Raw genomic sequence first — 58,776 nt, forward strand, 5'->3', positions numbered from 1 at the left:
TTTCGGCTTGTTTTGTTTTGGGAACCATAAAATGAAATTGTTTGAACTCCTTGTCTGGTCTTACCAACAACTCTACAAGTAAAACTAAACATACAGTTAGTAATGATCCAGGAGATATGTTAAAAAACTACACAACACAGTTATTTCAATGTTCCACGAAAGAATGTGTAAATCTACACAGAGTATAGTAATCCTGTTCAGCTGGATATGTGGAGGTCAGGGATGAATGTGTTGTGTAGTCTCAATAATATTAAAGCAATAGTGTGATCACAATACTGATAACTGGGAGGCTTAAAAACGAGCTATTACAGTCTCAGAAATATTGTAATATCGACAATAATACTAAAATAAATCAGTACGAATATTGTTGTCAATATGTGGCGAGTAAGACAGTCAAGGCCTTTGAACCAGTTCAAGGCTCCGAAATCAACAGATTCTGTGAGAGAGAGGAAGCATTTTTTCAGGGGTATAAAAGTCCAAAGAAAGTTGTAACCTTTTCCGTGCCAGAGTATTGTTTAAACTTAAAAGTCAGTCAGAAGTCACCAAACACTCGGGACTCTTCAGAAGATCGTGAAGTAGACTTATAACACTACGAATGGCTGGTGTGAAGCTGATATCCAGGTCCAGATTTAGTAAGTAGAAATTTCCTTGGGGTGATGCACAGTGCGCTAATTCATGTGATTCATATACGAAGATGTAAATATTTAATTTCAACAATTCCCAGCCAAACGCAGCGCAAAGCAGCGGCTTACACATGAGCACATCCGCATCCACAGCAACAACCAACATAACCACAAGTAACAGTAAATAATAAATATTGAATGTTACTGAGCAGCACACAAGTCCGACAACACACACCTGTGTGCGTGTAGATCCATATATTCACAAGGGTTCTCCGTGTAACTGTCTAATAGTAGGTGTGGGGAGCCCTGCCCCCCAGGACATGAAGCAGGAATGGAGGAGATCAAGGCCCCAGACATCTACAAGCCCCCCAGAGCACGAGAGCAGTGTAGCAAAGTAACTGCGCGAATTGCTCGTTATTTTCTGCAGGCTGTGTGAGGCTGTGTCTTACTGGAGTCTGACACCGACAAGGTCACACTAACAGCTGCATTTTGATATTTGAATATCGTGGTTATGTTTTGACTCAGAGAAGAAAAAAAAACGAAGTAGACGAAAATCGCTCCAATTTCAATTATGGGTCGATCTGTGTGAGGATATTAAAAAAGAAAAGTTCATCTCAGTTTTGCTGTTCCATAAAAGATCAGTATTATTTCTGAAGAGCAGAAACGGAGAGACAGAGAGGGAGCACAACATTTTGATCCCAACCCTCATATTTACCTATTAACAATTAAAGAATGCCTAATTGGGACCTGACTGAAAAGATGTTTAAATTGAGAAATGGACCCTTTCATTCAAAGCAGGACACAAATGTGTTCAGTTAGTCACAGCTAAACATAAAAGTACAATAACAAAAATATGAGCAAAGATTGATGCTTGACTTTAATGGCAACTTTGACAATTAATTCTCATGGATTTCTGTCAATTTGCAAATTATATGTACTATGTATAAAATTTGTCTGTTTAATAAAAACAATTTGTTTTATTGTGCATATCTATGAAATATAATGTGGATAAATGGGACAAAGGTTGAACTGAATCTTAACATTTATCAGATCACAGGTGAGGCTGTGTTAAAGCAGCAAGGAAAACATTTTTTGAGACACTAGAGGATGTTGAATTTCAGAGGTCCTAAATATGCATTATTTAAAGGTCTTAAAGGTCTTCTGAGTTTTTGCTTTTTGGTTGTGCAAACAAACTAAATACAGGTATGTCTGTGAAGGTTCTCAGTCATCCAGGTCATCGTAGTCAAAGGAGCTTGCAAAGAAAAGCGTCTGGACTTCTTTAAGTTACTTGAAGACTGTGATGGCTGCACTTACAGCCACACAGTGGTAATACCCACCATGTTAGTGTAGAGGCTTATAAATAACATTGCATTCACATTTCTTTCTTTAAATATAGGAATTTATTTACAGGACAATAAATAACTGGTTTTGGTTTAGTTAATTAATATATCCACATAACGCTGCATTCTAAAATAAGTGCACACATTTTAGTTTACACTGTTATGTATGATTAATCTTTTGTTTTCTGAGTTACCTTAGTTGCAGCTGTTCCAGTCCCTTGATTAAGGAGCCAAGAGGTGGAAAAGGGGCAGAGCGAGCTTTAAAGGAAGGCTACAAATTGGTTCACGCCATAACTCAGGACCATGGGGGGGGGGGGGGGGGGGGGAATTGGAGTTCATTATGTTTGGTTTAGTTAGGTTTTGTGTGTTTTACCCCTTTTCCTGTTTTTGTGGGCTGATCAGCCACTATTTAAGTTTCCCCTTTGTCTCATTAAGTTAGGTCAGTTTGTTTGAGTTATCAGTTGTGTTGTTAACTTTGAGTAGAGTTTTGTTAGTTTGACCTCTTTTATGGGCCCAAGATTTTGATTCTTTTTGCATGAGTTAACCAATTATGTTTTTTGGGTTAAATAAAAAATATTTTTTTGGACTTTAACCTGTGCCTAAGTTTCCTTCACTGCTCGGTCCATCACAAAGACGTTGTAGCCGGTGTATCAGAAAAACTCAGGAGAGTTTTCTCCAAGCATGACATCCTGGTGCATTTCAGACCCAGCAACACGCTCAGACAAAAACTGGTTCACCCGAAAGACAAAACGCCAAAACATATGAGTGTACAATGTGGTGTATGCTGTACAGTGCAACGAGGAATGCCGAGACCTCTTCATTGGAGAGACCAAACAGCCACTTCACAAGCGCATGGCACAACATAGAAGAGCCACCTCCACAGGACAAGACTCAGCAGTCCATCTGCATCTTAAGGATAAAGGACACTCTTTCGAGGATGCCAATGTTCACAGTTTGGACAGAGAGGACAGATGGTTTGAAAGAGGAGTGAAAGAAGCCATCTATGTCCACTGTGAGCGACCATCTTTGAACAGAGGCGGGGGTTTACGACACCAACTCTCTGCCATCTATAATCCAGTTTTGAGATCCCTTCCCAGATGCGTTAACGCCCACTCACATCCTTTTTTATTTATTTATTTATTTTTTGTCCCGTTTGGATCTATAGCCATCAGAATTGTTGTCTTAATTGGCCTTAAGAAAGATGCCAAGCAGATTTATTTTACCAAGTGGATCATCATGGCCTTGCCATATTGGTCCATTTGATTGACCTTTATTATAATTATGAATTTATTTTATTTTCAGTTGCTACAAAAGGGACAGACATGACTGGGGGATAGGACAGGGAGAAAGAATGAAAGAAAGAGAGGGAGAGAAAGAAAACCAAAGGGGAGAAGAGACGGGGGGAAGAAAGAAAAAAAAAAACCAAACAAACAAAAAAAAAAACACCTGGGTCACCTGTATGGAGAAAAAAAACAGAAGAGAAAGCAAACAACAAAGAGCAACATAATAAAAAAAAAAGCACCATCACAATAAACTAGCTAGCAGTAGATATCAGTACTTACTAAATAATAAACGATAATGTGCAGCACGCAAGATAGAAAGCGCACAATGTGCTTTGAGGCAGCAGCCAAGAAAGCTGTAGTCCACGTCTGTGAATATCCAACACCCACTCACATCCTGGGCCATCTGATCTCAGGAATTCGCATGATAAGGTGGGGCCAGGTTTCACAATGAACTCACCCGAAACTCTGGCTGATTGGGACCCACACCCAGTTTCACACCTTGGCTCAGGCATTTAGAGGATCATCAGGGGGTCCTTTTGTCCCTCTGTGGGGGGTTAGTCCCACTAGGTTTATATCTGGGACTCTCCACCATTTGACCTTAGAACTGAAGAAGCTTCTCGGATGAGAGGTGAAACGTCTTCAAGCAACTTAAAGAAGTCCAGACGCTTTTCTTTGCAAGCTCCTTTGACTAAATACAGGTATGTTACTTTTCCTGGAGGGCAGCCATTTTTAAAAACAAGATGGCAGCTGAAGTGTAAGTCAGACTGTGTCAGACCTTCGTCCCGTAATGATTCTCTCCTTCCTGAAACAGTTCCAGGAACTTCCTGTAAAGCTTCAGGGCCGTGCATGAGTCCTCCGTGCTGTCATGGGTTTCTCCCTGGATGTTGAGGCCTGTGGACATGAAAAAGAATGATCAGAAATTATTCTCCTTTCTTTCTCTCTCAGTCTATCTTCCACAAGCTCTTCTGGAAGCTTTGCTGATTTCAAATAACCCTTATCTTCACCTTACACTCTCTTGTTCGTGAGCATGGAAGAGCCTTTGCCTGCCCTGGATCAATTGTTTGGTCTTTTTCACTTATTTTCCTAACTTAGTAGAGTTGAAATGCCTGCTCAACGAGAGAAAGGTAAGATGACATTTTTCTTGCAGACATGCTTGTGGCTCAAGAAAAAATGAGTATCTGTGTTGCATCATTTAGACATATAATGCTTATGAAACTACACATTGTGAATTCAAGAGGGAAATTTGTGTCACACGCTGAAGAGTATTTCATGGTTCTCATGGAGTGGTCACTTTTATCATGAAAGGCAAATGAAACTATGCGGAGAGCAGCATCTGATGAAGGCAGTAGATTCCATGTTGGTTGGTGGAGAAAGATCCTGAAAGACGTCCACTGTTAAAAATAAGCATAAGTGGAGAGACCTGAGTGTGGTTTTCATCTAAAGCTAGTCCACCTTTCAGAGGTCGTCTAACTTCCAGGATTATTAATGGTAAACCAAATCAACAGTCAAGTATCTTTTGTCATTAAGTGTATTTTAAATGAAATTCAGCTTTCTGTTGGCTAAACAGCATATAGTACAATTCAGCACCTGGAAACACAACACTTACCAAAGAATCAGTACAGTGGTAGCTTAAGTCAAAGTGAGCCTGCTCAGCACATCTGTGAAACATCCAGCAAAAATCAGCAGCACAATCACATTCAGCCAAAGAAATATGTCTAGTATCTCGTGAACATGGTGGCAGAGTCTTTTTGGTGGCTGCCACTAATCTTTAGGATAACCTCCCCGATTAACATAACAGGTGTCTGATCATTTTAAGACTCTGTTAGAAATCAGTTTACTCTGACTGGCTTTCAGCTTTAGCTGTTTCAGCTGTTTTATTGAGTGTTATGTTTTTATTGTGTATTTCTGTGCATGTTTGTTGATATAGTGATCATAAATGTACATTTTTTTATAGCCTGTACAGCAGGTATTTTAAATGAGCTTAAAAAATAACCCTAGTCTTGACTTCTCACTGAGTAACAAAGGCTTCCCCTTAGAGTTGTTTTTCCTGAGCAGTAAAACCTGGGCTGTAAAGAAAACATGGCAGGGAAAAAGAAAAGTGTCTGACTGCTGTCAAGTGCTTTGCAAAAAGTTTTATTATGACAAGTTTTATTCAGTTTAATCAGCAGCTGGATTGAAAACGTTATATTTGCTTGTAGGAGCTGCACTGAGATCAGAATAAACGCTGAATTTGTCTGTGTTGATGTGGTTTGGTCTTAGATTTTTCTTTCTAAGTTTTAAGAGGCGCTGATCTTGACTATTAAAATAATGCAAGAAGCTCTTTTTAGATACTGTTTTATTATATAATTTAATTTATGGTTGATTTTCACATTTGCTTCATTTAAAATGTAAGTGATTCTCTTGCTTCAGACGTTATATCGGTAACAATAATAGATCGTATTAAAGATGGATGTGTTTTAGGTTTTTAATAGTGAAGCTGACACAGAAGTGTCTTAAAGCTGCATTCTTTCTTATGCTACCAAGGGGCAATATCTGGCTGAAAGATTTGTTGTCCTGTCTGAAGTTGTTTGTTTGATGTTGTTTGAAGTTTCCAGATCCAGATGCTCCTTCAGTCCCCACAGTCAAAGCAACTGAGGCACCTCTGAGAGTTAAAAACGGTCTTTCAATGTGCAGCTGTTCTCAGAGGTGTTACAATAAGGACTTCACCAAGTTCAGTGGAGTTAGAAGTTCACATGAATTTAGCAAGTTAGTTTCAACCTAAATATGATAAACCATGTTCTAACTAAAATGTACAGCTCTACCCTCATCATACGACAGGGAGAAGACACCAAAAACCAATATCACTCACTCATGAAAGGGAACAGCCATGGAATTTATCCATCAGGGTCAACTTTATTTAGCATCAGTAGGAATTTGAATAATGGAGGAACCTTCATTTGATTTTAATGTTATTGAAACACAAAAACTCCCAGGGCTTATGTGGCTGGTAAATTAGCCAACTAAATTAGCTAACTATAAAATTATAGCTTGCAAAAATGATTGCTAGCTAAACCATATCCTTTTATTCTCTTAACTTGTGTTTTATGCAGTCACCAACACATTGAAAAAACACAAAAGTCTCCTTTCTGCAACGTTACAAGCTGTCAGGAGAGATATGTTGAATTTTAACATCCTCCTGGATGTCCAGCAGTTGGTTGTCCTGTCAACCGCAGCATAAACAATGTGGCCGAGAGAGGAAGCAGGAAAGAAAAAGAAAAAAAAAAAAAAAAAGGAAAGAAAAAACCCCACGTTGCATGTGACAACTTAGTTCAAGCTATGCTGCTTCTTCACAATACGGTTATCTTCAGAGAAGGGGAGATAGTGTGTTTTGAATGTTGATGAGGTAGCAAATCTTTTCTCAGAGGTGCTACAAGAATGCGGCTTTTCACCTGTGTGAATTCTCATGTGTGTTTTGAATGTTGATGAGGTAGCAAATCTTTTCTCACAGGTGCTACAAGAATACGGCTTTTCACCTGTGTGAATTCTCATGTGTCTTTTGAATGTTGATGAGGAAGCAAATCTTTTCTCACAGGTGCTACAAGAATACGGCTTCTCACCTGTGTGAATTCTCATGTGTCTTTTGAATGTTGATGAGGAAGCAAATCTTTTCTCACAGGTGCTACAAGAATATGGCTTCTCACCTGTGTGAATTCTCATGTGTGTTTTGAATGTTGATAAGTCAGCAAAACTTTTCCCACAAGTGCTACAAGAATACGGTTTCTCACCTGTGTGAATTCTCTTGTGTTTTTTCAATGTTGATAAGTCAGTAAATCTTTTCCCACAGGTGCTACAGGAATACGGCTTCTCACCTGTGTGAATTCTCATGTGTGTTTTGACCTTTGATAAGGTAGCAAATCTTTTCCCACAGGTACTACAAGGGTACGGCTTCTCACCTGTGTGAACTCTCATGTGTGTTTTGAATGTTGATGAGGTAGCAAATCTTTTCCCACAGGTGCTACAGGAATACGGCTTCTCACCTGTGTGAATTCTCGTGTGTGTTTTGACTTCTAATGAAGTAGCAAATGTTTTCCCACAGGTGCTACAAGAATACGGCTTTTCACCTGTGTGAATTCTCATGTGTTTTTTGAATGTTGATGAGGAAGCAAATCTTTTCTCACAGGTGCTACAAGAATACGGCTTTTCACCTGTGTGAATTCTCATGTGTTTTTTGAATGTTGATGAGGAAGCAAATCTTTTCTCACAGGTGCTACAAGAATACGGCTTCTCACCTGTGTGAATTCTATTGTGTCTTTTGAATGTTGATGAGGAAGCAAATCTTTTCTCACAGGTGCTACAAGAATATGGCTTCTCACCTGTGTGAATTCTCATGTGTGTTTTGAATGTTGATAAGTCAGCAAAACTTTTCCCACAGGTACCACAAGGGTACGGCTTCTCACCTGTGTGAACTCTCATGTGTGTTTTGAATGTTGATGAGGCAGCAAATCTTTTCCCACAGGTGCTACAGGAATACGGCTTCTCACCTGTGTGAATTCTCGTATGTTTTTTGACTTCTAATGAAGTAGCAAATGTTTTCCCACAGGTGCCACAAGAATACGGCTTCTCACCTTTGTGAATTCTCTTGTGTTTTTTGAATGTTGATAAGTCAGCAAATCTTTTCCCACAGGTGCTACAGGAATACGGCTTTTCACCTGTGTGAACTCTTAGATGTGTAATCATATTGTATTCATCCTGTAAAGTTTTTCCACACACTTCACATTGTATAGACTTGTTCTTTGTGTCCGTTCTACTTTTACTCGATGACACAGGAAGGTTGTCTACTCTTTGACTGTGACGTCTCTCATTCAGCTCTGTATTTCTAGTAGTTCCTGAGACCACATGCTGACTTTTTTCATTATCTCGGGTCTCTGCTTCAGGAGAGCTGTGAGAAAGGAGCTGCTCACTGTTTGGTTCTGGTTTACTGTAGGCACTTTCCTCATAAGCGGGTGTCACCATGAAGGTATCAGCCTCCTGCTTCAGCCCAAGCTGCTCTCCCTTCTGACTGCTGCCAAGTTCCTCCTTTTCCTCTTTAATCTGTGGATTCTCTGGTTTCTCCTGGTTCAGACTGGAGTTCCTCTCCTGGTTACAGACCTGCTGGTCTGTAAGAACCTCCTCTTCCTCAAAAGCATGCTGCTGTAGGGCATCTGAATGCACAAAGGGGAAAAGATGATAGTAAAACAAACATTTGAGAAAATATTTACTGGTCTGAACCATTAGCAGGTCTCTACATAGTGAGCCTGTTGCTCACATATACCACTAAAATTAAAGTCTACAAACGGGACAAATTATTTGGGCACTGATGCAAATGTTTAGTTCTGACACTCTTATTAGCAAATTTCAAAGTTCAGCTTCTTATGTCTTTGATATATAAAATAAATAGATGTTGTTTTTTGTTAAATGAATGTGGATGTCTGAATTGGCCGCAGTTACAAGAAGGCATGCTGGGGAAGAGCTCTCTTACACAGTAGTAACCGTTTTGGCTGTGCTTGAAATGCCATGAAAACACTCTTCTTGTCTAACAAATTTAACTTTAGAAACTCTGAATTCCATATTTTCCAAAACAGAATAGAAATATTTATTCATATTACCCAGACCTGTAAACTGTTCAAATTTACCATTTCCATGTTGCAGAGGAAACATAATTCTTTAACTTAAACTGATAACAGAACAAAATGAAACTTGTGTTGTTGACTTTGTGTCTCTGTGTAGATTTTGTCTGACCAGTGAGTGGAAATTTGAAACCCAGATGTTTCACGTCTTTCATTCTGGTGAATTTTTACGTACTAATTTTCACCGTTTTGCACAGGTTAATGGTGGAAATGTGTTTAAATAAAGAACAGAAAATCAGGCTGAAGAGATTCATTCATGTTGCTTATTACTTTTTGACCTTCAATTCTCTGACAGTTCATCAGTCTGTCGGAGGGTCAACACAGAAACACAGACAACTATTCACACTCATATTCACACCTATGAGCAATTTAAAATCACCAACTAACCTAACCCGGCTGTTCGTATGTCTCTGGATAGTGAACAAAGGGAGAACATGCAAACTCCACACAGAAAGGCTTGGCTACTTGGTAGAGTCAAACTCAGGACCTTGTTGCTGTGAGGCAACAGTGCTAACCACTGGTCCACTGAGCTGTCTGTGAGTTATATTCACTTTTATTAAATCAACATAGTTTTACATACCTATTCTGTGTAACTTTATCACAGGTTTCCAGATGGTCTCCAGCAGTCTGAGCTGCTTTTTATCAGTCCAGACAATAATGCCTTCAGCCTCCTGCTTCAGCCCAAGCTGCTCTCCCTTCTGACTGCTGCCAAGTTCCTCCTTTTCCTCTTTAATCTGCGGAGTCTCTGGGTCCTCTTGGTCCAGGCTGGAGTTCCTCTCCTGGTTACAGACCTGCTGGTCTGTAAGAACCTCCTCTTCCTCAAAAGCATGCTGCTGTAGGGCATCTGAATGCACAAAGGGGAAAAGATGATAGTAAAACAAACATTTGAGAAAATATTTACTGGTCTGAACCATTAGCAGGTCTCTACATAGTGAGCCTGTTGCTCACATATACCACTAAAATTAAAGTCTACAAACGGGACAAATTATTTGGGCACTGATGCAAATGTTTAGTTCTGACACTCTTATTAGCAAATTTCAAAGTTCAGCTTCTTATGTCTTTGATATATAAAATAAATAGATGTTGTTTTTTGTTAAATGAATGTGGATGTCTGAATTGGCCGCAGTTACAAGAAGGCATGCTGGGGAAGAGCTCTCTTACACAGTAGTAACCGTTTTGGCTGTGCTTGAAATGCCATGAAAACACTCTTCTTGTCTAACAAATTTAACTTTAGAAACTCTGAATTCCATATTTTCCAAAACAGAATAGAAATATTTATTCATATTACCCAGACCTGTAAACTGTTCAAATTTACCATTTCCATGTTGCAGAGGAAACATAATTCTTTAACTTAAACTGATAACAGAACAAAATGAAACTTGTGTTGTTGACTTTGTGTCTCTGTGTAGATTTTGTCTGACCAGTGAGTGGAAATTTGAAACCCAGATGTTTCACGTCTTTCATTCTGGTGAATTTTTACGTACTAATTTTCACCGTTTTGCACAGGTCAATGGTGGAAATGTGTTTAAATAAAGAACAGAAAATCAGGCTGAAGAGATTCATTCATGTTGCTTATTACTTTTTGACCTTCAATTCTCTGACAGTTCATCAGTCTGTCGGAGGGTCAACACAGAAACACAGACAACTATTCACACTCATATTCACACCTATGAGCAATTTAAAATCACCAACTAACCTAACCCGGCTGTTCGTATGTCTCTGGATAGTGAACAAGGGGAGAACATGCAAACTCCACACAGAAAGGCTTGGCTACTTGGTAGAGTCAAACTCAGGACCTTGTTGCTGTGAGGCAACAGTGCTAACCACTGGTCCACTGAGCTGTCTGTGAGTTATATTCACTTTTATTAAATCAACATAGTTTTACATACCTATTCTGTGTAACTTTATCACAGGTTTCCAGATGGTCTCCAGCAGTCTGAGCTGCTTTTTATCAGTCCAGACAATAATGCCTTCAGCCTCCTGCTTCAGCCCAAGCTGCTCTCCCTTCTGACTGCTGCCAAGTTCCTCCTTTTCCTCTTTAATCTGCGGAGTCTCTGGGTCCTCTTGGTCCAGACTGGAGTTCCTCTCCTGGTTACAGACCTGCTGGTCTGTAAGAACCTCCTCTTCCTCAAAAGCATGCTGCTGTAGGGCATCTGAATGCACAAAGGGGAAAAGATGATAGTAAAACAAACATTTGAGAAAATATTTACTGGTCTGAACCATTAGCAGGTCTCTACATAGTGAGCCTGTTGCTCACATATACCACTAAAATTAAAGTCTACAAACGGGACAAATTATTTGGGCACTGATGCAAATGTTTAGTTCTGACACTCTTATTAGCAAATTTCAAAGTTCAGCTTCTTATGTCTTTGATATATAAAATAAATAGATGTTGTTTTTTGTTAAATGAATGTGGATGTCTGAATTGGCCGCAGTTACAAGAAGGCATGCTGGGGAAGAGCTCTCTTACACAGTAGTAACCGTTTTGGCTGTGCTTGAAATGGGATGAAAACACTCTTCTTGTCTAACAAATTTAACTTTAGAAACTCTGAATTCCATATTTTCCAAAACAGAATAGAAATATTTATTCATATTACCCAGACCTGTAAACTGTTCAAATTTACCATTTCCATGCTGCAGAGGAAACATAATTCTTTAACTTAAACTGATAACAGAACAAAATGAAACTTGTGTTGTTGACTTTGTGTCTCTGTGTAGATTTGGTCTGACCAGTGAGTGGAAATTTGAAACCCAGATGTTTCACGTCTTTCATTCTGGTGAATTTTTACGTACTAATTTTCACCGTTTTGCACAGGTCAATGGTGGAAATGTGTTTAAATAAAGAACAGAAAATCAGGCTGAAGAGATTCATTCATGTTGCTTATTACTTTTTGACCTTCAATTCTCTGACAGTTCATCAGTCTGTCGGAGGGTCAACACAGAAACACAGACAACTATTCACACTCATATTCACACCTATGAGCAATTTAAAATCACCAACTAACCTAACCCGGCTGTTCGTATGTCTCTGGATAGTGAACAAGGGGAGAACATGCAAACTCCACACAGAAAGGCTTGGCTACTTGGTAGAGTCAAACTCAGGACCTTGTTGCTGTGAGGCAACAGTGCTAACCACTGGTCCACTGAGCTGTCTGTGAGTTATATTCACTTTTATTAAATCAACATAGTTTTACATACCTATTCTGTGTAACTTTATCACAGGTTTCCAGATGGTCTCCAGCAGTCTGAGCTGCTTTTTATCAGTCCAGACAATAATGCCTTCAGCCTCCTGCTTCAGCCCAAGCTGCTCTCCCTTCTGACTGCTGCCAAGTTCCTCCTTTTCCTCTTTAATCTGCGGAGTCTCTGGGTCCTCTTGGTCCAGACTGGAGTTCCTCTCCTGGTTACAGACCTGCTGCTCATCCAGATCCTCCTCTTCCTTACAGTCATGTTGTTTTGGGAGGTCTTGAGGAATAAAGAAACACAAGAACAATAATCACTATTGTGTGATACAAAAACTATATATTTTTTATATTTAGTGATTGTTACGGCCCTAGCAGGGCCTCCTCCTGAAGGTGAGCTCTGGGCCAGAGTGCCATGTGAGTGGTTACAGCTAGTGAGCTGAGAGTTTGTGGTGTTTGCCGCTAGTGAGCTGTGTTATTGTGGTTTGCAGCTAGTGAGCTGCTCTTTCTTTTTGGCTTATGTTTTACTTTATTGACCAACGCCTGAGTTTTGTTTGTTTTCTTAAATGGTGATAGCGGCTCTTTTAGTTGAGCTACTTTAATAAAACTGTTTAATTTAACCCGTTTGCCTCCTTAACTCTTTTTCCTCACCCGGACACTTTTTGTTACTTCCCCCTCACCACCTAGACCCCTCAGGGGAACATAACAGTGATATAAAAACTAATATTTTTAAAAGCATGAATCAAAAACCAAGAAATGGTGATCAGCCTATCATATGACCCATTACGAGCCCCACGCACACGCACGCTCAGGGAAATAGTTGTGCACACTCACAGCAAGGATCCTCACTGTGAGCAAAGACACAAAGTTCACCAAACTAAAATGCAATGTGACCACCATGAAAACATCAGTGTGTGTAAGGAAGAGGACTCCCTTACTGTATTTATTTATATTGTATTGTCTGTATAGCACTTTAGAGCACACCTTTCACTTTATTAAAAGCACCTTATCAAGCAATTTATGAGCATTGCACTTTAAGCATGGATTTGCACACAAGAAGTTTAAATATTTGTTGACTATTTATTGGGAATTTTAGGGTCAGTTGGTGGCCTTGTTTCAGATCCTGCACAGCTGTTCCTCGTCAAGGAATGTGGTGGTTGTCTGTCAGGAGAGAAGAATGGTGATTGAGATTGTGATTAAGGTTTACCAATAAGGAAAACTAAGGCAAATGTGTGTGTGAAATCTAGGGATAAAAGTGGTGCAAATAAGTGTTTGTAAGTTAATGATTACTCACCTTTCTTGCCTGTGTCTTCTTCAAGGTGTTTGGGCAAATGTTTCCCCTGGGGTCCAGACACCATTTAAAGGTTCCGGGAGAGACCATTGGTAAAGAGAGTGTGGTGAATCTTTTTGTGCTTGGGTTTCTGGGTTTTTATAATATTGGGTTTGGGGTAACATTAAAGTGTGAAATATTTATTAATATGTAAATGTGAAAATGTATTTATGTATTTATTTATTCTTATTGATATATTGTGTACTGTGGTGGAAGGTTGGGATTTAAGAATTGACCTGAGAGTGGAATAATGGTTAAGTCTGTGACAGCTGAACATATTTAAGGCTGCCAGTTGTCATTAGAGGGTGGATTTTTTTTTGTGCTGTGCAGAAGCTCGACAAGTTAATTGTTGTAAGGAGAGCCATACAGCAAATAAATACTTTGTTCCACTACACTTGCCTTGGTCTGTCTCACTGTGTTTCCAGCCGCTAAGGGCTGCCCTGTTACAGTGTGTAAAATCCTTTTTTAAATGAAACTTCACTTCAACTTCAGAGAAGGCTGTTAACAACTTGTTAAATGTGTATTCCACTGACATCTAACTATATTTTACTGCACAATCTCAGTGTTTACAGATGATCTAAAACACTAATGCCTGATGTACTCAACATTGGAATCTGTTAGAGAAAAAATTGAAATAAATAAATGAATTAAAATGTATTAAAACCTAACCTATCAGTGACCATCGACCTGCACCAGTTCAACATAGTCCATCACTGAACATTGAACTACAGCACTGATAAATTCAATTTATTTATTTATATAGCGCCAAATCACAACAACAGTCGCCTCAAGGCACTTTATATTGTACAGTGGATTCTACAATAACAAATACAGAGAAAAACCCAACAATCATATGACCCCCTTTGAGTGAGCACTTTGGCGACAGTAGGAAGGAAAAACTCCCTTTTAACAGGAAGAAACCGCCGGCAGAACCAGGCTCAGGGAGGGGCCGGGCCATCTGCTGCGACCGATTGGGATGAGCAAAGGATACCCAGTTTAACATATTCTAGTAAAGCTAATCATACTGAAGAATCTCAGCTTCAACAGCACATTGTTAAAAACATGTCCATACCTATGATGTGTGAGTTTCTGTCAGGTTTCCGGTTGATATCCTGTCTGCGTAGACGGTTGATCTCCTCCTCATACTGGATGATGGTTTTTTGAACCTCTGAGAAGATTTCTTCATAAACAGCAGTTAGTCTCTCCTTGATGAACTCTCTCAGATACTGTACTGAACTCATTGCTGCTTCAACTGAGACTGGGCGGATCAATACAAGCATCAATAGAAGTGACACAGATGTTAATATTGGTATCAGATCCACACTAACTTGACGGGATCAATACTTTAGCTTCTGTCTCTTCTCTAGGTTCAGTCCGCTTCTTCAGCAGCAGCTATGTCTGCAAACACACTGCTCCACTACCACAGTAGTGCTGTCCTCCTCCCTTCTTCTTTGGGGGTTGATGGCGTTTGACATATCAGCTTACAGATGCATTTATCCCACCTTCTGGACTGGAGTGTGAACAGGAGAATAGCAGGGAAGACAATTATATTCTTTCATCAGTCTTATAATTCAATACTACAATTTTCCATTTACGCCTAGATTTCTGGGTTTAATGTTTTCCATAACACGTTGTATGCCTGTATTAACCCTTGTCTGGCCCTTAAAAATGCATCCTTTTACGGCCCTGGGGACCAAAAATGGTCCCGCCCCAAAAAGTGCAATAAAAAGATTATATATTCATATTTTTTTCCACTTTAAATTGGGCGAAGCCGCTGCTGCACGCCGGAAATAAGGCTTCATTTCCCGCCTGTCTGTGCAAGCAGCCCGCTGTTTTCCAGCAGGGATCAAATGTGGAGCAAGGGCGCCACCCGGTGGACAAATAAAAAAATTACAACTCTAAGGCCTCTTCTACAAAACAAAAACGAAACCTAAGCCGTCACCCAGATGTTAACGGTAATAATTCTGCAGTGAAAAATAGCGTTTATAATGGAAGTCAATGGGCCAAAAATGGTCCCTAGGGCTCTAAGGGGATGTGTATTGTTAGCTTAGCCACTGAAGCTAATTTAAGGAAGTCAGACTTGAATTTTGAAATGAAATTATGCCAAACTTTTTTTTAGAGAATTTGGCTATATTCCATTCAACACAGTGCAAATGGCTTGTAACCGAAAAACTAAAGGGACCAAAAATGGTCCCAGGGCCTAAGAAGGTCTCCCAACGTGCTTATTTATTGGTGTTGCTGCTGAATCTGGTTCCACTCACCAAACGACGGCCATTCTGGATTTTATGATCACTTGAAATCCCTCCTCCCGTTATCTTATTTCACCTCTACATCATCTCTCCCGCCATCTACTTCTGCTCTCCTTTCACTTCCGTCACATCACTTTCCCGCCTGCTGTCCAGTCACAGCCTAACCGGCCAACCACGCCCCTCCCCCTCCACTCCTGCTCTGCTGTGAGTTGTTGTTGTGTGGCCAAGAGACTAAACAGACGCCTTTGTTTGTTTGTTTTTGGTTTACAAAACTTATAGAGACAGTGTAAACAGGTCCGTACAACAAACCTGCGACATTACCCACAAACTGAAAGGTTAAGAAATACACTTTATTAACCTTGTTATTGATACAGTATTTATTACAGGTGCTCCATGCATTCTCCTGCTGTATATCATTAAGCAGGGCTGCCCGTTTGTCACCTATTCTGTTCGTAATTATTTTTATGGACAGAATTTCTGGGCGTAGCCAAGTGGCGGAAGACTTTCACTTGGGTGGTCTCAAAATCTCATCTCTGCTTTTCGTAGTTGATGTGGTTCTTTGGCTTCGTCGAGTGATGGCCTCTGGCTCGCACTGGAACGGTTCGCAGCCGAGTGTGAAGCGGTGGGAATGAGAATCAGCACCAAATCTGAGGCCATGATCCTCAACAGGTGGTGTGCCAAAAAGTGATTGTCTGCCAGAAAGTTGCTTATAAAGCTGCAGCGCCCAGATTACGCACGTTGACAGCTACTTCCGTGCGACTGATTATGAAAAAACAACAACATTTATGCATTTGTTATTAGACACAGGTATGCAGTTATGAAACTTTAACGTTTCTTGTAACCGAATTATGACGCTTGTCAGAAGTTTGCTTTCAGTGTGTAGCGCAGTCACGAATAACTACACGCATGAAATAATTAATGCCTACAGGTTTAGTATATATACTCTCGTTTATTATATTTGTTTTAGTATTTTATATTTCATATGCATTCATTTTGTTTTCTTTGTTCTTTTTAAACATACTGTAAGAAGTTTGTAAGAATAAATCATTCCCATTGCCATACACGGGAGGTAACTCTAAAGGTGGTGGAAATTACGGCGGCTGGCTCGAGTACATAATGTCAGTGGCACAGGAAGGGCGACAGTATTGAGTGACCTCAAAGTGATAGTGCAGTAATGCGCCGAAAAGGATGCCAGTTGCCGTTAAGCACCGAAGAAGAAGGGGGGAAAAACACTCGAGTTGGTATGAAGGAGCAAAAATGTCGCGATTAAGAAATATTTTTTCTTATTCTAAATTGAAAGAAAACATGTCCAAAAGAACTCAAAGACAGAGAAAACTTTCCGGAAGCTATATAGAAGGGTAAAATGGCCTGGGTGTAGGACCAAGTTCGTCTAGAGCCTCTAAACAAGAGTAATTCACTTTTTTTAAATAAAAAAATGGCAACTTTGCTAAAGCTAAGTTTCGTCTTTGTGTTAATTATTTTTTTAATTATATTATAATTTAAAATTATTGTTTTTGATTGTCAAAAAGACTTCTGAATTATCAGTTGGTTTCTTTTTACTCAGTTCAACAAACTTCACTATTATTCATTAAAGTTCTGCATTCTACATTTATAAAATAACTTTTATCCTCAAAGTATGCAAGGTTTTATTGTTATTAATTATTATTTTGGGGGCGGGCGGGGGCTGAAAAACGCAACACTTTTGTACAAACACAAACACTGCAAGAAATCTACAGTGAGGGGAAAAAGTTTGACTGGAAGAACCTAACGCTAGAGTTGTAGAAATATCTTGGACTTCTACTATACATGGCTGTCATACGGCTACAGATATTTTGCTATGTATAACGTTAGTGTTTCTGAAAATCCTAAAAAAAATCTATTTATTAACAAAATAAACTAAAAATAGACTTTATTATATTTTATAGTTTTAAAATTGGATAACAACTGACTTGAACATAATATGAAAAAATGTGTTTTCACCATGGGAACACTGGGAACATTGATTGCTTTAATAAAGTTATCTATATTTTTATTTTCGTACTTTCCATTTGTATTTAGATGGGGCGATGCATGGCAGATTCTCTGATGTTTCTCTGTTTCTACCTGTACTGATGCTAGCACGACTAAAACTAGCCAAGCAGCATTAAATATGTGAAGCAAGGCAGAAGGATATACTCATAAAATGAACAGAATCATGAGAATATAACACCACAACACTGCAAATGTAACAAAAATATGTCAGTATCAACTGGTATGTTATTTAAAATCTATATGAACACTCAACAGCTTATGCTCCGCGGCTGTTGAGTGACCCCTCATCTGGGACTCTCCTCAGCTCTTTCTGGGATAGTGGTGCTGCAGCCCCTCTTTTAGTCTTCCTTGGTCTCTTGTGTTCTGAGGGCCTCTGGATGTCTGGAGTTTTGATCTCCTCCATACCTGCTTCATGCCCTGGTGGACGGGGCTGTGGCCCCCCCACACCCTCTAACAGATCATTACATGGAACCTTTTAAATACAAGCGCGCTCATGCTCACAGGTGTACACACGGGTGCTCATACACACAAACTACACCCTTTTTGGCTCCTACCTTAAAGCACACTGTGCGCTGTCGATCTTACGTGCTGCACAGTAATGTTTAACATTTAGTATTTACTGTTATATTCCCATAGATCATCGTGATGTTGTTTATTCTATTGCTCTAGTCTTCTTCTGCTTCTTTTCTTTTTTCTTTCTCAACAGGTGATCCAGGAAAAGAAAAAGAGAAAAAAAAGGACACAAAGACAAAGGTGATGAAGCAGATTTTCATTGTCTTTTCTCTCTATCTCTTTTCTCCTTTTTCTTTCCCTCTCCTTCTGTTAACTTTCTTCTGAACTTTTCTTTTTGTTTTTCTTTCCCGTCCACGAGTCTGGCCTGATTACAATAACTTAGAATAAAAATAAGTAATAAAGATCAAATAAACTATGACAATCAAGTGGACCAGTATAGCAAAAGGCCCACTTGGGAAAGTAAATCTGTTGGGCATTTTTCTTGGCCTTCAGACAATAATTCTGATTGCTACAGTGCCAGACAGGACACACACACACACACACACACACACACACACACACACACAAAAAGACTATGACATTAGAGGTTTTGTGCTTTGAAGTGATTGGTTACATGTCAATGGAACAGCCTTTGAGCTTTAAGTTATCTCATGTGATGCCATCACAAGCTTTTCTTTTGATGTGTGTTGATTGGAAGTATTGCAAAATAGTTGATTATATAATTATATAATTATAAAATAATAATTGTCCAGAAATAGGCTTTTAAAGGCTTTTATTTTTTTTAGTATATGCTGAATTAACAGTATAAGAGCCTCTCTACCAGAGTATCACTAAAATATAAAGCAAAATAAAACGTTTAAAGGAAAACATGAGGTTTAATAAATGCTTAGGGTCCCCCCCCCCCCCCCCCCCCCCAATTGAATGCTTTCTTTTAATGACATCGTTAACATTTCTCAACAAAAACACATGAAAGTATCACGGATAATTCAACAATAAAATCGCTTCATGTTGTGGCCATCACACAGTGTTTTCCAAAGTGATTCACGAGCTGAAAGTGCGCAGATTTAACGTATATAATCCTTTGTTAGGTTTATTATTTTCATTTCACACGTAAAACACATTTATAGATTCATCCACCACTCCACCACTGTTAGTTTTGGATGCGCTCGGCTCCAACCAATCAGACCAATTTATGCAGACGGCGCACTAATCCCGTAACTGCACACTACCCATAATCCTCAAACGCCGTTGCTATAGAAATGAAGATAACAACAGCTTGGTGCTACCCGTTATTCCTTTATTTACTCTAAAATAATAACCAGCGATAATACGAAAATAAACTGGCCCAGTGTTTAATTATGTAATTACAAATTGCAAATTTTATTTTTTTATTTTATTTTTTACAAATTGCAATATTTATCTACAGCGCGCCTTTAGTGACATGTCAACAGATCTTAAGCAAGGCGATTGGATGGTTTTTACTGCAATGCATCTTGGGAGTCGTAGTAAATGTATCTTTCAACTCACGGTCCTGCAGCGAATCTTTCGACTCGACACGAGGCAGATCCTAGCTAAGTAAGTTGTAATAAACTGTGGGTAATTTGCATGTTAAACTGATATTAAACTTGAAATGTTTTCACAGAGCAGTCTGTGTACCAAGAGAACTACTTCTGCAAAAGTTTATTTAATTTTTTTTGGTGATGTATTCTCATGTGTAAGACACTTGCTTGGCCACCCAGCTAATGTTAGTGCTGCTCGATTTTAGCAATGTATCTTTTCTGTAATCAATTCAGTTTTTTTTAACCCTATTCACGTAATTAACTCAATATTAACGACTTTAATCTCGTAATTGATTTTTTTTCTAAATATGGTGTAATACTGCCTCGTAATATAAGTTATTTCTTTGGTCATAAATTATTTTTGTAATCATTTCACCAAAACAGACCTGAAATAATCCCTACATGTTCCATTTTCATTTGCAGAAATGACAAAGCCAAAAACCAAACCATGCCCTTCCTGTCAGGCTCCAAACACCTGCAACAGGAAGACATGCAGTGGATGTCTGGGCAGCCTGAACGTAAAGGAGGGATTGAAAAAAAACAAGAACAGTTTAAAAACAGTAACTGGGCTGCCTCTGTTAAAAACAACAGAAATGCGAGCAGGGTGGTTAATTCAGCCCAGTTGTCAGTAAGTTTAAAAGTTCTGATCTAATAAGTGGTTGGTCTGCTAGACAATTCTTTATTAATCACAGTTGTCAATGTTTTCTTGTATATCATGAAGTAAGAAACTAACAAGGCATGTATATACGCATAAAATATTAATTTATAAAAGAGCATAAATAAAAAAGTTATTCACATCAGAATAACATCATCACACTAAAGACATCAAACTAGAAAAAACTTGTTAAAAACTATGAGGAGACGACAGGAACAGTCAAGCTAGGTCGCTTAATCCAGAGATGGAATCACTTCATCCTCTACCAGCTCTTCCAGGAGACACAGGAGCAGGAGGATCCACGGGCCTACAGGACGACCAGGAGTAGGTAAAACACATCGTTGTTGACCTGCATTCTTACTGGACACTGTCCCAGTCTTATCATTATGTTTGTTTATAAATGCAGAGTTTTCCTTCTGGTTTCTGAAACTGTGATTTGTGTTTGTGTTGCAGTTCTCTGGGCTCCCCTGGCGACTCTGTCATTAGAGAGCTGTTTTGTTCTGAAGTTGAGAACCGCAGCCCGTGTCTCTGTGGCATAGAAACAGTCTACTCCTCCCTCGTGTTGCTGTTCAACATGCATTACCCTGACTCTCAAGGTGAGTCTGAGAGCACTGAGAGCATGGATATCTGTGACTGTGAATTACTCTGTCTTTGAAACTTGAACTATTAATGATTACATAATGGTTTGAATTAATTTAGTTTTTGAATGAGCAGAGGGAAATATCTGCTTGATTTGATGTATACACTGATATTCATTGTACTTTGACACTTCAGGAGAAAGAATAAAGGAGCACGACTTTGCTGAGATCCTGAAGAAAAGCATCTGCCTGCAGCAGAGATCTCACACATGGTGTGGAAACTGTGACAAGTATCAGCCCACAGTGAGTTACAGCTTTCATTCACTCATAATGACAATTCATTTATGGTTGATTGTTACCTGTTGTGCAGGGTAATCATTTCTTTGTGTTACACTGTAGGTGCAGACACGCAACATTCGACGTCTCCCAGATGTTTTGGTGATAAACTGTGAGGTGAACAGCAGCAAAGAGGCCGAATTCTGGAAGGTTCAGGCCGAGGTAAGCCACTGATTCACTGTGTTTAAATACAGTTAAAAGAAAGTAATGATTTATCTGTTCATTATTTACATGATTGCCCATGTTTCTGTTTTTATAGTACACCTTCAACAAATCCATGCAGAAGACAGATCAGGATCAGCGTCACGTGTGGATCCCCGCCACTCTCAAGATGTCCCTCAGCAAAAGTCAGAGACTGGAGATCAGCAGCTGGCCTGAGGGCGAGGAGGTGAGGACTTTAGATTTTCAGCTGATCTTTGCACTTGAAGAAATAACTGAGTAACTTTTCATTACTGAGTTAAAATTTCACTTCAAAATTAAATCCATATTTCCAGGAGCAATATTTTTAAAACATTATTACACTAATCTGAAGCATTGTAGATATTGAACTATAGGTTGGTTTTAGTGTTTTTGTTTCTATAACACATGAATTTCTCAACTTTTGTGAAATGAAAAAGTTTATCTTACAATTATTTGCACTTTCTGTTACTAGTTAAGTGCTGCTGAACAGGCGGAGGGAGCTTCTCTGTATGACTTGGTGGCCACGGTGCCGCACATCCTGGACGCTGGCGCGGGTGGTAATCTGGTCGCACACATCAAAGTGGGTGAGACCTACCATCAAAGAAAAGAGGTGAGCGACGCTTAGATAAGAAAATTTGACATCTGCTGACTACAAAAAGTTTCATTTTTAACATTCAAAATGATTTTATTATTTCAGGGAGTCTCTCGCCAGCAGTGGTACCTCTTCAATGACTTCCTCATTGAGCCGATTGAGCAGGTAAGGATCCTAGATAAGATTCCTGCTTGTTTATTCATGCTAACTTTAATGTGTGCAGTCATTTAAAAATGTTTCTCCTTTTGTTTTCAGACTGAGGCTGCACAGTTTGATGTGAGCTGGAAAGTGCCAGCCATCCTGTGTTACGCCAAGAGAAACTACCACACCAAATACGACCTCCGCAGTGAGTGTCAGCACAATCAGTCTGAAGTCAAATCCGACTTATATCGGACTGAGAAGCAGAGCAAGACAGACGCCACTTTCATCCCACTCACAGTCAGTGAGATGCCGCAGGCTGGTGACCTGGTGGGGCTGGACGCTGAGTTTGTAAAGCTCAGTGAGGTAAGTCTGGCTATGATACCATCATTTATTATAATATAGGATCAAAAACAATTTTAAATATTCCTAGTACATATTTTCAGTAGTTCAGCTAATCTGACTCAAGTATTTAAAACAAATTTGACCCCTGAATGTGTGCGTTTGCAGGAGGAAGCAGTGCTGCATAGCGACGGCACCAAATCGACCATCACGCCCAGTCAGATGTCTGTGGCCAGGATCACCTGTGTGAGGGGTCAGGGGCCCAACGAGGGGGTCCCCTTCATCGATGATTACATCTCCACTCAGGAGCAGGTGAGAAGCTGCAGAGAGAAAAGACCACGATGACCTGAAAGAATGAATATATAATGTTTCAAGGATCCACCCGCTAACTTGTCAATTTGTTCTTCCAGGTGGTCGACTATTTGACAAAATACTCTGGAATCGAACCTGGAGACCTGGATGCCACAGTATCCTCTAAGCACGTGACCACGCTGAAGTCGACCTACCTGAAGCTACGCTTCCTCATCGATGCAGGAGTTCGCTTCGTCGGCCACGGCCGGCAGAATGACTTTCGTGTCATTAATTTAGTGGTACGTTATTTCATCAGTTTTAAATTTCAAATTAGTTCATATCGTTTAAAGATGTGATTTTTTTTTATAGATGTGCTTTGATTTTAATGTTTTTTATTTTCTGTTTCTTAAGGTTCCCAAAGATCAAGTTATCGACACCGTGCACCTCTTCCGATTGCCCTACAAGAGGATGATTTCTCTGAAATTCCTTGCTTGGTATTTTCTTGGTAAGTTAGTAGAAACAAAAAAAACAAAATCAAATCCAAATAATCCAAATATGAGTCTGTAATCGAATTAAATCACATTATTACAGCGAGAGGGATTAGGATCCAAATATGTAAACTGGATAATCCGCTCATGTTACCGAAGTCAGTATAGTTCATGATGTTTTAGTTGTCATCAAACTCATCTTGGAATTAAATCTGAACAACAAAGTATTTAGAGGCTTTTTTGAGTTCATGCACTAAAGCGTACGTGTCAATTCCTCATATCCACACTGTAATCTGAAGCTGAACACTTTCATTTTAATCATTCCTGACCTTTTTTTCATGTCCACAGGCCTCAACATCCAGGGAGAAACCCACGACAGCACGGAGGACTCATGCACGGCCCTGAAGCTTTACAGGAAGTACCTGGAGCTGTATCAGGAAGGAGGGAATCATTACGTGACGAAAGTGCTCTACGAAGTCTACGACAAAGGCTTCCAGCTGAACTGGAAAGTCCCGGATTCGGACATGAGATAGTCCGTCTGAGTGGACTGAATGCACTCTCCTTCCATCCACGGGTGCTGCTGTGCTTCCCTCTGTGATGGGACTGTGAGCAACACCATGACCTGAGGATGCTCGGGCTGCTTATTTTGTATCATATTTTATAGTTATTTGCTTTGAGTCAGTGACTCAGTTGTTTTTATCATATCTAAATATAAGCTTTTTATTTCAGAGAGGTTTACAGGGGGGAAAGTGATCATTCAAAATATGAATTTGAAGCATTTTGTTTTTGTTTTAAAGGAAAAAGTCAAACTTGTTGCATGTAAATGAAGTCATCCTGAGCACTGTAAAATGTTTGTTGTTTGATACCAGGAAGTGGAGAATGTGCACGAATCCATGAAAATCTTGATTAAAACAGATTCCAACCACAATGAATTTAGTTTGTTTTTTTTCACCAGATTCTGTGAAATCTGTTGCACTGTTCATTTTCCAGCTAACTTTTTGCAGCTTTCTCAGAATTCAGATCAACGTTCAATTTTTCAAAAGCTGTTATTTCTCTTCTATAAATGACACATTTAGCAAGTTTGAAAAAATTGTCCTCAATATTTCACCTCGACATCTTTAAAATGCTCTAACTGGTAAGGACTGTGCTTCAAGTGCAGCATTTACAGCCACCACCAAAAGTAGTAACTATACTTTAATAGACGTGCTTCATTTAATAAAGCTTTAAGTCACATTTGAACGATTTTTTGATATAATGGTGCCCTCTGCTGGATAATATGCACACTCTTACCGTTCACTCTTACAGTTGTTTTTAAAGGTTTATGTCATTATTTTCATTGTTTTTCGGCTTGTTTTGTTTTGGGAACCATAAAATGAAATTGTTTGAACTCCTTGTCTGGTCTTACCAACAACTCTACAAGTAAAACTAAACATACAGTTAGTAATGATCCAGGAGATATGTTAAAAAACTACACAACACAGTTATTTCAATGTTCCACGAAAGAATGTGTAAATCTACACAGAGTATAGTAATCCTGTTCAGCTGGATATGTGGAGGTCAGGGATGAATGTGTTGTGTAGTCTCAATAATATTAAAGCAATAGTGTGATCACAATACTGATAACTGGGAGGCTTAAAAACGAGCTATTACAGTCTCAGAAATATTGTAATATCGACAATAATACTAAAATAAATCAGTACGAATATTGTTGTCAATATGTGGCGAGTAAGACAGTCAAGGCCTTTGAACCAGTTCAAGGCTCCGAAATCAACAGATTCTGTGAGAGAGAGGAAGCATTTTTTCAGGGGTATAAAAGTCCAAAGAAAGTTGTAACCTTTTCCGTGCCAGAGTATTGTTTAAACTTAAAAGTCAGTCAGAAGTCACCAAACACTCGGGACTCTTCAGAAGATCGTGAAGTAGACTTATAACACTACGAATGGCTGGTGTGAAGCTGATATCCAGGTCCAGATTTAGTAAGTAGAAATTTCCTTGGGGTGATGCATAGTGCGCTAATTCATGTGATTCATATACGAAGATGTAAATATTTAATTTCAACAATTCCCAGCCAAACGCAGCGCAAAGCAGCGGCTTACACATGAGCACATCCGCATCCACAGCAACAACCAACATAACCACAAGTAACAGTAAATAATAAATATTGAATGTTACTGAGCAGCACACAAGTCCGACAACACACACCTGTGTGCGTGTAGATCCATATATTCACAAGGGTTCTCCGTGTAACTGTCTAATAGTAGGTGTGGGGAGCCCTGCCCCCCAGGACATGAAGCAGGAATGGAGGAGATCAAGGCCCCAGACATCTACAAGCCCCCCAGAGCACGAGAGCAGTGTAGCAAAGTAACTGCGCGAATTGCTCGTTATTTTCTGCAGGCTGTGTGAGGCTGTGTCTTACTGGAGTCTGACACCGACAAGGTCACACTAACAGCTGCATTTTGATATTTGAATATCGTGGTTATGTTTTGACTCAGAGAAGAAAAAAAAACGAAGTAGACGCAAATCGCTCCAATTTCAATTATGGGTCGATCTGTGTGAGGATATTAAAAAAGAAAAGTTCATCTCAGTTTTGCTGTTCCATAAAAGATCAGTATTATTTCTGAAGAGCAGAAACGGAGAGACAGAGAGGGAGCACAACATTTTGATCCCAACCCTCATATTTACCTATTAACAATTAAAGAATGCCTAATTGGGACCTGACTGAAAAGATGTTTAAATTGAGAAATGGACCCTTTCATTCAAAGCAGGACACAAATGTGTTCAGTTAGTCACAGCTAAACATAAAAGTACAATAACAAAAATATGAGCAAAGATTGATGCTTGACTTTAATGGCAACTTTGACAATTAATTCTCATGGATTTCTGTCAATTTGCAAATTATATGTACTATGTATAAAATTTGTCTGTTTAATAAAAACAATTTGTTTTATTGTGCATATCTATGAAATATAATGTGGATAAATGGGACAAAGGTTGAACTGAATCTTAACATTTATCAGATCACAGGTGAGGCTGTGTTAAAGCAGCAAGGAAAACATTTTTTGAGACACTAGAGGATGTTGAATTTCAGAGGTCCTAAATATGCATTATTTAAAGGTCTTAAAGGTCTTCTGAGTTTTTGCTTTTTGGTTGTGCAAACAAACTAAATACAGGTATGTCTGTGAAGGTTCTCAGTCATCCAGGTCATCGTAGTCAAAGGAGCTTGCAAAGAAAAGCGTCTGGACTTCTTTAAGTTACTTGAAGACTGTGATGGCTGCACTTACAGCCACACAGTGGTAATACCCACCATGTTAGTGTAGAGGCTTATAAATAACATTGCATTCACATTTCTTTCTTTAAATATAGGAATTTATTTACAGGACAATAAATAACTGGTTTTGGTTTAGTTAATTAATATATCCACATAACGCTGCATTCTAAAATAAGTGCACACATTTTAGTTTACACTGTTATGTATGATTAATCTTTTGTTTTCTGAGTTACCTTAGTTGCAGCTGTTCCAGTCCCTTGATTAAGGAGCCAAGAGGTGGAAAAGGGGCAGAGCGAGCTTTAAAGGAAGGCTACAAATTGGTTCACGCCATAACTCAGGACCATGGGGGGGGGGGGGGGGGGGGGGGGGGGAATTGGAGTTCATTATGTTTGGTTTAGTTAGGTTTTGTGTGTTTTACCCCTTTTCCTGTTTTTGTGGGCTGATCAGCCACTATTTAAGTTTCCCCTTTGTCTCATTAAGTTAGGTCAGTTTGTTTGAGTTATCAGTTGTGTTGTTAACTTTGAGTAGAGTTTTGTTAGTTTGACCTCTTTTATGGGCCCAAGATTTTGATTCTTTTTGCATGAGTTAACCAATTATGTTTTTTGGGTTAAATAAAAAATATTTTTTTGGACTTTAACCTGTGCCTAAGTTTCCTTCACTGCTCGGTCCATCACAAAGACGTTGTAGCCGGTGTATCAGAAAAACTCAGGAGAGTTTTCTCCAAGCATGACATCCTGGTGCATTTCAGACCCAGCAACACGCTCAGACAAAAACTGGTTCACCCGAAAGACAAAACGCCAAAACATATGAGTGTACAATGTGGTGTATGCTGTACAGTGCAACGAGGAATGCCGAGACCTCTTCATTGGAGAGACCAAACAGCCACTTCACAAGCGCATGGCACAACATAGAAGAGCCACCTCCACAGGACAAGACTCAGCAGTCCATCTGCATCTTAAGGATAAAGGACACTCTTTCGAGGATGCCAATGTTCACAGTTTGGACAGAGAGGACAGATGGTTTGAAAGAGGAGTGAAAGAAGCCATCTATGTCCACTGTGAGCGACCATCTTTGAACAGAGGCGGGGGTTTACGACACCAACTCTCTGCCATCTATAATCCAGTTTTGAGATCCCTTCCCAGATGCGTTAACGCCCACTCACATCCTTTTTTATTTATTTATTTATTTTTTGTCCCGTTTGGATCTATAGCCATCAGAATTGTTGTCTTAATTGGCCTTAAGAAAGATGCCAAGCAGATTTATTTTACCAAGTGGATCATCATGGCCTTGCCATATTGGTCCATTTGATTGACCTTTATTATAATTATGAATTTATTTTATTTTCAGTTGCTACAAAAGGGACAGACATGACTGGGGGATAGGACAGGGAGAAAGAATGAAAGAAAGAGAGGGAGAGAAAGAAAACCAAAGGGGAGAAGAGACGGGGGGAAGAAAGAAAAAAAAAAAACCAAACAAACAAAAAAAAAAACACCTGGGTCACCTGTATGGAGAAAAAAAACAGAAGAGAAAGCAAACAACAAAGAGCAACATAATAAAAAAAAAAGCACCATCACAATAAACTAGCTAGCAGTAGATATCAGTACTTACTAAATAATAAACGATAATGTGCAGCACGCAAGATAGAAAGCGCACAATGTGCTTTGAGGCAGCAGCCAAGAAAGCTGTAGTCCACGTCTGTGAATATCCAACACCCACTCACATCCTGGGCCATCTGATCTCAGGAATTCGCATGATAAGGTGGGGCCAGGTTTCACAATGAACTCACCCGAAACTCTGGCTGATTGGGACCCACACCCAGTTTCACACCTTGGCTCAGGCATTTAGAGGATCATCAGGGGGTCCTTTTGTCCCTCTGTGGGGGGTTAGTCCCACTAGGTTTATATCTGGGACTCTCCACCATTTGACCTTAGAACTGAAGAAGCTTCTCGGATGAGAGGTGAAACGTCTTCAAGCAACTTAAAGAAGTCCAGACGCTTTTCTTTGCAAGCTCCTTTGACTAAATACAGGTATGTTACTTTTCCTGGAGGGCAGCCATTTTTAAAAACAAGATGGCAGCTGAAGTGTAAGTCAGACTGTGTCAGACCTTCGTCCCGTAATGATTCTCTCCTTCCTGAAACAGTTCCAGGAACTTCCTGTAAAGCTTCAGGGCCGTGCATGAGTCCTCCGTGCTGTCATGGGTTTCTCCCTGGATGTTGAGGCCTGTGGACATGAAAAAGAATGATCAGAAATTATTCTCCTTTCTTTCTCTCTCAGTCTATCTTCCACAAGCTCTTCTGGAAGCTTTGCTGATTTCAAATAACCCTTATCTTCACCTTACACTCTCTTGTTCGTGAGCATGGAAGAGCCTTTGCCTGCCCTGGATCAATTGTTTGGTCTTTTTCACTTATTTTCCTAACTTAGTAGAGTTGAAATGCCTGCTCAACGAGAGAAAGGTAAGATGACATTTTTCTTGCAGACATGCTTGTGGCTCAAGAAAAAATGAGTATCTGTGTTGCATCATTTAGACATATAATGCTTATGAAACTACACATTGTGAATTCAAGAGGGAAATTTGTGTCACACGCTGAAGAGTATTTCATGGTTCTCATGGAGTGGTCACTTTTATCATGAAAGGCAAATGAAACTATGCGGAGAGCAGCATCTGATGAAGGCAGTAGATTCCATGTTGGTTGGTGGAGAAAGATCCTGAAAGACGTCCACTGTTAAAAATAAGCATAAGTGGAGAGACCTGAGTATGGTTTTCATCTAAAGCTAGTCCACCTTTCAGAGGTCGTCTAACTTCCAGGATTATTAATGGTAAACCAAATCAACAGTCAAGTATCTTTTGTCATTAAGTGTATTTTAAATGAAATTCAGCTTTCTGTTGGCTAAACAGCATATAGTACAATTCAGCACCTGGAAACACAACACTTACCAAAGAATCAGTACAGTGGTAGCTTAAGTCAAAGTGAGCCTGCTCAGCACATCTGTGAAACATCCAGCAAAAATCAGCAGCACAATCACATTCAGCCAAAGAAATATGTCTAGTATCTCGTGAACATGGTGGCAGAGTCTTTTTGGTGGCTGCCACTAATCTTTAGGATAACCTCCCCGATTAACATAAGAGCTGTCTGATCATTTTAAGACTCTGTTAGAAATCAGTTTACTCTGACTGGCTTTCAGCTTTAGCTGTTTCAGCTGTTTTATTGAGTGTTATGTTTTTATTGTGTATTTCTGTGCATGTTTGTTGATATAGTGATCATAAATGTACATTTTTTTATAGCCTGTACAGCAGGTATTTTAAATGAGCTTAAAAAATAACCCTAGTCTTGACTTCTCACTGAGTAACAAAGGCTTCCCCTTAGAGTTGTTTTTCCTGAGCAGTAAAACCTGGGCTGTAAAGAAAACATGGCAGGGAAAAAGAAAAGTGTCTGACTGCTGTCAAGTGCTTTGCAAAAAGTTTTATTATGACAAGTTTTATTCAGTTTAATCAGCAGCTGGATTGAAAACGTTATATTTGCTTGTAGGAGCTGCACTGAGATCAGAATAAACGCTGAATTTGTCTGTGTTGATGTGGTTTGGTCTTAGATTTTTCTTTCTAAGTTTTAAGAGGCGCTGATCTTGACTATTAAAATAATGCAAGAAGCTCTTTTTAGATACTGTTTTATTATATAATTTAATTTATGGTTGATTTTCACATTTGCTTCATTTAAAATGTAAGTGATTCTCTTGCTTCAGACGTTATATCGGTAACAATAATAGATCGTATTAAAGATGGATGTGTTTTAGGTTTTTAATAGTGAAGCTGACACAGAAGTGTCTTAAAGCTGCATTCTTTCTTATGCTACCAAGGGGCAATACCTGGCTGAAAGATTTGTTGTCCTGTCTGAAGTTGTTTGTTTGATGTTGTTTGAAGTTTCCAGATCCAGATGCTCCTTCAGTCCCCACAGTCAAAGCAACTGAGGCACCTCTGAGAGTTAAAAACGGTCTTTCAATGTGCAGCTGTTCTCAGAGGTGTTACAATAAGGACTTCACCAAGTTCAGTGGAGTTAGAAGTTCACATGAATTTAGCAAGTTAGTTTCAACCTAAATATGATAAACCATGTTCTAACTAAAATGTACAGCTCTACCCTCATCATACGACAGGGAGAAGACACCAAAAACCAATATCACTCACTCATGAAAGGGAACAGCCATGGAATTTATCCATCAGGGTCAACTTTATTTAGCATCAGTAGGAATTTGAATAATGGAGGAACCTTCATTTGATTTTAATGTTATTGAAACACAAAAACTCCCAGGGCTTATGTGGCTGGTAAATTAGCCAACTAAATTAGCCAACTATAAAATTATAGCTTGCAAAAATGATTGCTAGCTAAACCATATCCTTTTATTCTCTTAACTTGTGTTTTATGCAGTCACCAACACATTGAAAAAACACAAAAGTCTCCTTTCTGCAACGTTACAAGCTGTCAGGAGAGATATGTTGAATTTTAACATCCTCCTGGATGTCCAGCAGTTGGTTGTCCTGTCAACCGCAGCATAAACAATGTGGCCAAGAGAGGAAGCAGGAAAGAAAAAGAAAAAAAAAAAAAAAAAAGGAAAGAAAAAACCCCACGTTGCATGTGACAACTTAGTTCAAGCTATGCTGCTTCTTCACAATACGGTTATCTTCAGAGAAGGGGAGATAGGAGAATTCACCTGTGTGAATTCTCATGTGTCTTTTGAATGTTGATGAGGAAGCAAATCTTTTCTCACAGGTGCTACAAGAATATGGCTTCTCACCTGTGTGAATTCTCATGTGTGTTTTGAATGTTGATGAGGTAGCAAATCTTTTCTCACAGGTGCTACAAGAATACGGCTTTTCACCTGTGTGAATTCTCATGTGTGTTTTGACCTTTGATAAGGTAGCAAATCTTTTCCCACAGGTGCTACAAGGGTACGGCTTCTCACCTGTGTGAACTCTCATGTGTGTTTTGAATGTTGATGAGGTAGCAAATCTTTTCTCACAGGTGCTACAAGAATACGGCTTCTCACCTGTGTGAATTCTATTGTGTCTTTTGAATGTTGATGAGGAAGCAAATCTTTTCTCACAGGTGCTACAAGAATATGGCTTCTCACCTGTGTGAATTCTCATGTGTGTTTTGAATGTTGATAAGTCAGCAAAACTTTTCCCACAGGTACTACAAGGGTACGGCTTCTCACCTGTGTGAACGCTCATGTGTGTTTTGAATGTTGATGAGGCAGCAAATCTTTTCCCACAGGTGCTACAGGAATACGGCTTCTCACCTGTGTGAATTCTCGTGTGTTTTTTGACTTCTAATGAAGTAGCAAATGTTTTCCCACAGGTGCCACAAGAATACGGCTTCTCACCTTTGTGAATTCTCTTGTGTTTTTTGAATGTTGATAAGTCAGCAAATCTTTTCCCACAGGTGCTACAGGAATACGGCTTTTCACCTGTGTGAACTCTTAGATGTGTAATCATATTGTATTCATCCTGTAAAGTTTTTCCACACACTTCACATTGTACAGACTTGTTCTTTGTGTCCGTTCTACTTTTACTCGATGACACAGGAAGGTTGTCTACTCTTTGACTGTGACGTCTCTCATTCAGCTCTGTATTTCTAGTAGTTCCTGAGACCACATGCTGACTTTTTTCATTATCTCGGGTCTCTGCTTCAGGAGAGCTGTGAGAAAGGAGCTGCTCACTGTTTGGTTCTGGTTTACTGTAGGCACTTTCCTCATAAGCGGGTGTCACCATGAAGGTATCAGCCTCCTGCTTCAGCCCAAGCTGCTCTCCCTTCTGACTGCTGCCAAGTTCCTCCTTTTCCTCTTTAATCTGTGGATTCTCTGGTTTCTCCTGGTTCAGACTGGAGTTCCTCTCCTGGTTACAGACCTGCTGGTCTGTAAGAACTTCCTCTTCCTCAAAAGCATGCTGCTGTAGGGCATCTGAATGCACAAAGGGGAAAAGATGATAGTAAAACAAACATTTGAGAAAATATTTACTGGTCTGAACCATTAGCAGGTCTCTACATAGTGAGCCTGTTGCTCACATATACCACTAAAATTAAAGTCTACAAACGTGACAAATTATTTGGGCACTGATGCAAATGTTTAGTTCTGACACTCTTATTAGCAAATTTCAAAGTTCAGCTTCTTATGTCTTTGATATATAAAATAAATAGATGTTGTTTTTTGTTAAATGAATGTGGATGTCTGAATTGGCCGCAGTTACAAGAAGGCATGCTGGGGAAGAGCTCTCTTACACAGTAGTAACCGTTTTGGCTGTGCTTGAAATGCCATGAAAACACTCTTCTTGTCTAACAAATTTAACTTTAGAAACTCTGAATTCCATATTTTCCAAAACAGAATAGAAATATTTATTCATATTACCCAGACCTGTAAACTGTTCAAATTTACCATTTCCATGCTGCAGAGGAAACATAATTCTTTAACTTAAACTGATAACAGAACAAAATGAAACTTGTGTTGTTGACTTTGTGTCTCTGTGTAGATTTTGTCTGACCAGTGAGTGGAAATTTGAAACCCAGATGTTTCACGTCTTTCATTCTGGTGAATTTTTATGTACTAATTTTCACCGTTTTGCACAGGTTAATGGTGGAAATGTGTTTAAATAAAGAACAGAAAATCAGGCTGAAGAGATTCATTCATGTTGCTTATTACTTTTTGACCTTCAATTCTCTGACAGTTCATCAGTCTGTCGGAGGGTCAACACAGAAACACAGACAACTATTCACACTCATATTCACACCTATGAGCAATTTAAAATCACCAACTAACCTAACCCGGCTGTTCGTATGTCTCTGGATAGTGAACAAGGGGAGAACATGCAAACTCCACACAGAAAGGCTTGGCTACTTGGTAGAGTCAAACTCAGGACCTTGTTGCTGTGAGGCAACAGTGCTAACCACTGGTCCACTGAGCTGTCTGTGAGTTATATTCACTTTTATTAAATCAACATAGTTTTACATACCTATTCTGTGTAACTTTATCACAGGTTTCCAGATGGTCTCCAGCAGTCTGAGCTGCTTTTTATCAGTCCAGACAATAATGCCTTCAGCCTCCTGCTTCAGCCCAAGCTGCTCTCCCTTCTGACTGCTGCCAAGTTCCTCCTTTTCCTCTTTAATCTGCGGAGTCTCTGGGTCCTCTTGGTCCAGACTGGAGTTCCTCTCCTGGTTACAGACCTGCTGGTCTGTAACCAGTGTACAGTGTGTAGTGCATAATGTTGAAGTTCCAGTAGTGAAGCTGAGGTGTCTATGACGTGTTTTAACTTCCCGTTCAGTGTTCTCGTTTCTAAACACTACTTTACCCAGAGTTTGTACAAGGCTTCATTCTCACCCCCGAACAGTTAATAAGGTGATAACGAGCAAAAGAAGTTGATAGAAAAGTTAACATCATTTTATCCATTAGTAAAAATCAGTGTGTTTGGACTCGCTGGCTGATATTTTAGGGAATCGAGCTCATTCGTTCCCTTGCAGAGAGCTCAGTGTGGTATCATTCATCAGTTCGAGCAGCCAGTTTGGTTCTAAAGAACATGCAGCTGACTGAATGAGGCGTTTCATGATATTTAACCCACCGACAGCATAAAACAGAGTCGTTAGCTGATGAGCAGACTCTGGATTTTCTGTTGTTTGAGACTCGGTCATAGCAGCGTTTCATGTTAAAGTAAAACATGTTAGACTGGACTGACCTTGACCTTTGAGAGGTCAAACTGAAGGAAGCCTTTGTGTTTTACCTTCATTTTTCTGTTTATGAACAAAGACACGAGTCTGCAGAACATATGTCGATCAGGCCTCTGTTCCCTAGATTTAGACACATTTCACACCCCTTCAGTGAGTCTTGATCATTTCAGCTGTGTTCTGAAATGAGAAACTGAACCCTTGAACACATCAGGGAACTGTTCACAGAGGTCCCAGAGACCTCTATAGGGCCAGAAGTCTTTTACAGACGCAGGGGTCGCCCCCTGGTGGCCTGTAAATGGAGTACAGTTTTTTTGTTTTGTTGCTTCACTTTTCCAACCTGGCAGCTGTGTCAATGTTCTGATGTCTGTGGTCCTTTTTGGCAGTGACGTCATTCCCGAGTTTGTGCATTCCAGCAGGAAAGTCAGAAAAGCAAAGTAAGATGGGATTTATTTTAGCTGCAGCACGTTCATTGATAGAATGTGGTAAGTGCTTAGCATGTGGCTTATATCATGAGTCACAAATACAGGTGAGTGACAGAGCAGATTATGTTTATGTTCTCTGTCACCATCTTGGATTGTTGAGGCTGCCTGCTCTGACTTTCCAAGAAGGAAATACTAGTTGAGGGGGAGTTCCAGATGAAAATTACTACTGGGAGCTCAGGAATTCCGACTTCCGACTCAATCTGGAATGCACCGTAAGCCAAGGGCCAACAAGACAACAGCAGATATTTTGACGTCGCCCCCTGGTGACAGGACAAGGTTACAGCACCATTGTACAACCACACCGCTGCCTTCAGTGACCTTGCTTTTTAGGTGTAACCACTTTTCTGTATCTCTGTTGACACTTAATCGCAAAAAAAAATGTTGTTTGAAGTCAAAATACAAAGAAATTGTGAGCAGTAATCGGCAAAAATAGTCTGATAATTATGGGGCGCCGTTTGTAAACTGAAACATGCTGAAATTAACGGCAACATTTTTCCACATTTAGCTCAAAACCTTACAAAAACATGTTTTTTCGAGTAATTTTTTACAACATTTAGTAAAATATTTGTAACTTTTCATCAAATGTTAAATATTAAATCTAAATGTTAAATATTAAATCTAAATATTATATTTAAATCTAAATGTTAAATGTTAAACCTAAATGTTTAGGCTAATATGCAAATTTATTGTACGAATCAACGGAAATACCAAAATAAAAGCTTCCCGAAAACCTCCGGTGCAAAATTGTGTCTGTTCTCACCCCTCATTTCTCCCCGCCATGTGCTGCTTCACTTCTTGCCTACGAGCATGTCCAGCGATTTTGCTGGACATGCTTGAGGATTTTGTTTAAGTGTGGTAATGAGATGATGATTCTTTTTTCTGTATAGCTGAACAGGCTCTTGAGATCCTACATGTGCTGCCATCACTCTTCCCATCCACCTCTGCTCCTCCAAAGAGGGCACGGGATGCGAGTGAGGCTCTGGTGCATGTCCTTGAGGTGAGTTGTGTAAAATGTAGTAGTTGTTTTTTGTTTTTGTTCTTTTTGGGACAACAGTATTAAAAAATGCTTCTGATGAGTGCCAAAGTATTTTATATTCACATATTATATGTTCTAAGCCTTCAAAAGGCACCTAAAACACATTTTTGGAATGAGGGTTCTCACAGGTTAGATCTCTGTGACCAGTAAATACAAACATGGATGCATTACGTGGTAGCACATTTTTATCACCTCAATGATACCTAATTAAATGTAGCCTTGGTTTTCTGTTTTTCAGGAAGGCTAGACAGATGTGAACAGTAATTCCATCGAGAATAATTAAAAGTAGCAATTTCAGATGTGTTTTCTCAGAACCTCAACTTTTGTTGTAATTTAGCTTTAGTTATGTGTTTGAAACAAAAGTGCATCATCCTTACAAAAGTATGTCTGTGTTATGTGTTAAAGGACCAAGAAGACCCTAATACCTATCTGATGAAACGTCCTCTCTCCTGCCCAGTCCTGATTGTGAGTCCATCCAACTGCATCCTAGCGGTAGGAGATGTGCCAATAACCACATTTCCAAAAGACTTGGTTACCGAGGGTGCTTTATACCTTATGGCCTACTATTACACCCTTCACCTTACATACCCAAAGTGTGTAGCCACTCTGCTTTCCGTCATACAGACGGAGGTTCTCTTGGACAAAATCCATGAGAGAGATCTCACATCATCTTACAAGAAGAGCATGGCTGAGTGGACTGCTTTTATTGGCCAGTAAAGCCAATATGGTCAGATGGACTATAGGAAAGGACTTCCTCTCTCCTTCCACGGCTACTACAGTCCATGTTGGTTGTGATTGATTTTTGTTTGTAATTTGGCCAGGTTAGCCCAGTGTTATAATTAAGGGTGCACGATAATATTGGCTAACATGCCGACATTTTGTGTTTGGTTTGTGCAGTGCAGAGACAGCCTCGCTTTTAGTTAATTTTAAGATTTTTTTTTTCTTTAATCTTGAGTTTAGACAGAAGACTATTCAGAAAATAGGCTCTACTGTGAAAGAGTAAATTGACTAAGCTGAGACTGACTAGTTTGGTATAAAAGTAAGAATTGCTTTATTGGGTATTGGCTAGTACAACTGTAAAATATTGGATACATCCTTACTCAAACCTATAGACTGTTACCAGACAGAACCGCAGCTGAAATAACAAGGGAGAGTGAAAACTTCCCTTTATTCTTATGGTGTTTACCTAGCAAGAGTTGAAAAGTCCGACATGCGGCTTATTGTGATCTGGTCACCCTGTGTGCATGTCTGGTATGGCTGCTCAGCAGCCATACATTACAGGGAATGAAAAAATCTTTTCAATTTGTTATTGTTGCAATTGCATTCTCTTAATAAAACCCAGTATCTACAGTGCAGGCTCTCCTACTGAAAGTTTTTGAGATACATACATAAAATGTCCAGTTCACCAGCAGTTTAATGCTCTAAAGATTTATTTCAGTCCTTCATGTTCGAGACTCAGATGTTGACACATGGCAGTACTGCACTTTAAAGATTTTACGTGGACTCTGCTGACTCCATTGCTAATTTCAGAACATCTTCAAGTGGCAGGAAGTCACGAGGAAAGGTGTACTCAGTCAGGTTGGAAAGTCCGGACATCACACAGCAGCTCAAGTCTGTGCGGAAAATATCCATGTCGCACGCCTCATACCACTCATTGGTTAAAGCGGTGTAGTACTCGACGTCCGAAGTGGTGGTGAAGCCATTGAAACCCCCGACGACAAAGAGGCGATCATCAATTACCTCAATGCCAAAGTTGCTGCGGGGGGTCAGCATAGAGAACACGAGGTTCCACGTGTTGGTATGCGGGTTGTAAGCCTCAGCGGTGCGCAGATAGTTGTTTCCATCGAAGCCACCAACCTAAAAGTAAATACGTGGCTCAAATGATTGAATGTAAGTGTAACCAGCTTCACCGTACCCCTGTAAGAAAATGCACCTGCTATATGTCTTTAGCTGCTTTTGCACAGATACTCCAGAAAGTGACGGAAGAATTAAGTTGCAATATTGTCCAAAGTTGCCCTTAATATGTAGCAGATACAAGGAAATTGTTTACCTTAGGTGTGATCTGACTACTGGAAATACTCTGATTGGTTTAGGGTTTTACCTGGATAAAGCGAACAGCTACCTGACATATTCTCATGCTGTTATATGGAGTTTACACATAAAAGTTGTTTAAAAAAGGCCCATTAACGTCCCAGTATTTGCATTTTCACAGGCCCGCATTTGTTGGGAATGTCTAGAAAAGATCAGGGTGCAGTGGTGTGTGAAAATGACTTCTGAATTAAAAGGAGAAAGTAAAATAAAGTAGAAGCCAGCTGTTGTGGAAGTCTGTATGAGACCTTTTTTCACTCAAGCCTCAACTACAGCTATTAAAGTGCTGTTGTCTATTACACCACGCTATTATCAACAAAGATGAATAGCCCTCGACAAAAAGTATTTGTGTTTTCAGTATAAATGTCTTCACAGCTCTTTTGCCTTTAGTCCAAAAAGGAACACTGAGTTCCAGTCCTTTCTTCCTATAACAGATTAAAGTAGCCCTGACAGGCTATAAGTGCCTATAAGCCTGATCAAAGACCCTGAGGTCAGCACCAGGGTAAGGTCACTGCATTCTGCTGATGATAACTTTTCCTTTTTTTGAATAGAGACTTAGTCTGAATAGAAAATAAATACTAAACGGTAGCTAGCTAAATAAAGAAGTGTGTCTCAGAAGGTGAGACTAAAATCTTTGCTTTTTACCAAAGGGTGCAGCTGCAAAACAACTAAATAAGTGGTTTTAAGGCAAATAGCAAGATAAATTTACAGCTAAAAGGCCTACCGTCCCCAGAGGATGAGTTCTAATCACTTGGCTTATTCCCTCATTTTTCTAAAGGTATTGCAGGATAAGTTTGAAATTGTCTCTAACATATGTCCTCTATGGAACGATGAGGATGACAATGTTGGTTTTGAATAAGTATTTCTGTTGTACTGAGTGAAATGTGAAATCATCAAAGACACAACATTTTGGGAATGAGGCACATGAAAAAAAAAAGAGAGGCAGAAACATCACTAATCAGTTAAATTAATACATAGAATGAGTAAGAATGCCTTCTCTGAACCTGTGGTCAGGATAGGAATCTGATCATTGATAAATACAAAACAAAGTTAGCCAAATTCTGTGTCAGCCAAATCTGTGTTAAGCCTTGCTGATCAAAGCACATTACAGATTTGATTTGTATGTTACGTGAGTGTCAGCACTACTTTGTGGTCTTACTGCAAAGACATGATCCGCATATGCAATGACACCTATCCCGCTGCGGCGGCTGTTCATGGGACTGATCATCGTCCACTGGTTGCTCTCTGGGTTGTAATATTCAGCTGTCTGCAGACACTCGTTGCCATTGAGTCCACCACAAATGTAAATCTGAAAACAAAAAAGGGACATTAAAAATTTTTACATTTCTTAGATTTCAGTTGGAAACAATGTTACCTGTAAGTGAAATGTTTCCACATCATTTGTGAAGTAAGACCGATACTCAGTACCCAAGTGTCCAACTGAAAAATATGACAATTAACAAATGTGTGTGTTTTACAATTTTTTTAATATCTGTTATATTTTAGTTGACAAGTCAACTCAAATAAAGTACTGTACATAAATGCAAAGATGCACTTGTGATCAGTTAGAAACAAAATAGACATATATTAGTATATTTTTCAACTTTTTAAACTATACTTTTAAATTTGAAAACATGAACATAGAAACCAGTTTGTGACCTATCTTGCACCTCGCTTCACTGTAAAAATGTGTATTCCCTGACTGGTTGGCAAGTGGTTGCTGGAGGTTGATGGCTGTCACTACTGTGAAATTGTAACCAGGAAGGTTTTGCACCACAAGCCTCCTTGTGTTTCCTTTGGTTGTAAGCAGACTGTTGAGGTTTGCATGGAGTACTCTGACTTACTGCAAATACTCAAACTATTTGCTGTAGAAATCTGTAGAGTCTTTCATACAACCACTGCCTAACCAGCTGAGGAGTACACATTTTCCCCTAGCAACTGGTTGTTACCAAAGGTTGCTGACAGGTCTCTAGGCCTGTGTGCCTTAGACCCTACTCTATTTCTCTGCTACTGTTTTACTTCACCCACCCGGTTGTTAAGTGTTGTGCAGCTGGCGTGGCTCCTCTGTTCGTGCATCGGTGCAATAAGACTCCACTGGTTGATTTCAGGTTGATAGCGCTCTGCACTGCTGAGTCGTACATGCCCGTCGTGGCCTCCCAGGGCATAGATGAACCCGTTCAACACAGTCACGCTCACATAGCAGCGGCGGGAGTGCATGGGCGCCACCTCATTCCAGGCGTGAGTGGTCAGGTCAAACCTACGGACGCTGTTGAAATGCTCCACCCCGTCGAAGCCACCAACGGAGTAGACGTACCCGTTGAGGAAGGCGGCTCCATGATAAGCACGAGGACACTCGAGGTTGTTCGTTACGTTGACCCAGCGGTTAGCCCGGCAATCGTAGGCCTCGATGCCGTTAGTTGGCTCACCACCACTCCACCCCCCAATGGCCAGCAGGATGGAATGAGGCAGGCGGGGACGAGCAAGAGGGTGATACAAGGCAGACATGAAGGGTCTGCTTCCTAGATCATGTATGTCTAAGATGGCATTACTTATCATGGACAGGCACTCAGAATTGGCCTCCACCAGCTCACTAGACAGCACATTGTCCTTTAGGTAGTCTGACGTCATCAATCCCAGTCGGACCTATAGAGAGATGACAGAAGAGAATGTGACTATGAATTTCAACTACATCAGTTTAAGTAAACTCAAGCTTCTTTAGGATAATGCTCCTAATGTTGTTTAATTTTCTTATTGCTAGCAAGAGAGCGACCAAAGTCAGACACCATTAGCCTTTTCGTCAACAGGGACAGTTTTTAGTCATAGCCCTAGCAACTATACTTAATAAATATAATTTATTCTATAGTATGTGTGTAGAGATCTGATACGGTTTTAATGCTCTTGAAGAGAATTTCTTAAATGTGGTTTGGCTACACCTGAAAAGAGCAAAATCTCAAGATATTAAAGCATCCTTATACCCAGATGGATCGACTCAATCTATGACTTAAATGCTGAAGATTTAAGTCCAAACTAAATGTAGTAATGAAAGTTTATAGACCTTGGACAACAGAGCGGTGAGGTGTTGTTTCCGTTGTACAGGTACATGGCTAATCCACTTTGTAAGCGCTTCATACAAAGTGGTCTCCCACACATTGAGGTCCTCTCTATCAAGGATGTCAGCAAGTTCCTCCACAGTTAGGTGCAGGAACTCCTCCTCAAGAACAACCTGCTCAAAGTTACTGATGATGTAGTGGTAGGCCTTGGTGCGTAGTTCGGGTGATAAGCATACTTTTGTGAACTGCCAAATGCCAACGCAGTTCTCTGGGCACAGTTGCTCCCCGAGGAAGTCAGAGCAGAGTTTCACAATGTCCATTGCATTGAATTGATCAGCTGCCATGAGAAGTTCCACTACATTTTCCCCCGTTATGGAAACTGAGCCGGTGTATGCAAAGTTAATGATGAGTGCCATCATCTCAGAAGACAAGCCAGGTATGTTGAAGACCTGTTTGTCTGGGTCGCTGCAGTGGGTGAAAAGAGCCCTGAGGGTAGAGATGGAGACAGAGTAGAGAATATTAAAAGGTGTGGAGGCAACAAGATAATAAACTATGTCATGCACAAGTACTCCAAGTAACTCCAAAACAGAGTTTGTACATGTTTAGTGCACTTGATTGTTGGGTTTTCAATGTCTTTATTACATTGGCAGCATGTTTATGAAGCTATTGCCAAACACAATGCAGTCCCACACCATGACAGAGCCTCCACCGTGCTTTAAAGTTAACTCTAAACACTCACTGTTGTACCTCTATGACAAATATTGAAATCAACTCCATAGGGCCAGTTTACCCTGATATTTAGTCTAGTTATTGCGTAATTTGGCATACCTCAGTCTGTTTCCTTTCCTTATGGAAGTTCCAGTGCATGTTGCTTAATTACAGTCTCTGTTTCCCTTCCACAACCATTTCTTTTCTTTTTTTTTCTTAACATTTATTTATTGGTTTTAACAGGTTTTACATGAACCATGAAACCATTTCTGATGAGGATGAGGAAACCATTCCTCTGAAAATGATCGGGTACAAGCACTGGACTAAAAAGGGTGAAAAATGTCCAAACCAAACCTTTATAAGTCTTCAAAAAAACACAGAACTATTGCTCAAGTGGACTTTTAAAAAATCATCTGTTTCAAAGCAAAATATAAAAAAATGAGAGGCAACTCAAAACTTTTGCTCAGCGTATAACTGTATAACACAGTTCAACCTTTTTAGTATCAGGAAGTCTGGTGTGTCTTACTGTCTCAATAACAGTGGGGAAGATATTAATGTAACTTAATAAAACACTTCAATTAGACTTCACACAATCACCAAGTGATTCACAGTGCTTTTTAAATGGCACATTTACTGAAGTGGAATCTGGAGCTCTGGGTGTATCTGTCAGTTGACCGTGACAAAGTCTTTCTATCAGAAAAGTTTTATGATTCAACCTGTTCCTTTTGGTTGGCACTGTTTCACCAACTAAGACCATGAATTACATTTTTCACAGGTATAAATCAGTCAACTGTCCTTCACATTATCAGGTAAGCAACTCACCTGAAGTACGGCGTACAGTTACATAGGATGATCCTGTGGACCGGAAATTCAACATCCTCCACTTTGATGATTGCATCACAAAATTGTCCCTCCAAACAGAGTTCATTATTTACTGAGCTCGACTTGTATGGCAGCTGGCCTTCTTCACTCATCTTGAGTTTTGTGACTGCTTTTCTTAGTTTTTTTGTCTGCAGTTTGTCTTGAAGTGTTCAAAATCAAACCTAACTGTGGAATTTGGGGAATGGAGCCCATGACATCATCATGACTTGGCAACTGTTGCCATGAATTGTTTTGAAATGTATATTTACATTGCATAAAAAAAAAGCTTTGTTTTGATTTGATTTGGGTTTAAGAAATTGCATATGAGCCTCACAGATAGCATACAGCATTTTGTATGTTTGCCTCACAGAGGTCACCTAGTAAAATAAGCACTTCAAAACACTCTTACGAATGGACTACAATATCATATTTAGCTCATATTTAACCTTAATAGGCCATTTTGTTTAATAAAATCACTTTGTAATATCCAAACACAGATATTACAAAGTGTGATTCATGGCTAAGCTGTTTTCTTGGGTTGTATTAGACTTTTATCTAGTTGGAAAAATGGGCTCCTGCACTTTACTGATGTACAATAGTAGTAAGAAAGAAAGAAACAAAACACATATATACACTGTATGTATAGTACAAGACTGTTATAATGACGGTGCTTGACAGTATTACCTCAGACAGGTGCAAGCAGTCACCTGTCTGAGCACAGACTGCAGATCTGTTGTTGAGCAATTTCTTTCCATTCATAGATAAATGCAGCATCCAGCTGCAATGGGTTCTGGTTGCCTCTAATGAACATGCCAGCCCAAAATTACCCAGGCATATTCAGTGGGAGAGACATCAACACTAAATGCTGGCCAAGGAAGTGTCTGGATATGCTAGTGATCTTTGGCAATGTGGAGGCGACACGCAAACTGCCACAGGCCAGGTTGTTGTACAGGTTAGAGAACTTCATCTCGATAGCTCTGTCAAGTCACTTCCACCAAGAACAGTCAGATGGTCATGCAAGGGATCACGCGGGATCATGCGTCATGCATGCTCAGCCTGGCATCAGGATGCTTCAGTCAGTTGCAGCAGGGTGGCAGTGATGACAGTATAAGGCATAGGTGTCAAACTCTGGCCCGCGGGCCAAATTTGGCCCGCAGCCTAATTACATTTGGCCCGCGAAGCCATACCAAATTATTATTAGAGCTGGCCTACTGGTATTATACAACTAATATACATATTGTTTAGTATTAAACTTTGCTTGTTCCATATTCAGTTTTTCAGCAAAACTTGTTTGAGTCCATAAGAAGAGATTCATTCTTAAATCTGGAGGAAGATTTTTTTTTCAATAAATATTAATGTTAGCCCGCGACCTTGTTCCAGTTTTGAATTTTGGCCCACTGTGTATTTGAGTTTGACACCCCTGGTATAAGGCATACACCAGAGAAGTCATTCCTTTGTCACTATCAGTGGCTTCATCCACCTGCAGAGGAAAGCAGCTACCATGCACCTTATCATTAAGCACTCGATAGGCAACTTTACAGGGGTAGAGCACAGACGCAGTTTTAGCAGAGACACTGTTGAGCACGACGGTTTAGAAGTGTGTGTCTGAAAAAGCCCTCTGACTTGTCTTTGTGCTCTGGATGTTTGGCGTCTTAGCTTGTTAAGCTTTAAACTGTCACAAACTTGCACTTTAAGACAGACACGCTGCGGCCTCTCCTCATCACCCACCGCTGCGCAGGTATGCTTCATCTTATCTTCTTTGGTTTGGAAACTGTAAGAAACTCCATTCCGGGTTTCTCTGAGGCGTGGGCTTTCATCATCAGAGTTCATCCTCCTATAACAATTAAAATATTCTCAAGCATGATCAACGGTTAATTACGGCACCGGCCGGAGTACCGGGAGCAGTTTGGAAGAACAAAAAGACGCGGAGACTGTTCTAAATTGTCATCCCAAACTAACTCAAAGTTTATTCTTTGTGCAGCAGTTTTTATAGGCAGAAGGGTTTGTGTGTCAACAAGTTTCAAGTTACAACCATATAAGGAAGTTCCCCCTAGCTCTGAAAGGGGCCTTCTATAATCTCAACATACCTTTGAAAGGTCCGTTAAACACTAGACAGTTAGAATCCTTTAGTGATATAAGTTTGCACATGGTAGAATACTGCATGTAGTTATTTGCATTAGGAAATGTTTAACCATGTATACCCAGAGGCACATAATCAATTGTGTGTGATCCTTAGCAGGCTGCAAGCCTGGTGTGCACTCCAGGAATGCACCCCCACGTCCTGGGAGCATGAGAGCTTGCACCCCGTCCTATTGTTCCACGGCAGGATCAAGCAGCTATGCCTGTTCCAGTTTAAGTGCCTTCTTTACATATAGATGAACTGTTGGATTTTCCAGACCAGCAGGCCAAGGGAAGTCGCCCATGGGGTCACAGCAAGAGGAGATGAGGTTCAAACAAAGGGCATTGCAGAAACAGGGTCCTTTGTATAACATCATCAAAAACAATATCCTGTAAATGCTACCATGTAGAGCTGGGCGATATGAGATTTTTTCATATCACGATATGTTTTTTTCATTTCAGGCGATAACGATATCTATCACGATATAAGCCAAATAACTATATTTGTAAGATTTAAATGTGCCGTTGCTCACAAGTAAAATGTGAAATAATCAGCAGCTTGTTTTTATTTAAATATTTATTTCCCATAATAAGTTCAACAGGGTAGATGTACTTAAGGAACATGAGACTTTTTCAGATAAATAAAGGCAAATATTGCAAACTACACAAAAGGCAGCCGCTGAAGCGTTTAAGTTTCAAAATAGAACAAACGAAACAGACTAAATTGTCAATTCCACTTAGAAACAAAATATTAATTCTAAAAATAAATCTTAGTTTGTTTTACAGAAGAACAGACAAAACTGACAAACTTTTGTCAATATCAAATAAACTGAGAACTAAAAGGAAATTCTCAATCTCTCCTTGTTGTATAGCTGAGCTTTTCAAACAGTTTTGTGCGGTCAGCTGAGCGCACCATCCGCTCCGAGCTCCCTGACCTGCACTCAATCTACAGCAGGCGGTGCTGGACCAAGGCCAGGAAGATCGTGAAGGACCTCAGCCATCCCAACAACGGACTGTTCTCTCTGTTGAGGTCAGGAAAGCGATTCCGCTCCCTGAAGACCAACACAGAGAGACTGAGGAGGAGCTTCTTCCCGCAGGCGATACGGTCTCTCAATCACACCACCACACAGTCCTGACCCACACATACAGTTCTTACACACACACTGGACTTTCTGGACTTTGGTTTTGCACAACACTGGTCACTATATTCTTCATTTCCGGTTAATACTTGTACAGCTGCTGTTAGTGTGTATATATTTATTTATATTTAGATTTCTTCATACATTCTTATATAGTTCTATATTGTGTATTTTGTTGTACAGTTATTTTATTTTCAACTTTAATTTATATATTTATCTTTATCTTATTCTTCCCAGTTAAATTTACCCTTCATTCTAATTTGTGTTGTACAGTTATTTCATTTTTAACCTTAATTTATATTTTATTCCTTCCTAGTTAAATTTACCCTTTTTAATTTTTCATATTTATTTCCTATCTTATTCATAGCCTTTTCCTTTTTTGTTCTCTTTAGGTCACGAGCAGTTGTCCAAGCATTTCACTACATATCGTACTGTGTATGACTGTGTACGTGACAAATAAAATTTGAATTTGAAATTTGAATTTGAGTTTTAACAGTTACTTTAGTCTGACAAAAGCCGAATGACGAATTAGCGCTTCCAGTCAGAGACTGAGGCTACGTCCACACGTACACGGGTATTTTTGAAAACGGAGATTTTCCGTTTTCGTTTTAAAAAATAATCCCGTCCACACATAAAGGCAGAAATGAAGAAAAACGCTGCTATGAACATGCCAAAGCAGCAGGTGGCGCTAGATTCCTAACTGTGCAGAAATGTTGGCCAATCAGAAGTCTAGAAGCCTCGGTGGGAAAAAGTAAACAAAGCTGCGGCATAGAAGCAGAACCGAGTCGTATGTGTGGAGGGACAGTAACTGTGTGTATATGTAAGCATTTAAACACTGCAGAGAGTAGAATTAACAGTATTGTAGAAATTCATTTCACCGAAACAATAACGTGGCGCACAGTGTGACGCATGCACCAGTTTATTGTATTTCCAGACTTGCTTTCGGCACAATTTACAGTGCACGCTGCTCTGTTTTTTGTCAGACTTGAAATAGCCGAAATACCTTCACACTACGGAACTTCTATGGCTCTTCCGTTCGACAATCTCTCCGGCATTGGAACCATCATCTGTTTTCTCTTCGGTCACGCTCGGTTGATTTTTCTAGTCGGCACACTCATTTCCTCCATTACGCGCTGGCTGCTTCCCAAACAAACACGTGCGGCTTGGCACTTGTGCTGAACAAGTCACGCGACGTGACGCTGCGGCTGTGATTGGTTCGGCTCTGCGCTACTTAGTTTGGATTGGCTGACCTTTTTTAAAAAAAAATTTTTAATTTTTTTATTTTAAGAGGACAAGAGCGGCGAGGTCTATCGCGATAGCTTAATTTCTCTATCGAGTAAAAGTTATATCGCGATACATATCGTTATCGTTCTATCGCCCAGCTCTACTACCATGGTATCAAAATATCACAACAGAAACATATTTGGTGATGCTTCATCATCTGCTTTGTGTTTGTGTGCGAGCCCCGTCAAAAGCCTGTGCATTATGCTGGCAGCGTCCAAGATGCAGCTTCTGGTTTTTTTTCTGCATTAACATCTCGGGTTGCATTTCATTTTCTTAGTACTTATTTTAATATCTTTAGTTTTTTGTATTTCGGTCTTACTGTAATTTACCTGCTGTGGGCTCAGAGTTATTTTCCCTGATTTTATTTCATATAAACGTGTTTTTCAACCAAACGGTGAGGACTTACCTTCTTCCTTCAACTTCAGAATAGTTGCATGAAGTATACAGGGCAGGAGGTGACGGGCCAGGTCTGCAGGTTTCTGCATCGCCATGTAGTGCAGAACCTAAAGACAAACCCCCAAAAAGTTTAGTCTTCCTGGCTTCTGTTTTCTTTTTGCTCTTTCAGATCAACAGAATATTTTTGCACAGCCAACAGGCTGCCTCTGAAGAAGACTCCAGATAAACGGTGACCTTTCTCTATGATGGTTATTCACAGAGGGACCGGTCATACCCAGATCTTTAAATCTGTCATAAGACTATCAGTGAGCATTATTTTTAACTTTCTCTTTTTGGATAAACAATGTCTTTAAAAGACAGGCAACATTTTCAGTGATGGTGCAAACTGGAGCTCCGAGCTCTGCTTTCATATGTGCAGGAAGAACATGCAAACGCTTGGCAGGGACCTGCCCGGGTCCAAATCCAGGACCCTCTTTGGGTGAGGAAACAACTAACCCCAGTTACTGTTTGTCCCTTTCCCATAAAGCCGACCGGATCATTAATAGAAGCTGGTTTAAAGTTGTTCTTCATTTAACACCATCACACCACAGAGAGCTGCTGTGTGTCAGTTAAACATCGTGTGTGACAGCATCAGATCCTTTTTCATCAACATGTGAAAATGCTTCAACATACATGAGCCAAAACGGTCCCATGGCAGAAGCTGATCCTGAAAATCAGCAGAAACATTCATGAAAACACTTTGTGATCCACTTAGTAAACACGTTTGGCTTAAAAACACGCATGCGGCAAAACGAACGACCTGCTTCAGACCTTCTCGGCCTCCTTGGTGTCATCAAAAAGTCTTTTTTTGCGTCGTGCAGGTGTGACCCTGGCAGTCTCCCAAGCCTCCACCCACATGTTGCCTGGGATCTTCATCCTGGGACTGAGTGTCCCCGTCACCATCGTGTTGCCCTTCTCATCGACCACTTCCTCTTCTACGTAATCCCGAGGTGAATACCAGCGCACAAAATCCTCCAGGACACAGCCGGGGTTGACTGCCTGTGGACAGAGACACAAACTCGTACTTTAAATGAAGTAATGTGTAAATATATTCACTGACACCTCATGCTGGCACTGACGACTGTAACAGGGCCCACTCACGACACCACTGCATTCATGGACCCAAGCACACCAGGTTGTCACTGAACATAAAATGTCATTTAGGCATCAAAACGATTTCCTTCTGTTCAGGACTGGAAGTAAATACGTGTGATCTGGCAACAAAAATGTTTTACTTTTTTGTGTAAGAGTAAATCTGAAAATCTATGAATAACAAATCAATTGTATTTTAGTTTTAAAACCAGTTCAGACTGAATAAAGAGCTCGTCCACACTGGATCAGAAACATAGAGACATGGTGGGAATAACCAACACTGTAGATTCAGGGCAGCTGCAGCATGACTTACACTGTGTGCTGGTCATTATCACTGCATTACTGCCTCAGGTCTGCAGGTCTCTGCAAAGACAAGGTTCAAATAACCTCTGAAGATGATTTATAAAACTGCAATGAGCTGTTTGAAAACTGATGACCACGTGATCGTCTGGTGATCAGAGGTTTCTGCACTCACGTAGCTTCTCCCAGCATGACTGCATCCATCATGCCACACGTGTCAGTGACAGAGTCACAGCTTTCCACAGCGTAGGCTGATCAACAGTCCTCTTATTTCACACTAGTTTACTTGTAATAGCCTACATGACATTTTTTATTAAACATTTATTTATTGACTGTCTGTCCATGGTGTTACTGTGTCTGCTTGTGAGTCTGTCTGTTGAGTTCAGTGTCTTGTCTGGTTCTTTGTGTCTGTAAGTTTCCTGTTATATTCTGAAGGTCTTTGTCTCATGTGAGTGTGGTCAGTTTACGTTTCCCCTGTCTCGTCAGCTCTGATTTGTCCCAGGTGTGTTCCCCTCCTGTCTCCCATCCCTTGGTTACTGCTGTGTGTATTTAAGCCCTGTGTGTTCTCTTGCCTGTTGCTAGTTCGTCTGCGTTAATTCCCTGTGTCAACCTGTGTTCCTCCCTGCATATTTCTATGTTCCCGGGTCTCCAGTTAGCGCTTCAGGTTCGTTTTGTTAGTTTTCTACAGTTTAGGTTATGCTTAGTTTCCTACACACCTCCGCCGTTTCTGTTTGTATCTCCATCTTCTCAATAAAACTCTCCTGCATCTCAGCTGCCAGCATCTTGGGTCCTAGTTAAATTCCACACAGCTCACCCCACGAGCCATGATACCTCCTAAGGAATTGTTGACTGCATTAATTAAGTCCACTTTGATGTTTAATTGGCTAACTTAATCTGAAAATACCATCGCAGATTTGTTTGATGTTGAATTCTCCCAATTCTTTGAATCTTTGGGCTGAAGGAGGGACAATACTCGGTGTATCAATGCTCAATCAACAATCATTTATTTCCATATAATTCAACAGTCAGAGCATTACAACGTCCGGACGGGAGAGATGCTACCAGAGGGTCAGGCACATGTCTCAAAATGGTGACGGGTTGCTCAGCTTTTTATAGTCTCTAGTGGCCCCCAGCTAGTCGTAAAAGCCAAAACATCACATTTTTTCTCTGTTACAGCGCCTAAGTTATGACCTCGGCAGTTGTTTCTCTGCTTTCTGTAAGGTGGGGGTGTGGAATGTGGTCTATCTATCTCCCCTGTCTTTAGACACAGAGTCTCCTGCTTACAACCTTCTCTTCATGATTCAACAATTAAGCATGTCAAGAAAACAGTGTAACACATTCCCAGCAGATCAAGGATACAGAGTGATGCACATTTATCTAATGAACTAATATGTGAATATGTTCTGTTAACTCAAAAGTATAATGAGAACTAAACTACATACAGCTCACACACTCTATATTAAAGGGTATAATATGATCTACAGCAGTATTCTAATTCAACTACTTTGATTACATATATAAGGTAACATATAATAACAGAATAATCTAATAATTCCCCCTTTTGATCTCTGAAAGAGATCACTTACAACATGCACTCCAGGGTCGCAAGGTCCAAGTTTTCTTGATCCTGAGGCCCTCTGTCCCCCTTTAACGGGTGGACCATATGTGGGATGACCTCTGTGTTCACGCAGTTCAGATGCAAGCAAAGTTAGATTTACAACCATAACAGCAGTTACAGATGACTCTCCCATCACTCCCCAATTCTCCCACAGCTTTATTTTGGTGCTCCAGTTTTCCACTCCCATTTTAATGCCCCCTTATACCTTTCAAATGTACTTAGACTAGAACCTCTGTCTAAGGAGCTTTTAACCTTTATTTTTATTGCTGCAGCTACCAGTGTCTTCCAGTTGGGTGATTCTCAGCTTCTTTCTTCGACCTCCGGGGTTAGACCACCCTTTAGTCATTGCACAGTTCTGGGGATTATTCTGCCCCGATTTCAAACAAAGATCTGTGTATTTTGGGGTCACCGGCGTGTCCCCCTTTTTGCCAAGAGCCTCTTGAACCTCGTTGGTCTGGTGTTCCTGGTTTTCGCCAACCCCTTCATGGTTATTGCTGTGTTTGTGGGATCCATCTTCTCCAGGAGCCCAAACGTCATGACACTTGACCCCAGTTGCTGTCTCGGCAGTCCCTACATCTGTCCCTGCTGTGAAGGGTCCTCACATCTCCGGGTCCCCGTCTGGTGTCTGTTCCTTTCTCTGCAAGAGACAGAAAACCAAAACACCTCTCTCCCTAGCCTTGATAATCTAATATTGTTATCCATTGTTCTTCTAATGATTCAAATTTGGTTCAAAATATTATGTTCAGGACTTATTCTAATCATAATCTATGTGTGTGTAAAAGAAATCAAAAATTAATGAGTCATCTCTAAGTCTAACCCATTATATGCTTAAGTTTTACCATATTATGTTCAAACTCAACTCCCCCGTTTTGACACACTCCCATGTGTCAATTCATTGGAGCTAGACACTTAAAAGAGAAGGTTGGTGACATCATATCTCAGAAAGTATCAGAAATTCTTCTCTCGAGTACCGTTGCTCCAGCCTTGTCATCCCTGAGGATCTTCGATCCCGAAAATGTCCCTTCTCCTCATGTAATAAAGTCTGTCATCCTTCCATGCCCTGGTAACTGGTCCATCCAGAGCCATATGATCTCAAATATACATACAACAAGCCAAACCACACCCTGGTCACACCAACCCTTTTCTGCCCTGAAGATGTCCAACACCATCTTAGTCTGGACCAGGGTTGTAATAGTTTTGCAATTTTCATCAGTTTTAATCAGTTTTTACCAATTGTTTGCTAGTTTAGTTTAGTTTTTATTTTCTGAAAATCCTTAGTTTCAATTTAGTTTTATTTGTGTTTTGCAAAAAATTAAGTGTAACAAAATCCCAGTTCCATCATATCAGTCAAGCTCTTCTGGTTATCCTTGGGTGTTGAGACTAATAACTATTAACTCTTGCCGCACCGAGTGGTCCTAATTTTCGTTGAAGTGAATTGATAACCTTTTGAAGGCGATTGTTTCACACCTTTATTTAGATGTCCCAGTCCTGTTGTCTCGGGATACATCACGCTGCCTTATCTGGGGTTAGCTGTTTTCTGGGGATGCGGGTTGAGTGGGTGAGCTCTTCAAGGAGGGGGAGTGTGCTCCCCCTGATGAGGTCTTCTAGGTAAGCTAGGTTAACCTTCTTGTGTGGGCTTTTCAAGTGCACTTTAAGGTTAGTGGGACTTTTAGTTTTATAAATGTCCCTCATGACCCCCCTGATGACCCAGTATTTCATTTTTTGCACACTGTAGTACACATTTTAGTTTTTGCTTGTAGCTCGCATACTCTACTTGCCACTCCTCTAATTCCTGATGTTTCTTAGAGAGGGCAACAGTACCTTTAAAATTATATCACATGTGTGGGGGTGTGGCCTTGCCAATTGTTTTGCCCACCTTTTCAAAATGGCTGGCGTGCCCACAAGCACATTTCATGGAAAAAGAAAGGTAAGCTTGATATTTACATTTAAAATGTTTTGTTAAACTCAGATTTTTATTTTATTCTTTTTGCAAGTCCCCCTCCTCGGTGGCGAGAAACTGTTGGTGTGGTCAAGTGGGTGCTCTAGAAACAAACGCTCAGGACAGAACAGTTATCAGTCATGTACTTCCTACAAATTTTGCATATGTTTTATTTCATATTGATCCTCTGAGTGTAATGGTACATTTTAATTTGAATTTATCCAAACTAAACACAATATTTTCTTTATTTACTTTGCTCTTGTTCTTTTTCAGTACCACATCCTATCAAATGTCCCTGTCAATTATATTCTACATCTAATAACTTACTATTTCAAGTGAGAACCTAAATCACGTGGACCAATGTTTATTATTGCATATCTCTATTCTGAATGTGGCCAGTCATTCATAGGTATTGTTCAATTTTGGCGATTTTCCTCTATAAAATTTAATTGACTTTTTACAGTGGCCTGCTATGGTTAATAATAACATATTCCAGTCATGAGTGGTATCAAAAGTCTTCTCCACTGTAGCATTTGGCATTCCCAATAATATAACATGATACCTTACTCAAAACACAGCTAATATAGCACAGTTTTCTTAATGCAAACATCGGTAACTCAAAATCAGCAACCACAGTGTTAAGTCTGCAGTTCATACTTATGTGAAGCTAGAGTCTCCTCCTCCAGTCTCTCTTATCCTCCTGCTCCTGAAAAAACAAAACAAAACAAAGCGAAGCATCCACCCTTCTCTTGTCGGCTGGGTGAATTGTTTATTGGCATTTACGAATCCTAAAGTTGGTGCAGTCATTGTCTCAGTATCAAGTCAGTCAAAACTTTTAGTCGTCAGTCCATCACAGTCCATTCACATGCATACCTCCATACACATTCATACCAGATGTTGCTGATAATGGAGTCTCCCGCGCAACCTATTCGAGCCTTCATCACCAGCAAGATGACGTCATCATTTTAAAGGAAAACAATTCCTGCTCCACATCGAAAGGAGCCAGCTGAGGTGGTTCGGGCATCTGGCAAGGATGCCCCCTGGGCGCCTCCTGGGCGAGGTGTTCCAGGCATGTCCCACCGGGAGGAGGCCCCGGGGCAGACCCAGGACACGCTGGAGAGATTATATCTCTCGGCTGGCCTGGGAACGCCTTGGTATTCCCCCGGACAAGCTGGAGGAGGTGGCTGGGGAGAGGGAGGTCTGGACCTCTTTGCTTAGGCTGCTACCCCCGCGACCCGACCTCGGATAAGCGGATGAAGATGGATGGATGGATGGACAATTCCTTGTTGTTTTTTGGGCCGGATTGACTCGGTGCAATCCTTTTAGACTCAGAACTTCTCAGTGTTCCCTATAAGTGAATTTCTCCCAAGCCAATTACAATCATGGAGAAGCACACTTTGCAACTGTTTTTGTAAGAATATTTTATAGCGCTTTAAATTTCAATCTTTCAGGCCTTGTTTAAAGAGCTGATTGTTAAATCATGAACTCACAAAATATCAACATATCACCATATCACCATATCACCACCGGTGGATCACACCTCTCAGATTTTCTTATCTCAGTGCACTGTAACAAAAACGAAAACAGACATAACCAACAAAATACTACTAAAATAACACAAACTAGGGCCCGTTGCAGACATGTCCAAGCATAAAACTATCCCTCTCTCGCTTACGAGAAAGAACACAAGCCAAAGCTCACTGATAAAATCAAGCTAGCGCTAAACAAAACCAAACAATCAACCAGAAATTCACAGGAACATTTTGCTTCCTGCCGGGACAATATTGTGTGGGAATGAGAACCTCAGGTGCCGTAACACCTTTTGTTCCTCCTTGAATTAAAACTCAATCACAGAAAATGCCGTACTCCGACCTAAACTTACACTATTAATTCATCATTTTCACTCTGTGCCACTGTTCCTCATCAGGGCTGTGTGAAGCACAGCAAAGAATTCAGTCAAGGCCTTGAGCCATAAACAGACATCACGCACAGACATTGTTTTCATAACCAAACTTTTTTAGACCTTATTCCTAAAATCTACATAAATGCCCTCTGGGTGACATATAACACATTCTAAGTATTTAATGGTAATCAATGGCTCCTCATAAAAATTATGCATTGGGATGTTTGTGTGCAGCATTTTGCATATCAGCATAAGCAAAGCATTCTTCATTGCATCAGCGTGTATGTGTGTGTGCGTGTGGATCACTCTTCATTGCACAAGCGTGTGCATGTGTATGTGTGTGCATCACTTCTCAGTGAATCAGCATTCCCGTGTGTGTGTGTGTGTGTGTGTGTATGTGTGTGTGTATATGTGTGTGTGTGTCATTTCTCACTCACTCAACGAGTGCACGTGTTCATGTGTGTATTTCACTTCATTCTGAATCTGTGTGTTTGGAGACGTGTGTGTGTGTGTGTGTGTGTGTGTGTTCATCACTTTCCTGTTCTGGTGTTCTGGGTAAACCACGGCCTGAAGCATGCCCTGGGGTCCTGCCCCCCTCCTTTTCAGTTTGTTTGCGACCATTGCTGCTGCTGCTGCTCAAAATTCAGTCCGTCCTGGTTCTGACCCCAATTGGGGCAGTCCTTTCTCCAGTGTCGATGTTCACCGCAGGTGAAACCTGCATCTTCTTCTGTGTTTTTGTCCATTCTGAGGTGCCTTCTGTCCTCAGTTACTCCTCTTGTCTCGGTCACGCCCTTTTTCGCCACCCGATCATCCGTGTTGGTCCATCACTGTCCTGCACAGTGTGAATGCAAAGTTATCAAGGTCAGCATTCTTTCGCTCGGCCTTACTTTTCATTCGGGCTTGGCGGGCGTCTCGTCACAGCTCTGTCAGCTGACGCAGTCTGGGAATTTTCCCCCGTGTAGTGAAACGGGCCTTAGGTTTAGTGCTCTCCGTCTCGGCTGCATGAGATCACATTCCTGCAGGTCTGTTGACATTCTCAGGTCGTTGTTGTGGGTCCAGCTGTTGCAGCATTTGGTCAGTGTCACGTATGGGGGAGAGCAGGAGTCCAGTCAGCCTCGGCTTTCAGGGCCGGCAAAGCAGCCTGTAATTAAATATATATAGAAAAAACAAAAACAAAACAAAACAAAAACAAACAAAAACAAACGAACAGGAAAATGATGTTGTGTTGGCTGTGTTATTCAGAGGGGAGACAATGGGGCCAGGCCCTGTGTCAGCCTTCTTTCCCCCTTTTTTTTGTTTTTTGTCTCCCGATATAATCAACTCCTAACCCACCAAGTTGACAGGACAACATGCACCTGTTAAAATTCTTAAGATCATGTTTAAAAGCCCAAAAAAGGAACTTTCTTTCATTCAGTAATCACTTTTATTAATCAATCAACAGAAAACATGTCACAATTTGAATCTTTTAACCACTAAATTTGTTGTGTCTTGCCTGGTTGGTTAGACCAGTGTTCCTTTTTTTTTTTTTTTTTTTTTAGTTAAATTGTTGTCCTGCAACCCAGAGGGTTTCTTTGTCAGTAATGTATAGACTTCATCATTTAAGTATGTTAATTTTTCTTTAACCTTGCTGGAAAATCTTCACGTGTTCATGAGTGTAAGCTGTTTCTTCATTGCGTGTATGTGCATTTGTATAAAAGCAGGTTAATTTTATCTTTTCTCAAACTAGGCGTTACCTTAAAAGGAGCCTTTCTCTCAGATTTCTCTGCTTGTGTGTTTTTGTTTCACCTTTTTGTTGTGATGCTCCGGACGCCTTCCCAACCTCCACAAGTCCGTTGGCCCCAATTTTATGTGTTAAAACTTCTCTTAATTTCTCCTCTAATTCTCTCCTCGCTGCTGTCTTTTTCACAGCTGCTGATTCGTGCTGGGTGTGGTTCCCATTACCTATAATTTTGCTTCGACCGCTGTGCTTGTGGGGGCAGTTGGTCCAGGTCCGCAGCTTCCTGTATTAACACACTAAGAGATTTATTTAATTTCATTTTCATCACATGTTAAACAGATAAGCAGGCAACCCGCCTACCTTGACAGCGTAAACTGTACGTCAGTCTCCCAACACATTCCTCTCTGTACTCCTCCATAATTCTCCACTGCACCTCTTACTATCTCTCCTTTTTATTTTTATTACACCACAGAGTAATACACCCAATTATGCCCGTCTATCTCTATGTGGCTCCAAATTCCCTCTTTATTTTAATTTCACACTCGTCAGGGGACAGGCACACAACAATTTCAACCACTGAAACGAGGAATTCAACCTTTTTATATTTCTTTACTAATCTAGACTCAACCTTTGTTCGCAAAATGTGTCTTGTTCTAGTCCGGAATAAATGTGAACCCGTGATTACACGGCCGTTCCAGTGTTATTTCCGTAGCTATGCGGGGGCCCTCACCTCCCCAAGTCACCACCTCGGCACCCGGACGCCGCCGGTCCTGGCCGCGCGTCCACGAACAGGAGGGTCGCCACTCCTAGGGCAAAATTATTTCCACAGGTACACTAGGCATCAACCTTTGATCCTAAAATGTGTCTTTGCTCTAATGTCCTCCTAATCAAACACATCAACCGTCACTGTCACTGTGTTCACACTTCACACACAGAAACACACTCAGCGCGCGCCTCACACATAGCCAGAGCGCGCCTTACACACACAGCGCGTTACACCATCAGTGAGACACACAGAGCGTTCCTCATCAGTGGAAGATTACACAGAAACTTCTGAGCTCAACTGTTAGATCTTCTTAAAGCACACTGCACCATAGACCAAAATACCCCTTTCTCTGCGCTTATGACCGCCACAACGGGGCAAAGTCGCATCATAAAAGTGATGCTTGCATCCCCGAAGTTATACCTGACATCATAAACCAGGTTTTGCTCTATGTACTTAAAATTTTACTTTGTATTATGACCGCAGCCCTTAAAACTCGACTGACGCCACAAACCACCGTCAAAACCTCTATCCAATGTACTAAAACTAGCACCAACCACTACTGCACTTCACGGCCGCACCACCGGAACACGCCGTATCATAAACCAAACCTACGGACGTGTTTCGCTCTCGCGTTGCCAGCGTTCAACTGCACCGTGAAGCCAGCATCTGCTTTTCCTTAAATCAACTTCTATTTCATTTCTGCACATTTATCTAATGAACTAATATGTGAATATGTTCTGTTAACTCAAAAGTATAATGAGAACTAAACTACATACAGCTCACACACTCTATATTAAAGGGTATAATGTGATCTACAGCAGTATTCTAATTCAACTACTTTGATTACATATATAAGGTAACATATAATAACAGAATAATCTAATATTGAACATGGTGGTATAGAAAAGTCTTAGACATGCTCTTGGCAGACAGGGGAGGTGTGTGTTCAGTGTTTGCTATTATTTGCTCCACTTTTGTTCTGAAACACACAACTTCAGGAGACATTGATGGAGTACCGTTGAGGACCTGGAAAGTGAGGACAAGAATCAAGGAAGTTAGCATGATTATCCACTTGAATGCGTTGAATCTTTCTGACCAGTTGATCACCAAAAGGCAGATCACACGAAGCCCTGTTTAACAGCTCGTTTGGAAGTACTGTTAGTTTTTCAAAGAGCAGCAGGATTGTGGGGTCGCAAATTTTAAAGGCTTTGCAGAATTTCTATAGGCTGGAAAGATGTTGATTCAGGCTTTTGGAACACAATTGAAACCAAAACACAAAATCTACAGGAGATGAGTGAAGTGTGATGCCAACAGTTTTATTGAACATACAAGATTAACAAAGATTTAGAAGAAAGAAAAGCCCACTAGGGTGTTCGCCATAAGTACATGCAGGCCAAACACCAATCAAGATAAATAAAGATGAAGACTCCCGGGACTCTTCTGAGGTCCTTTTACAAAACAACAGCTGGGTATCAACAGGTGTTCACATAACAGTAGTGCAAGCTATGTTAAAAATATGAATAATAAATGACCTAAGTATATGGGTCACAAACAATACGAGAACTTGAATCAACCGCCTAACATTGTCATTCCCTAAAATATTCCCTTTCCATCTACAAAGCACTTCCCATTAATGTCAATCTAGTGTATAAATTCATTAAAAACAAAAACAAAATCCCAACAGGAGTTCTGGCAGTGTGCAAGTTAGCGAACAGTGTACAGTTAGTAAACTGTCTCATGCTTTAAACACCTTCAAACTGTGAACTTCAGAGAAAAAACTGATTTCAATAAAGGCTACCGCATGTACACGGGTAGTTTTTTTAAACTGATATTTCCAAGTGTGATTCTGAGAAATAGTTCTTTTATGTCAAGACCCAAAAATATCTCAAGCACTGTTGAGGCCATGCCAAAGAAAATGAA

General features: G+C 40.3%; 5 protein-coding genes across 7 annotated transcripts; 1 reads left to right on the plus strand and 4 right to left on the minus strand.

Annotated features, from left to right (window-relative positions):
- Positions 1 to 5,468: 5,468 nt before the first annotated feature.
- LOC145423134 (uncharacterized) lies at positions 5,469 to 9,846 on the minus strand. The gene is made up of 2 exons (XM_080295316.1): positions 9,472 to 9,846; positions 5,469 to 8,426 (listed from the first exon to the last, which is right to left on the minus strand). Exons 1-2 carry the CDS (start codon positions 9,803 to 9,805, stop codon positions 6,550 to 6,552), a joined length of 2,211 nt encoding a protein of 736 aa, XP_080151442.1. The 5' UTR covers positions 9,806 to 9,846; the 3' UTR covers positions 5,469 to 6,549.
- A 574-nt stretch (positions 9,847 to 10,420) lies between these two features.
- LOC145423144 (uncharacterized) lies at positions 10,421 to 13,760 on the minus strand. The gene is made up of 3 exons (XM_080295337.1): positions 13,365 to 13,760; positions 12,090 to 12,353; positions 10,421 to 11,044 (listed from the first exon to the last, which is right to left on the minus strand). The coding sequence occupies exons 1-3, from the start codon at positions 13,426 to 13,428 to the stop codon at positions 10,773 to 10,775; spliced, it is 600 nt and encodes a 199-aa protein (XP_080151463.1). The 5' UTR covers positions 13,429 to 13,760; the 3' UTR covers positions 10,421 to 10,772.
- A 6,834-nt stretch (positions 13,761 to 20,594) lies between these two features.
- LOC145423138 (PAN2-PAN3 deadenylation complex catalytic subunit PAN2-like) lies at positions 20,595 to 24,280 on the plus strand. Of its 3 annotated transcripts, none has more exons than XM_080295325.1 (12): positions 20,595 to 20,731; positions 20,861 to 21,003; positions 21,182 to 21,288; positions 21,385 to 21,483; positions 21,581 to 21,709; positions 21,974 to 22,111; positions 22,199 to 22,258; positions 22,349 to 22,597; positions 22,742 to 22,885; positions 22,984 to 23,163; positions 23,276 to 23,369; positions 23,701 to 24,280. In XM_080295325.1, the coding sequence occupies exons 1-12, from the start codon at positions 20,652 to 20,654 to the stop codon at positions 23,883 to 23,885; spliced, it is 1,608 nt and encodes a 535-aa protein (XP_080151451.1). In that variant the 5' UTR covers positions 20,595 to 20,651; the 3' UTR covers positions 23,886 to 24,280. The 3 variants fall into 3 exon arrangements, with proteins under 3 accessions (XP_080151451.1, XP_080151452.1, XP_080151453.1); XM_080295326.1 differs by having other exon boundaries at positions 21,605 to 21,709; XM_080295327.1 differs by having other exon boundaries at positions 20,602 to 20,735.
- A 5,912-nt stretch (positions 24,281 to 30,192) lies between these two features.
- Positions 30,193 to 33,229, minus strand: LOC145423140 (uncharacterized). Its single transcript, XM_080295331.1, has one exon. The coding sequence runs from the start codon at positions 32,634 to 32,636 to the stop codon at positions 31,251 to 31,253; it is 1,386 nt and encodes a 461-aa protein (XP_080151457.1). The 5' UTR covers positions 32,637 to 33,229; the 3' UTR covers positions 30,193 to 31,250.
- Positions 33,230 to 33,311: 82 nt separating this feature from the next.
- Positions 33,312 to 42,753, minus strand: LOC145423058 (kelch-like protein 10). Its single transcript, XM_080295163.1, has 7 exons — positions 42,507 to 42,753; positions 40,982 to 41,462; positions 39,955 to 40,569; positions 39,086 to 39,235; positions 37,395 to 37,695; positions 33,634 to 33,830; positions 33,312 to 33,335 (listed from the first exon to the last, which is right to left on the minus strand). Exons 1-7 carry the CDS (start codon positions 42,656 to 42,658, stop codon positions 33,312 to 33,314), a joined length of 1,920 nt encoding a protein of 639 aa, XP_080151289.1. The 5' UTR covers positions 42,659 to 42,753.
- Positions 42,754 to 58,776: the final 16,023 nt, after the last annotated feature.

This window comes from Astatotilapia calliptera, chromosome 20 (genome assembly GCF_964374335.1).
Source record: "Astatotilapia calliptera chromosome 20, fAstCal68.1, whole genome shotgun sequence".
Classification (NCBI taxonomy): domain Eukaryota; kingdom Metazoa; phylum Chordata; class Actinopteri; order Cichliformes; family Cichlidae; genus Astatotilapia; species Astatotilapia calliptera.

Bases quoted from the DNA above. Each gene is read 5' to 3' on its own strand.
- LOC145423134 (XM_080295316.1), bottom strand. From the start codon at position 9,805: ATGGTTCAGACCAGTAAATATTTTCTCAAATGTTTGTTTTACTATCAT. The intron at 8,427-9,471 runs GTATGTAAAACT...TTGTGCATTCAG, and splicing joins GATAAAGTTACACAGAATAG to ATGCCCTACAGCAGCATGCT.
- LOC145423144 (XM_080295337.1), bottom strand. From the start codon at position 13,428: ATGGTGTCTGGACCCCAGGGGAAACATTTGCCCAAACACCTTGAAGAA. The intron at 12,354-13,364 runs GTGAGTAATCAT...TTATTCCTCAAG, and splicing joins AGAAGACACAGGCAAGAAAG to ACCTCCCAAAACAACATGAC. The intron at 11,045-12,089 runs GTATGTAAAACT...TTGTGCATTCAG, and splicing joins GATAAAGTTACACAGAATAG to ATGCCCTACAGCAGCATGCT.
- LOC145423138 (XM_080295325.1), top strand. From the start codon at position 20,652: ATGGAATCACTTCATCCTCTACCAGCTCTTCCAGGAGACACAGGAGCA. The intron at 21,710-21,973 runs GTGAGGACTTTA...TTCTGTTACTAG, and splicing joins GCTGGCCTGAGGGCGAGGAG to TTAAGTGCTGCTGAACAGGC. The intron at 23,164-23,275 runs GTACGTTATTTC...CTGTTTCTTAAG, and splicing joins TTCGTGTCATTAATTTAGTG to GTTCCCAAAGATCAAGTTAT.
- LOC145423140 (XM_080295331.1), bottom strand. From the start codon at position 32,636: ATGGTTCAGACCAGTAAATATTTTCTCAAATGTTTGTTTTACTATCAT.
- LOC145423058 (XM_080295163.1), bottom strand. From the start codon at position 42,658: ATGAGTGAAGAAGGCCAGCTGCCATACAAGTCGAGCTCAGTAAATAAT. The intron at 39,236-39,954 runs GTGGGTGAAGTA...TTTTGTTTTCAG, and splicing joins GCACAACACTTAACAACCGG to ATTTACATTTGTGGTGGACT. The intron at 37,696-39,085 runs GTAAGACCACAA...ATTTACTTTTAG, and splicing joins ATGCGGATCATGTCTTTGCA to GTTGGTGGCTTCGATGGAAA.